The 70550-nt window shown below is 48.9% G+C and overlaps 3 protein-coding genes across 7 annotated transcripts in view; 2 read left to right on the top strand and 1 right to left on the bottom strand.

The window, feature by feature from the left end:
• Positions 1–4418: 4418 nt before the first annotated feature.
• On the top strand, positions 4419–21405 carry LOC135536455 (transmembrane protein 255B-like). Its single transcript, XM_064962797.1, has 6 exons — positions 4419–4505; positions 7992–8072; positions 10573–10658; positions 16678–16837; positions 17359–17505; positions 21160–21405. Exons 1-6 carry the CDS (start codon positions 4419–4421, stop codon positions 21403–21405), a joined length of 807 nt encoding a protein of 268 aa, XP_064818869.1.
• An 8698-nt stretch (positions 21406–30103) lies between these two features.
• Positions 30104–61965, bottom strand: LOC135536452 (growth arrest-specific protein 6-like). Its single transcript, XM_064962794.1, has 15 exons — positions 61287–61965; positions 60884–61044; positions 57963–57987; positions 57731–57793; positions 50212–50334; positions 47756–47875; positions 47550–47672; positions 44852–44970; positions 43494–43612; positions 42326–42515; positions 41865–42029; positions 41609–41777; positions 38091–38230; positions 32797–33004; positions 30104–31766 (listed from the first exon to the last, which is right to left on the bottom strand). The coding sequence occupies exons 1-15, from the start codon at positions 61354–61356 to the stop codon at positions 31615–31617; spliced, it is 1947 nt and encodes a 648-aa protein (XP_064818866.1). The 5' UTR covers positions 61357–61965; the 3' UTR covers positions 30104–31614.
• Positions 61966–69215: 7250 nt separating this feature from the next.
• The window catches only part of LOC135536448 (LIM and senescent cell antigen-like-containing domain protein 1), a 20104-nt gene continuing 18769 nt past the window's right edge, over positions 69216–70550 (top strand). For 2 of the 5 annotated variants that reach the window (XR_010454996.1, XM_064962787.1), the window contains exon 1: positions 69216–69419. Coding sequence is in view for 3 of the 5 variants with exons in the window: in XM_064962787.1 (XP_064818859.1) it covers positions 69391–69419 (29 nt within the window). In the remaining 2 variants the exon portion in view is untranslated. The remainder of the gene's footprint in view (positions 69420–70550) is intronic. The other 3 variants (XM_064962789.1, XR_010454997.1, XM_064962790.1) reach the window with 3 other exon arrangements.

Below are 70550 nucleotides of genomic sequence, written 5' to 3'. Positions count from 1 at the left end.
CTCCCCAACCCGGATCCGGGTTTGTGACTAAGCCTCAGGCTCATTAGCATAACCCAACGTTAACGATTTCTGAAAATCGCAAATAAAATTAAAATAATGCGTTTGCTCTCAAGCTTAGCCTTTTCTTAACAACACTGTCATCTCAGATTTTCAAAATATGCTTTTGAACCATAGAAATTGACTAATTTGTGTAAGAGTATGCAAAGCTAGCATAGCATTTTGTGTAGCATGTAGCCTTGCAACATTTTCACAAAAGCCAGATAACCAAATAAATAAAATCATTTACCTTTGAAGAGCTTCTGATGTTTTCAATGAGGAGACTCCCAGCCACATACCAAATGCGCAGTGTTTCCTGAAAGCGTCTGTGTGTAGGAGAAATCGTTCCGTTTTCTACATTGCGCCTGGCTACCGAAACGAACCGAAAATGCAGTCACCTACAACGTGAAACTTTTCCGGATTAACTACATAATATCGGCCGAAACATGGCAAACGTTGTTTGGAATCAATCCTCAAGGTGTTTTTTCACATATCTTCATTGACATGCAGTTCGTGGAAGCTTGCTTCTCTCTCTGTGCCCCATGGAAAAATACTGGCAGGTGACTTTTGCGCACCAATTTCGCGCAGGACACCGGCGGACACGTGGTAAAATGTGGTCTCTTATGGTCAATCTTCCAACGATCTGCCTACAAATACGTCACAATGCTGCAGACACCTTGGGGAAACGACAGAAAGGGCAGACTCATTCCTCTTGCGTTCACAGCCATATAAGGGAGATCATGAAAGACAGAGCCTCAAAAATCCTTGTCATTTCCTGGATGCCAAGTCATCTTGGTTTTGCCTGAAGCTCACGTTAAAGGCGTTTGCACAGAGAAGATATTTGTATTTCTGGACACGTCAGAGTGTTTTCTTTCGAACAGTAGCAATTATATGCATAGTCGAGCATCTTTTTGTGACAAAATATCTTGTTTAAAACGGGAACGTTTTTCTTCCAAAAATGAAATAGCGCCACCATAAGGGTAAGAGGTTAAGAGAGGAGGGGAGAGGAGGAGAGATGGGTTAAGAGAGGGGGAGAGATGGGTTAAGAGAGGAGGGGAGAGATGGGTTAAGAGAGGAGGGGAGAGGAGGAGAGATGGGATATGAGAGGAGAGGAGATGTGTTAAGAGAGGGGTAGAGATGGGTTAAGAGAGGAGGGGAGAGGAGGAGAGATGGGTTTAGAGAGGAGGGGGGAGGAGGAGAAATGGGTTAAGAGAGGGGGAGAGATGGGTTAAGAGAGGAGGGGAGATGGGTTAAGAGAGGAGGGGAGAGGAGGAGAGATGAGATAGGAGAGGAGATGAGAGGAGGAGAGATAGGATAGGAGAGGAGATGAGAGGAGGAGAGATGGGATATGAGAGGAGATGAGAGGAGGAGAGATGGGACAGGAGAGGAGATGAGAGGAGGAGAGATGAGATATGAGAGGAGATGGGAGGAGGAGAGATGAGATAGGAGAGGAGATGAGAGGAGGAGAGATGGGATATGAGAGGAGATGAGAGGAGGAGAGATGGGATAGGAGAGGAGATGGGAGGAGGAGAGATGAGATAGGAGAGGAGATGAGATAGGAGAGGAGATGAGATAGGAGAGGAGATGAGAGGAGGAGAGATGAGATAGGAGAGGAGATGGGAGGAGGAGAGATGAGATAGGAGAGGAGATGAGATAGGAGAGGAGATGAGAGGAGGAGAGATGAGATATGAGAGGAGATGGGAGGAGGAGAGATGAGATAGGAGAGGAGATGAGAGGAGGAGAGATAGGATAGGAGAGGAGATGAGAGATGGGATATGAGAGGAGATGAGAGGAGGAGAGATGGGAGATGAGATAGGAGAGGAGATGGGAGGAGGAGAGATGAGATAGGAGAGGAGATGAGATAGGAGATGAGATGAGAGGAGGAGAGGAGGTGAGATAGGAGAGGAGATGAGATAGGAGAGGAGATGAGATAGGAGAGGAGATGAGATAGGAGAGGAGATGAGATAGGAGAGGAGATGAGATAGGAGAGGAGATGAGATAGGAGAGGAGATGAGATAGGAGAGGAGATGAGATAGGAGAGGAGATGAGAGGAGAGGAGATGAGAGGAGGAGAGGAGATGAGAGGAGGAGAGGAGATGAGATAGGAGAGGAGATGAGATTAGATAGGAGAGGAGATGAGAGGAGGAGGAGAGATGAGAGGAGAGGAGATGAGAGGAGGAGAGGAGGTGAGATAGGAGAGGAGATGAGATAGGAGAGGAGATGAGATAGGAGAGGAGATGAGAGGAGAGGAGATGAGAGGAGGAGAGGAGATGAGAGGAGGAGAGGAGATGAGATAGGAGAGGAGATGAGAGGAGGAGAGGAGATGAGATAGGAGAGGAGATGAGATGAGATAGGAGAGGAGATGAGAGGAGGAGGAGAGATGAGAGGAGAGGAGATGAGAGGACTTTGTGTGTACTGAGGCTTCTGTTGGATTCAGATTTTCACCTTGAGTAAAAAGAGAGTCATGAGGAACATGTGTATCTCCATTGATAGAGAGTGTCACGGCAGGGAGGGATGAAAGCTGGGCCAGGGCAGTAAGGAGGTACAGGAAAAGCACACGGCCATCAGCACAGCACCAGTCTGCTAGGAGGGATTGGGAGGCAGTTAAAACGCTTTACAATATCAACTTGATGAACACCCATCTGTGATCGGGTCTGCTGGGGTTGGATGGGCAGTGTGTGTCTGTGTGTGTGTGTGTGTGGTGTGTGTGTGTGTGTGTGTGTGTGTGTGTGTGTGTGTGTGCGTGTGTGCGTGTGTGCGTGTGTGCGTGTGTGCGTGTGTGTGTGTGCGTGTGTGTGTGTGTGTGTGTGTGTGTGTGTGTGTGTGTGTGTGTGTGTGTGTGTGTGTACAACGTGCTCACACACACTCCATCATGGTGACTCAGTGAGCTGAAGAATTAAAATGACCACCAGTCATGTTCCCATGAACAGGCCTTGACTAGAAAACCCTCATTTCCAACTGACTGGGTTTATAACAGGAATGGTTTTCTCCCTGTCAGTGGAATGACGCTGTATTGATTTCACTGAGTTTGGGATGTGTCTTCATAGGATGTGTGTGTTTGGCAGAGTGTGTGAGTTTGTGAACATGTTTGTGTGTGTGTGTGCATGTGTGTGTGTGAGAAGAGATTGTGAAAAGGTGTGTGTGCTTGTGTGTGTGTGGGTGCGTGGGTGCGTGGATGAGTATGTGACGTGTGTGTGTGTGAGAGAGACACAGTCTGTGTTAAGGTGTGTGTGTTGGTGAATCAGATTGATGTGTTAAGGTGTGTGTGTTGGTGAATCAGATTGATGTGTTAAGGTGTGTGTGTTGGTGAATCAGATTGATGTGTTAAGGTGTGTGTGTTGGTGAATCAGATTGATGTGTTAAGGTGTGTGTGTTGGTGAATCAGATTGATGTGTTAAGGTGTGTGTTGGTGAATCAGATTGATGTGTTAAGGTGTGTGTGTTGGTGAATCAGATTGATGTGTGTTAAGGTGTGTGTGTTGGTGAATCAGATTGATGTGTTAAGGTGTGTGTGTTGGTGAATCAGATTGATGTGTTAAGGTGTGTGTGTTGGTGAATCAGATTGATGTGTTAAGGTGTGTGTGTTGGTGAATCAGATTGATGTGTTAAGGTGTGTGTGTTGGTGAATCAGATTGATGTGTTAAGGTGTGTGTGTTGGTGAATCAGATTGATGTGTTAAGGTGTATGTGTTGGTGAATCAGATTGATGTGTTAAGGTGTGTGTGTTGGTGAATCAGATTGATGTGTTAAGGTGTGTGTGTTGGTGAATCAGATTGATGTGTTAAGGTGTGTGTGTTGGTGAATCAGATTGATGTGTTAAGGTGTGTGTGTTGGTGAATCAGATTGGGGGAATGAGATTGACCTTCCCTGTGTAGAAGGGTCGTCCCGTTGGCCCACTCTGATTGGAGGACACTAAACAACCCATAAAGTACCTCTGCCTGACGAGGCAGGAAGCAGAGAGCTGTACATTTCCTTTATTACCCCAGTCCTCATCCAGGCAACACAATCATCTGAGGCAAGGGCACTTACGTAATCCTGGGGCACTGGCTGTGTTTGTGTGTCGGGGTGTTATGTGCATTACACTTACTAATTCTACTTCTCTCCTTCTCTCCCTCTCCTCCTCGCTTCTCCTCCTTACCTCCTCTTCTTCCTCTCTTCCTCTCCTTCTCCCCCCTCCTCCTCCCCCTTCTCCTCTCCCTCTCTCTCTCCTCCTCCCCTCCTCTTCTTCCTCTCCTTCTCCCCCCTCCTCCCCCCCTTCTCCTCTCCCCTCTTTCTCCTCCTCTCCCCCTTACCTCCCTTTCCTTCCTTCTCTCTCTCTCTCCTCCTCCCCCCTCCTTCCTCTCTCTTCTCCCTCTTCTCCTCTCCCTCTCTTCCTCCTGCAGCTCATGGCAGCCATCATCTTCATCAGTATGGGAGTCATCGCTTCCTTCTTCTGTGCCATCGTGGACGGAATCATCGCGGCTGAGTTCATAGTCAGTACACACACACACACACACACACACACACACACGCACACACACACACCCTCTGCTCAGGCTGACTCCAGTAATGAAACTTTGTAGAAACAATCAGATGGAACTTTGGTCTCTCGTCTCCGTGGCCAACTGTCCTCGTCACCGCTCTGTCGTTATTCACATGGCAACAGTCAAATCAGACCAATCTATCTGAGCACTCGCCCTGCCCGGCATTGTGGGTGCTCTGGTCTGACAGCCTGTGACGACAGACCAGTTAAGACCGATTGAACATCCCATAATAACACTAACATCCCTTCACTCTGAGACAAGACAAGCTACAGAATGCTAGGTTGCCTCCCAAACAGCCCCCTTTTCCCTAGATAGTGCACTACTTTTAACACAGCCTTAAAGTGGGACCGACATTGTTTTAACTAATTTGCAGATATGAAACAAACAGACACTCAATCAATCAATCAATCAATCAATCAATCAATCAATCAATCAATCAAATGTATTTATAAAGCCCTTTTCACACCAGTAGATGTCCCACAGGGCTGTACAGAAGCCCAGCCTGAAACCCCAAACAGCAGCAATGTAGATGCACAAAGACATTGTTCATCTGAATATCGCCACGTGAAACCGAATCTCATCGGGATGCAGTTGTTTACATTTCACATCTGTATTACTCTGGATTATTGACGCTGGTGAAGAAACCTCTTGTTTCCTTTTAATTAAGGTAGGAATTGAACAAGTACCTCTGCTGTAGTTACAGTATACAATGCAGCACGTGTGTCATCAGACCGTCCGAAAGACACGACCAGACTGAGAAAAGTGCTGTGAGATGAAGGGACAGATAACAGCAATAGCCAAGGAGACCTAAAGGGCACCAAAGGCACTAATTGTGGCGATTTCTGTTTAGTTTGATGCAGAAAAACAAGAGAATCTCTGGCTCAGTCGGTAGAGCATGGCGCTTGCAACGCCAAGCGTCGTGGGTTCGATTCCCGCTGGGGCCACCCATATGTAAAAGTAGTGGCCCCAGCCGACTTGTAAGTCGCTTTGGACAAAAGCGTCTGCTAAATGGGATATATTATTATTATTATTATTATTATTATATTATAAGAGACTGCTGCCCTGTAATACTTTCAATGTGGGGCTGGTGGCAGCAACATATACATCTTACGGTGAAACTGGAGGTTAGAAAAGTCAGTACATAGCACATTGAGGCATAGGAGTTACCGAGGACATTTTCTTTTAGCTGCCCATTGTGAAAGCTTGTTGAACCTGACCTCCAGTCATCTGCTGGTGTGTATATTGTCAAATGGCATTAATCATAGTCAAGAGAGCACACATGTCTAAACACATCAACCTCCTGTACTACAACACATTCATTATATTGTGTAACATCGGAGAACAATAAAACTGACTCGAAGCATCTAGAAGAACATTGCACAGTTTCATTCCTAAAACCCAAATCAGGTCAATTATACTCTTTGGTTTGCGTACCACAGACACTCATATCATCAGTCAAAAATATCCAATTCCCAGCTTCCATGTGACTCAACATTCCATGATGTACACTAAGGCATTGTGGGCAGAATAGATAGATGCAGTTCAATGCATGATTCATATCATTCACCAATACATGTATTTTATTTGATTGCTATCGGGTTGTAAATCCCAGCTGGCCTGGTACATAGTTTGCTGCCTCCATTCACGATGCACTGTTTCACTTTCAACGACTCAATGTTCTTTAACAAAAAACGAACGACTGTAACTAAGGTTGGGAATGTCAATACAACCACACTAGCAAGGGGCAATGATCACAAGTCAGTCAATGTGGCTAAGAGGCTAGCGTATCTATTTACGTAGCAAGCTAAAAACACAGAGCCTAGCGTTAGCTAGCTAGCTAGCTGCTAGGAGGATGTCCTGTCATTGGAGGACTGAGGAGTGGCTTCCGTCTGGCCACTCTACCATAAAGGCCTGATTGGTGGAGCTCTACAGAGATGGTTGGAGTGACCATCCGGTTCTTAGTCACCTCCCTGACCAAGACCCTTTTCCACCGATTGCTCAGTTTGGCCGGGCTGAGCAACTGGACTGTGTGTTTACAGGCAGTAGGATCTGTCATCATTCACTTTGAACTGGACTGTGTGTGTACAGGCAGTAGGACCTGCCATCATTCACTATGAACTGGACTGTGTGTTTACAGGCAGTAGGACCTGTCATCATTCACTATGAACTGGACTGTGTGTTTACAGGCAGTAGGACCTGTCGTCATTCACTTTGAACTGGACTGTGTGTTTACAGGCATTAGGACCTGTCATCATTCACTATGAACTGGACTGTGTGTTTACAGGCAGTAGGACCTGCCATCATTCACTATGAACTGGACTGTGTGTTTACAGGCAGTAGGACCTGGAGTGGAGATTATAAACCTAGAGAGGAACCAGGCTCTGAGGGGTGGCCAGTCCTCTTCTGGCTGTGCCGGGTGGAGATTATAAACCTAGAGAGGAACCAGGCTCTGAGGGATGGCCAGTCCTCTTCTGGCTGTGCCGAGTGGAGATTATAAACCTAGAGAGGAACCAGGCTCTGAGGGGTGGCCAGTCCTCTTCTGGCTGTGCCGAGTGGAGATTATAAACCTAGAGAGGAACCAGGCTCTGAGAGGTGGTCAGTCCTCTTCTGGCTGTGCCGGGTGGAGATTATAACAGTACATGGCCAAGATGTTCAAACGTTCATAGATGACCAGCAGGGTCAGGGTCACAGTGGTTGTAGAGGGTGCAACAGGTCAGCACCTCAGGGGTAAATGTAATCTGGCTTTTTATAGCTGATCATTCAGAGTAAGAGACAGCAGGTGCGGTAGAGAGAGAGAGTTGAAAACAGCAGGTCCAGGACAAGGTAGCACGTCCGGTGAACAGGTCAGGGTTCCATAGCCGCAGGCAGAACAGTTGAAACTGGAGCAGCAGCACGACCAGGTGGACTGGGGACAGCAAGGAGTCATCAGGCCAGGTTGACCTGAGGCATGGTCCTAGGGCTCAGGTCCCCCGAGAGAAAAGAAACAGAGTTAGAGGGAACATACTTAAATTCACACAGGACACCAGATAAGACAGGAGAAATACTCCAGATATAACAGACTGACCCTAGCCCCCCCGACACAGAAACTATATGACTACTGTAGCTCTGATTGGCTGTAGCACACCGACCAGTCTGCGTAGACTCCGGTCTGTTATTAGGTTTTATGTCCTGCAGTGTCTATTAATTGTCCAAACAGACAGCCATGTTCCCACTATATATTGCTATAGAATGTTCACATATGCCTTACTCTACGTAATTCCCAAACATTCTAAGAGTTTATGAAAACGTCAAAATGACCATATCTAATGGCTCGCTGGTCAGATAAGGATTCATATTCTTCCTGGTGGTGTATATATGAACACATTTTAATAAGATTTCATGTTGTTAAAATGCTGTCAGTTTCAACTTGAATCTCCTCTCTGTTTCCTCTCTCAGGACAGGAGGCCTCTGCTGGAGGACAGGTGTGAGTTCTACGCCAGTGGATCAGGGTACGCCTACGACAACTATTATACTGAGGTGAATCAGAGCACACACACACACACACCACACACACACCACACACACACCCACCACACACACACCACACACACACCCACCACACACACACCCACCCACCCACCACACACACACACACCTCCTCCACACACACACCGCCTCCACACACACACCTCCTCCACACACATCCCACAATACACACACCCCACCACACACACACCTCCTCCACACACACACACACACACACACACACACACACACACACACACACACACACACACACACACACACACACACACACACACACACACACACACACACACACACCCATGTCCTCCACACACACACACCCCCCCACCACACACACACCCACCACAAACACACACCACACACACCCCACAATACACACACCCCACCACACACACACCTCCTCCACACACACCCCCCCACCACACACACCCCACCACACACACCCACCACACACACACCTCCTCCACACACACCCCCCCACCACACACACCCCACCACACACACCACACACACACCCACCACAAACACACACCACACACACCCCACAACACACACACCCCACCACACACACCTCCTCCACACACCCCCCACCACACCCCCCCCCCACCACACACACACCCCACCACACACACACCTCCTCCACACACACACACCTCCTCCACACACACACACCTTCTCCACACACACACACCTCCTCCACACACACACACACCTCCTCCACACACACCCCCCTCACCACACACACACCTCCACCTCCCACCACACACACACCTCCTTCCTAAGTATAATGTGTATGAAAAACGTTGAATGACTTGCTTATGACTTTCAGAATTCATTAAAGCTCGATGAAGTCTTGACAGAGTTAGTAAACGTCGTGGGGCGGATCTTTCCCTTCCCACTCAGTACAGCGTGTTCAGTGTTACCATGGAGATTGAGCCTGTGTCTGAGATAACACCCTCTTCCTTTAATAGTGGAGGGGGGGACGTAGGTCTATCTTTAGAGTCTGAAATAACACCCTATTCCTTTAATAGTGGAGGGGGGGGATGTAGGTCTATCTTTAGAGTCTGAAATAACACCCTATTCCTTTAATAGTGGAGGGGGGGATGTAGGTCTATCTTTAGAGTCTGAAATAACACCCTATTCCTTTAATAGTGGAGGGGGGGACGTAGGTCTGTCTTTAGAGTCTGAGATAACACCCTATTCCTTTAATAGTGGAGGGGGGGGGGACGTAGGTTAGTTAGGGTTTATGGGGGGTAGATAATACATAGTTTGGGGTTACGGGGGGGGGGGTAGATAATACATAGTTAGGGGTTATGGAGGGGTAGATAATACATAGTTAGGGGGGTAGATAATACATAGTTAGGGGTTATGGGGGTAGATAATACATAGTTAGGGGTTATGGGGGGGTAGATAATACATAGTTAGGGGGTAGATAATACATAGTTAGGGGTTATGGGGGGGTAGATAATACATAGTTAGGGGTTATGTGGGGGTAGATAATACATAGTTAGGGGTTATGGGGGGTAGATAATACATAGTTAGGGGTTATGGGGGTAGATAATACATAGTTAGGGGTTATGGGGGGTAGATAATACATAGTTAGGGGTTATGGGGGGGGTAGATAATACATAGTTAGGGGTTATGGGGGGTAGATAATACATAGTTAGGGGTTATGGGGGGGTAGATAATACATAGTTAGGGGTTATGGAGGGGTAGATAATACATAGTTAGGGGTTATGTGGGGGTAGATAATACATAGTTAGGGGTTATGTGGGGGTAGATAATACATAGTTATGGGTTATGGGGGGGGGTAGATAATACATAGTTAGGGGTTATGTGGGGGTAGATAATACATAGTTAGGGGTTATGTGGGGGTAGATAATACATAGTTATGGGTTATGGGGGGGTAGATAATACATAGTTAGGGGTTATGGGGGTAGATAATACATAGTTAGGGGGTAGATAATACATAGTTAGGGGTTATGGGGGGGTAGATAATACATATTTAGGGGTTATGTAGGGGTAGATAATACATAGTTAGGGGTTATGGGGGGTAGATAATACATATTTAGGGGTTATGGGTGGTAGATAATACATAGTTAGGGGTTATGGGGGGTAGATAATACATAGTTAGGGGTTATGGGGGTAGATAATACATAGTTAGGGGTTATGGGGGGTAGATAATACATAGTTAGGGGTTATGGAGGGGTAGATAATACATATTTAGGGGTTATGGGGGGTAGATAATACATAGTTAGGGGTTACGGGGGTAGATAATACATAGTTAGGGGTTATGGGGGGGTAGATAATACATAGTTAGGGGTTATGGTTAGGGACGGGTTCGCTGGTTGGGGTATCGGGCTCTCTGGCACCATCTACTGACAATGACACATTCTGTTTTTTGCTGCCATAGCAATGTCTCTTTGTCTCTGTCTGTCTGTCTGTCTGTCTGTCTGTCTGTCTGTCTGTCTGTCTGTCTGTCTGTCTGTAGGTGATGTGCAGCTCATTCAACAGTGAGTGTAAAGTGAGAATGAAGAGCAACACCTGCTACTGCTGTGACCTGTACAACTGTGAGAGGTAAGGAAAAACACCTGTGTGTGTGTGACTGTCTGTCTCCTGTCTCTCCTCCAGTCCAGACTACCATACCCATTACTATGAGTTCACTCTGTCTCCTGTCTCTCCTCTAGTCCAGACTACCATACCCATTACTATGAGTTCACTCTGTCTCCTGTCTCTCCTCCAGTCCAGACTACCATACCCATTACTATGAGTTCACTCTGTCTCCTGTCTCTCCTCCAGTCCAGACTACCATACCCATTACTATGAGTTCACTCTGTCTCCTGTCTCTCCTCCAGTCCAGACTACCATACCCATTACTATGAGTTCACTCTGTCTCCTGTCTCTCCTCCAGTCCAGACTACCATACCCATTACTATGAGTTCACTCTGTCTCCTCTCTCTCCTCCAGTCCAGACTACCATACCCATTACTATGAGTTCACTCTGTCTCCTGTCTCTCCTCCAGTCCAGACTACCATACCCATTACTATGAGTTCACTCTGCCTCCTCTCTCTCCTCCAGTCCAGACTACCATACCCATTACTATGAGTTCACTCTGTCTCCTGTCTCTCCTCTAGTCCAGACTACCATACCCATTACTATGAGTTCACTCTGTCTCCTGTCTCTCCTCCAGTCCAGACTACCATACCCATTACTATGAGTTCACTCTGTCTCCTGTCTCTCCTCCAGTCCAGACTACCATACCCATTACTATGAGTTCACTCTGTCTCCTCCAGTCCAGACTACCATACCCATTACTATGAGTTCACTCTGTCTCCTCCAGTCCAGACTACCATACCCATTACTATGAGTTCACTCTGTCTCCTGTCTCTCCTCCAGTCCAGACTACCATACCCATTACTATGAGTTCACTCTGTCTCCTGTCTCTCCTCCAGTCCAGACTACCATACCCATTACTATGAGTTCACTCTGTCTCCTGTCTCTCCTCCAGTCCAGACTACCATACCTAGTACTATGAGTTCACTCTGTCTCCTGTCTCTCCTCCAGTCCAGACTACCATACCCATTACTATGAGTTCACTCTGTCTCCTCTCTCTCCTCCAGTCCAGACTACCATACCTAGTACTATGAGTTCACTCTGTCTCCTGTCTCTCCTCCAGTCCAGACTACCATACCCATTACTATGAGTTCACTCTGTCTCCTCTCTCTCCTCCAGTCCAGACTACCATACCTAGTACTATGAGTTCACTCTGTCTCCTGTCTCTCCTCCAGTCCAGACTACCATACCCATTACTATGAGTTCACTCTGTCTCCTCTCTCTCCTCCAGTCCAGACTACCATACCTAGTACTATGAGTTCACTCTGTCTCCTGTCTCTCCTCCAGTCCAGACTACCATACCCATTACTATGAGTTCACTCTGTCTCCTCTCTCTCCTCCAGTCCAGACTACCATACCTAGTACTATGAGTTCACTCTGTCTCCTGTCTCTCCTCCAGTCCAGACTACCACACCCATTACTATGAGTTCACTCTGTCTCCTGTCTCTCCTCCAGTCCAGACTACCACACCCATTACTATGAGTTCACTCTGTCTCCTGTCTCTCCTCCAGTCCAGACTACCACACCCATTACTATGAGTTCACTCTGTCTCCTGTCTCTCCTCCAGTCCAGACTACCACACCCATTACTATGAGTTCACTCTGTCTCCTCCAGTCCAGACTACCATACCCATTACTATGAGTTCACTCTGTCTCCTGTCTCTCCTCCAGTCCAGACTACCACACCCATTACTATGAGTTCACTCTGTCTCCTGTCTCTCCTCCAGTCCAGACTACCACACCCATTACTATGAGTTCACTCTGTCTCCTCCAGTCCAGACTACCATACCCATTACTATGAGTTCACTCTGTCTCTTCTCTCTCCTCTAGTCCAGACTACCATACCCATTACTATGAGTTCACTCTGTCTCCTGTCTCTCCTCTAGTCCAGACTACCATACCCATTACTATGAGTTCACTCTGTCTCCTGTCTCTCCTCTAGTCCAGACTACCATACCCATTACTATGAGTTCACTCTGTCTCTTCTCTCTCCTCTAGTCCAGACTACCATACCCATTACTATGAGTTCACTCTGTCTCCTGTCTCTCCTCTAGTCCAGACTACCATACCCATTACTATGAGTTCACTCTGTCTCCTGTCTCTCCTCCAGTCCAGACTACCATACCCATTACTATGAGTTCACTCTGTCTCCTCTCTCTCCTCCAGTCCAGACTACCATACCCAGCACTATGAGTTCACTCTGTCTCCTGTCTCTCCTCCAGTCCAGACTACCATACCCATTACTATGAGTTCACTCTGTCTCCTGTCTCTCCTCCAGTCCAGACTACCATACCCATTACTATGAGTTCACTCTGTCTCCTCCAGTCCAGACTACCATACCCATTACTATGAGTTCACTCTGTCTCCTCTCTCTCCTCCAGTCCAGACTACCATACCCATTACTATGAGTTCACTCTGTCTCCTGTCTCTCCTCTAGTCCAGACTACCATACCCATTACTATGAGTTCACTCTGTCTCCTCTCTCTCCTCCAGTCCAGACTACCATACCCATTACTATGAGTTCACTCTGTCTCCTGTCTCTCCTCCAGTCCAGACTACCATACCCATTACTATGAGTTCACTCTGTCTCCTCCAGTCCAGACTACCATACCCATTACTATGAGTTCACTCTGTCTCTTCTCTCTCCTCTAGTCCAGACTACCATACCCATTACTATGAGTTCACTCTGTCTCCTGTCTCTCCTCTAGTCCAGACTACCATACCCATTACTATGAGTTCACTCTGTCTCCTCTCTCTCCTCCAGTCCAGACTACCATACCTAGTACTATGAGTTCACTCTGTCTCCTGTCTCTCCTCCAGTCCAGACTACCACACCCATTACTATGAGTTCACTCTGTCTCCTGTCTCTCCTCCAGTCCAGACTACCACACCCATTACTATGAGTTCACTCTGTCTCCTGTCTCTCCTCCAGTCCAGACTACCACACCCATTACTATGAGTTCACTCTGTCTCCTGTCTCTCCTCCAGTCCAGACTACCACACCCATTACTATGAGTTCACTCTGTCTCCTCCAGTCCAGACTACCATACCCATTACTATGAGTTCACTCTGTCTCCTGTCTCTCCTCCAGTCCAGACTACCACACCCATTACTATGAGTTCACTCTGTCTCCTGTCTCTCCTCCAGTCCAGACTACCACACCCATTACTATGAGTTCACTCTGTCTCCTCCAGTCCAGACTACCATACCCATTACTATGAGTTCACTCTGTCTCTTCTCTCTCCTCTAGTCCAGACTACCATACCCATTACTATGAGTTCACTCTGTCTCCTGTCTCTCCTCTAGTCCAGACTACCATACCCATTACTATGAGTTCACTCTGTCTCCTGTCTCTCCTCTAGTCCAGACTACCATACCCATTACTATGAGTTCACTCTGTCTCTTCTCTCTCCTCTAGTCCAGACTACCATACCCATTACTATGAGTTCACTCTGTCTCCTGTCTCTCCTCTAGTCCAGACTACCATACCCATTACTATGAGTTCACTCTGTCTCCTGTCTCTCCTCCAGTCCAGACTACCATACCCATTACTATGAGTTCACTCTGTCTCCTCTCTCTCCTCCAGTCCAGACTACCATACCCAGCACTATGAGTTCACTCTGTCTCCTGTCTCTCCTCCAGTCCAGACTACCATACCCATTACTATGAGTTCACTCTGTCTCCTGTCTCTCCTCCAGTCCAGACTACCATACCCATTACTATGAGTTCACTCTGTCTCCTCCAGTCCAGACTACCATACCCATTACTATGAGTTCACTCTGTCTCCTCTCTCTCCTCCAGTCCAGACTACCATACCCATTACTATGAGTTCACTCTGTCTCCTGTCTCTCCTCTAGTCCAGACTACCATACCCATTACTATGAGTTCACTCTGTCTCCTCTCTCTCCTCCAGTCCAGACTACCATACCCATTACTATGAGTTCACTCTGTCTCCTGTCTCTCCTCCAGTCCAGACTACCATACCCATTACTATGAGTTCACTCTGTCTCCTCCAGTCCAGACTACCATACCCATTACTATGAGTTCACTCTGTCTCTTCTCTCTCCTCTAGTCCAGACTACCATACCCATTACTATGAGTTCACTCTGTCTCCTGTCTCTCCTCTAGTCCAGACTACCATACCCATTACTATGAGTTCACTCTGTCTCCTGTCTCTCCTCTAGTCCAGACGACCATACCCATTACTATGAGTTCACTCTGTCTCCTGTCTCTCCTCCAGTCCAGACTACCATACCCATTACTATGAGTTCACTCTGTCTCCTGTCTCTCCTCCAGTCCAGACTACCATACCCATTACTATGAGTTCACTCTGTCTCCTCTCTCTCCTCCAGTCCAGACTACCATACCCAGCACTATGAGTTCACTCTGTCTCCTGTCTCTCCTCCAGTCCAGACTACCATACCCATTACTATGAGTTCACTCTGTCTCCTGTCTCTCCTCCAGTCCAGACTACCATACCCATTACTATGAGTTCACTCTGTCTCCTCTCTCTCCTCCAGTCCAGACTACCATACCCATTACTATGAGTTCACTCTGTCTCCTGTCTCTCCTCCAGTCCAGACTACCATACCCATTACTATGAGTTCACTCTGTCTCCTCCAGTCCAGACTACCATACCCATTACTATGAGTTCACTCTGTCTCCTCTCTCTCCTCCAGTCCAGACTACCATACCCATTACTATGAGTTCACTCTGTCTCCTCCAGTCCAGACTACCATACCCATTACTATGAGTTCACTCTCTCTCCTCTCTCTCCTCCAGTCCAGACTACCATACCCATTACTATGAGTTCACTCTGTCTCCTCCAGTCCAGACTACCATACCCATTACTATGAGTTCACTCTGTCTCCTGTCTCTCCTCCAGTCCAGACTACCATACCCATTACTATGAGTTCACTCTGTCTCCTGTCTCTCCTCCAGTCCAGACTACCATACCCATTACTATGAGTTCACTCTGTCTCCTGTCTCTCCTCCAGTCCAGACTACCATACCCATTACTATGAGTTCACTCTGTCTCCTGTCTCTCCTCCAGTCCAGACTACCATACCCATTACTATGAGTTCACTCTGTCTCCTCTCTCTCCTCCAGTCCAGACTACCATACCCATTACTATGAGTTCACTCTGTCTCCTCTCTCTCCTCCAGTCCAGACTACCATACCCATTACTATGAGTTCACTCTGTCTCCTCTCTCTCCTCCAGTCCAGACTACCATACCCATTACTATGAGTTCACTCTGTCTCCTGTCTCTCCTCCAGTCCAGACTACCATACCCATTACTATGAGTTCACTCTGTCTCCTCTCTCTCCTCCAGTCCAGACTACCATACCCATTACTATGAGTTCACTCTGTCTCCTCTCTCTCCTCCAGTCCAGACTACCATACCCATTACTATGAGTTCACTCTGTCTCCTCTCTCTCCTCCAGTCCAGACTACCATACCCATTACTATGAGTTCACTCTGTCTCCTCTCTCTCCTCCAGTCCAGACTACCATACCCATTACTATGAGTTCACTCTCTCTCCTCCAGTCCAGACTACCATACCCAGTACTATGAGTTCACTGTCTCCTCTCTCTCCTCCAGTCCAGACTACCATACCCATTACTATGAGTTCACTCTGTCTCCTCTCTCCTCCAGTCCAGACTACCATACCCATTACTATGAGTTCACTCTGTCTCCTGTCTCTCCTCCAGTCCAGACTACCATACCCATTACTATGAGTTCACTCTGTCTCCTGTCTCTCCTCCAGTCCAGACTACCATACCCATTACTATGAGTTCACTCTGTCTCCTCTCTCTCCTCCAGTCCAGACTACCACACCCATTACTATGAGTTCACTCTGTCTCCTGTCTCTCCTCCAGTCCAGACTACCACACCCATTACTATGAGTTCACTCTGTCTCCTCCAGTCCAGACTACCATACCCATTACTATGAGTTCACTCTGTCTCCTGTCTCTCCTCCAGTCCAGACTACCACACCCATTACTATGAGTTCACGGGGGTGAGTAGCTGCTGGGATGTGGTCCAGCTCCATCGTCTGCTGTGGGTCTGTGTGGTGCTCAACATAATGGGCCTGTTCCTGGGAATCATCACAGCTGCTATACTGGGGGCTTACAAGGACCTGGTGGGCACACAAACACACACACACACACACACACACACACACACACACACACACACACACACACACACACACACACACACACACACACAATACCTAGAACACACGTCTGTTTGTTAGGTACATATTTCATTTGTTGTTGGTTACACTAACTATACGTATTCCTCTCTCTTCCCCCCCTTCCCACCCCTCTCCCTTCCCCCCCTTCCCACCCCACTCCCTTCTCTCCCTTCTCCCTTCCCCCCTTCTCTCCCCTCTCCAAATCTCTCCCTTCCCCCCTTCTCTCCCCTCTCCCCCTCTCCCTTCCCCCCCCTTCTCTTCCCTCTCCCTTCCCCCTTCCCTCCCCTCTCTTTCTCCCTCCCTCCCCTCTCCCCCTTCTCTCCCCTCTCCCTTCACCCTCTCTCCCTCCCTTCGCTCTCCCTCTTTCCCTCCCCTCCCCTCTCCCTCTCTCTTTCTCCCTCCCCTTCCCTTCCCTCTCTCTCCTCTCCCTCCCTCACTCCCTCCCTTCCCTCCTTCTGTCTCAGGCTCCTGCCACCCAGATGTCCCCCAGTCCCGCCCCACCCCCCCATATCATGTATAACCCCACCCAGCATGTGGTGACCTACGCTGGCTTCTGCCCCAACGGACAGGCCCTGCCCGCCTACCCCAACTACCCCGCTTTGCCCATGCAGGTAAAAAATACCCCAACTACCCCGCTCTGCCCTGTAGGTTAGACCCCAACTACCCCCAACTACCCCACTCTGCCCCTGTAGGTTAGACCCCAACTACCCCACTCTGCCGCTACAGGTTAGACCCCAACTACCCCACTCTGCCCTGTAGGTTAGACCCCAACTACCCCACTCTGCCCCTGCAGGTTAGACCCCAACTACCCCCAACTACCCCACTCTGCCCCTGCAGGTTAGACCCCAACTACCCCCAACTACCCCACTCTGCCGCTACAGGTTAGACCCCAACTACCCCCAACTACCCCACTCTGCCCCTGCAGGTTAGACCCCAACTACCCCCAACTACCCCACTCTGCCCCTGCAGGTTAGACCCCAACTACCCCCAACTACCCCACTCTGCCCTGTAGGTTAGACCCCAACTACCCCACTCTGCCCTGTAGGTTAGACCCCAACTACCCCACTCTGCCCCTGCAGGTTAGACCCCAACTACCCCCAACTACCCCACTCTGCCGCTACAGGTTAGACCCCAACTACCCCACTCTGCCCCTGTAGGTTAGACCCCAACTACCCCACTCTGTCCCTGTAGGTTAGACCCCAACTACCCCACTCTGTCCCTCTAGGTTAGACCCCAACTACCCTCAACTACCCCCAACTACTCCACTCTGCCCCTCTAGGTTAGACCCCAACTACCCCACTCTGCCCCTGTAGGTTAGACCCCAACTACCCCACTCTGCCCCTGTAGGTTAGACCCCAACTACCCCACTCTGCCCTGTAGGTTAGACCCCAACTACCCCACTCTGCCCTGTAGGTTAGACCCCAACTACCCCACTCTGCCCTGTAGGTTAGACCCCAACTACCCCACTCTGCCCCTGCAGGTTAGACCCCAACTACCCCCAACTACCCCACTCTGCCGCTACAGGTTAGACCCCAACTACCCCACTCTGCCCCTGTAGGTTAGACCCCAACTACCCCACTCTGTCCCTGTAGGTTAGACCCCAACTACCCCACTCTGTCCCTCTAGGTTAGACCCCAACTACCCCCAACTACCCCCAACTACTCCACTCTGCCCCTCTAGGTTAGACCCCAACTACCCCACTCTGCCCCTGTAGGTTAGATCCAACTACCCCACTCTGCCCCTGTAGGTTAGACCCCAACTACTCCACTCTGCCCCTCTAGGTTAGACCCCAACTACCCCACTCTGCCCCTGTAGGTTAGACCCCAACTACCCCACTCTGCCCCTGTAGGTTAGACCCCAACTACCCCACTCTGCCCCTGCAGGTTAGACCCCAACTACCCCACTCTGCCGCTACAGGTTAGACCCCAACTACCCCACTCTGCCCTGTAGGTTAGACCCCAACTACCCCACTCTGCCCCTGCAGGTTAGACCCCAACTACCCCCAACTACCCCACTCTGCCGCTACAGGTTAGACCCCAACTACCCCACTCTGCCCCTGTAGGTTAGACCCTAACTACCCCACTCTGTCCCTGTAGGTTAGACCCCAACTACCCCACTCTGTCCCTCTAGGTTAGACCCCAACTACCCCCAACTACTCCACTCTGCCCCTCTAGGTTAGACCCCAACTACCCCACTCTGCCCCTGTAGGTTAGACCCCAACTACCCCACTCTGCCCCTGTAGGTTAGACCCCAACTACCCCACTCTGCCGCTACAGGTTAGACCCCAACTACCCCACTCTGTCCCTGTAGGTTAGACCCCAACTACCCCACTCTGCCCCTGTAGGTTAGACCCCAACTACCCCACTCTGCCCTGTAGGTTAGACCCCAACTACTCCAAACTACCCCACTCTGCCCCTGTAGGTTAGACCCCAACTACCCCACTCTGCCCCTGTAGGTTAGACCCCAACTACCCCACTCTGCCCCTGTAGGTTAGACCCCAACTACCCCACTCTGCCCCTGTAGGTTAGACCCCAACTACCCCACTCTGCCCCTGTAGGTTAGACCCCAACTACCCCACTCTGTCCCTGTAGGTTAGACCCCAACTACCCCACTCTGTCCCTCTAGGTTAGACCCCAACTACCCTCAACTACCCCCAACTACTCCACTCTGCCCCTCTAGGTTAGACCCCAACTACCCCACTCTGCCCCTGTAGGTTAGACCCCAACTACCCCACTCTGCCCCTGTAGGTTAGACCCCAACTACCCCACTCTGCCCTGTAGGTTAGACCCCAACTACCCCACTCTGCCCTGTAGGTTAGACCCCAACTACCCCACTCTGCCCTGTAGGTTAGACCCCAACTACCCCACTCTGCCCCTGCAGGTTAGACCCCAACTACCCCCAACTACCCCACTCTGCCGCTACAGGTTAGACCCCAACTACCCCACTCTGCCCCTGTAGGTTAGACCCCAACTACCCCACTCTGTCCCTGTAGGTTAGACCCCAACTACCCCACTCTGTCCCTCTAGGTTAGACCCCAACTACCCCCAACTACCCCCAACTACTCCACTCTGCCCCTCTAGGTTAGACCCCAACTACCCCACTCTGCCCCTGTAGGTTAGATCCAACTACCCCACTCTGCCCCTGTAGGTTAGACCCCAACTACTCCACTCTGCCCCTCTAGGTTAGACCCCAACTACCCCACTCTGCCCCTGTAGGTTAGACCCCAACTACCCCACTCTGCCCCTGTAGGTTAGACCCCAACTACCCCACTCTGCCCCTGCAGGTTAGACCCCAACTACCCCACTCTGCCGCTACAGGTTAGACCCCAACTACCCCACTCTGCCCTGTAGGTTAGACCCCAACTACCCCACTCTGCCCCTGCAGGTTAGACCCCAACTACCCCCAACTACCCCACTCTGCCGCTACAGGTTAGACCCCAACTACCCCACTCTGCCCCTGTAGGTTAGACCCCAACTACCCCACTCTGTCCCTGTAGGTTAGACCCCAACTACCCCACTCTGTCCCTCTAGGTTAGACCCCAACTACCCCCAACTACTCCACTCTGCCCCTCTAGGTTAGACCCCAACTACCCCACTCTGCCCCTGTAGGTTAGACCCCAACTACCCCACTCTGCCCCTGTAGGTTAGACCCCAACTACCCCACTCTGCCGCTACAGGTTAGACCCCAACTACCCCACTCTGTCCCTGTAGGTTAGACCCCAACTACCCCACTCTGCCCCTGTAGGTTAGACCCCAACTACCCCACTCTGCCCTGTAGGTTAGACCCCAACTACTCCAAACTACCCCACTCTGCCCCTGTAGGTTAGACCCCAACTACCCCACTCTGCCCCTGTAGGTTAGACCCCAACTACCCCACTCTGCCCCTGTAGGTTAGACCCCAACTACCCCACTCTGCCCCTGTAGGTTAGACCCCAACTACCCCACTCTGCCCCTGTAGGTTAGACCCCAACTACAATAGTATTTCGTAAAAGTAAAATCTCCTCGTCATCCAGTGATATGAATGTCTCCTCTCTGTCATCTCTCTCCTCTCTCTCTTCTCTCTATGTCTCTCAACCTCGGTCTCTCTCTCTCCTCTGTTGTCTCTCTCTCCTCGCTCTCTTCTCTCTATGTCTCTCTCTCTCAACCTCGGTCTCTCTCTCTCTCTCCTCTGTTGTCTCTCTTCTCTCCCCTCTGTTGTCTCTCTTCTCTCCCCTCTGTTGTCTCTCTCTCCTCTCCTCTCCTCTTCTCTCTCTCTGTCTTTCTCAGCACCACAGCAGTTACCAGGCCCCCTCCACCCCCCAGCCCGGCCTGGAGATGACCCTAACCCCCTCCTCTCCGTCAGAGGAGAGCCAGAGCCAGCCTTCCGCCCAGGCCCCCAGCCAGCCCACCTTCCAGACTGGCTCCCAGGACCCTGGTCAGGGTTACATGCTAACACCCAACGCCCCTGCCCTCTACCCTGGCCCCGTCTACGGGCCCTCCGGCTTCGAGAAGCCCCCTCCTTATGCATGCTGAATGCCAACCTGACCTTTAGCCTTTGACCTTTAGGCCAGGGTAAGAGAGGCTAATGTCCAGAAACAACACCTGGCCTCTGTCACCTGGTCAGCACAGACATGAAGGAATCAGCTCGGTGTGACAGCTTCTATATATCCTATCAATCAATCAGATATGGCTTCCATATAACAAATATATCCTTTCAATCAATCAGCTATGGCTTCCATATAACAAATATATCCTTTCAATCAATCAGATATGGCTTCCATATAACAATTATATCCTTTCAATCAATCAGATATGGCTTCCATATAACAAATATATCCTTTCAATCAATCAGATATGGCCTCCATATAACAATTATATCCTTTCAATCAATCAGATATGGCTTCCATATAACAAATATATCCTTCCAATCATTGCTTCTTACGGCCAGCTATGTGATTCCTTTAGATCTGCACACAACAACCAGTTAGGGAATAAAAGGGACTAGGAGACATGGGGCTAGGAGACAAGGGACTAGGATAAGGGACTAGGAGACATGGGGCTAGGGGATAAGGGACTAGGGCTTCTTTCTGGACGAGGCCAGAGAATGTAGCACAAGCAGGGTTGGGGAGGTTACTTTTAAAATGCACCTGTCCAAAATAGTAATTATTGGATTACTCAAACTAAGTACTGTAATCTGATTACTTTTACTGCTGCAATTAGATTAGAGGCATTTGAAGAAGACAAACTGGCATGCTACCAATTGCACAACATTAATTGCAGGATAAATCAATGGGAAGAGGTCCAGAAACAGCCCCTAGCCTCTCACCTGGTTAGCAGTTAGCACAGACCTGAAGGAACCAGATGGTGTGATGGCTTCCATATACGCTTCCAACAAATCAGATATGGCCTCCATATACCCTTCCAACCAATCAGATATGGCCTCCATATACCCTTCCAACCAATCAGATATGGCCTCCATATACCCTTCCAATCAGATATGGCCTCCATATACCCTTCCAATCAGATATGGACTCCATATACCCTTCCAATCAGATATGGCCTCCATATACCCTTCCAACCAATCAGATATGGCCTCCATATACCCTTCCAATCAGATATGGACTCCATATACCCTTCCAATCAGATATGGCCTCCATATACCCTTCCAACCAATCAGATATGGCCTCCATATACCCTTCCAATCAGATATGGCCTCCATATACCCTTCCAATCAGATATGGCCTCCATATACCCTTCCAATCAGATATGGCCTCCATATACCCTTCCAATCAGATATGGCCTCCATATACCCTTCCAATCAGATATGGCCTCCATATACCCTTCCAATCAGATATGGCCTCCATATACCCTTCCAATCAGATATGGACTCCATATACCCTTCCAATCAGATATGGCCTCCATATACCCTTCCAACCAATCAGATATGGCCTCCATATACCCTTCCAACCAATCAGATATGGCCTCCATATACCCTTCCAATCATTGCTTCTTACCCAGCTATCAGATTCATCCAGAACTCCACACAACAACGAGGTAAGAACTAGAAGGGACTAGGAGTCTAGGGACTAACAGATTATGGGCTAGGAGACAAGGGGCTAGGAGACAAGGGGCTAGGGCGTGTTTTTGGACCAGGCCAGAGAATGTAGCAGAAGACACCTCACAGACAGATAAGCCATGACAGAGAGAAGACCTCTGGACTTTAATAATCATCTATTAATGTAGTGCAGGTTAGACCCCAACTACCCCCAACTACCCCACTCTGCCCCTGTAGGTTAGACCCCAACTACCCCAAACCACCCCACTCTGCCCTGTAGGTTAGACCCCAACTACCCCAAACCACCCCACTCTGCCCCTGTAGGTTAGACCCCAACTACCCCAAACCACCCCACTCTGCCCCTTTAGGTTAGACCCCAACTACCCCACTCTGCCCTTGCAGGTTAGACCCCAACTACCCCACTCTGCCCCTGTAGGTTAGACCCCAACTACCCCACTCTGCCCCTGTAGGTTAGACCCCAACTACCCCACTCTGCCCCTGTAGGTTAGACCCCAACTACCCCACTCTGCCCCTGTAGGTTAGACCCCAACTACCCCACTCTGCCCCTGTAGGTTAGACCCCAACTACCCCACTCTGCCCCTGTAGGTTAGACCCCAACTACCCCACTCTGCCCCTGTAGGTTAGACCCCAACTACCCCACTCTGCCCCTGTAGGTTAGACCCCAACTACCCCACTCTGCCCCTGTAGGTTAGACCCCAACTACCCCCAACCATCCCCACTCTGCCCCTGTAGGTTAGACCCCAACTACCCCCAACTACCCCACTCTGCCCCTGTAGGTTAGACCCCAACTACCCCCAACTACCCCACTCTGCCCCTGTAGGTTTGAACACGTTTTAAATGCCCTACTGCGTGGCTACGATGTTGACTTTGATATTTTGGCATGTTATTTATCAATCTGTTAATAGCAATATTGAAATGCTTATAACGTTGTTATAATAATCAGGTGTTGATCTATTGCCTTGATCGTGGATGTCATATATATATTTACCTTTCAACAGTTTCTGTCTCTAGACTTCCAGGCTGACTGTCCACAGTATTTATCAAACCGTCATGTGCAATTATTAAACTGAACCGGTAGCTTTTAGCGTCTTCTAACTATATAGTCTATATAAAATGATAAATATACCATCAGACTGGTGATCCCAGTAACTGAAACCTACTGTATCTCCTATGTTATAATATACCACCAGACTGGTGATCCCAGTAACTGAGACATACTGTATCTCCTATGTTATAATATACCACCAGACTGGTGATCCCAGTAACTTATAGACCTACTGTATCTCCTATGTTATAATATACCACCAGACTGGTGATCCCAGTAACTGAGACATACTGTATCTCCTATGTTATAATATACCATCAGACTGGTGATCCCAGTAACTGAGACATACTGTATCTCCTATGTTATAATATACCACCAGACTGGTGATCCCAGTAACTGAGACCTACTGTATCTCCTATGTTATAATATACCACCAGACTAGTGATCCCAGTAACTGAGACATACTGTATCTCCTATGTTATAATATACCACCAGACTGGTGATCCCAGTAACGTATAGACCTACTGTATCTCCTATGTTATAATATACCACCAGACTGGTGATCCCAGTAACTTATAGACCTACTGTATCTCCTATGTTATAATATACCACCAGACTAGTGATCCCAGTAACTGAGACCTACTGTATCTCCTATGTTATAATATACCACCAGACTGGTGATCCCAGTAACGTATAGACCTACTGTATCTCCTATGTTATAATATACCACCAGACTGGTGATCCCAGTAACTTATAGACCTACTGTATCTCCTATGTTATAATATACCACCAGACTAGTGATCCCAGTAACTGAGACCTACTGTATCTCCTATGTTATAATATACCACCAGACTGGTGATCCCAGTAACTTATAGACCTACTGTATCTCCTATGTTATAATATACCACCAGACTGGTGATCCCAGTAACTTATAGACCTACTGTATCTCCTATGTTATAATATACCACCAGACTGGTGATCCCAGTAACTTATAGACCTACTGTATCTCCTATGTTATAATATACCACCAGACTAGTGATCCCAGTAACTTATAGACCTACTGTATCTCCTATGTTATAATATACCATCAGACTGGTGATCCCAGTAACTGAGACATACTGTATCTCCTATGTTATAATATACCACCAGACTGGTGATCCCAGTAACTGAGACCTACTGTATCTCCTATGTTATAATATACCACCAGACTGGTGATCCCAGTAACTGAGACATACTGTATCTCCTATGTTATAATATACCACCAGACTGGTGATCCCAGTAACTGAGACATACTGTATCTCCTATGTTATAATATACCACCAGACTGGTGATCCCAGTAACTGAGACATACTGTATCTCCTATGTTATAATATACCACCAGACTGGTGATCCCAGTAACTTATAGACCTACTGTATCTCCTATGTTATAATATACCATCAGACTGGTGATCCCAGTAACTTATAGACCTACTGTATCTCCTATGTTATAATATACCACCAGACTGGTGATCCCAGTAACTGAGACATACTGTATCTCCTATGTTATAACATACCACCAGACTGGTGATCCCAGTAACTGAGACCTACTGTATCTCCTATAATGGTTATTAACAGTCTTATTTAATCTTCATATATAGTTTATAAAGTGCATATACAGTACCAGTCAAAGGTTTGGACACACCTACTCATTCCAGGGTTTTTCTTTATTTAAAAAAAATATATTTGTAGAATAATATTGAAGACATCAAAACTATGAAATAACGCATATGGAATCATGTCGTAACCAAAAAAAGTGTCAAACAAATCTAAATATATTTTAGATTCTTCAAAATAGCCCCCCTTTGCCTTGATGACAGCTTTGCACACGCTTGGTATTCTCTCAACCAGCTTCACCTGGAATACTTTTCCAACAGTCTTGAAAGAGTTCCCACATATGCTGAGCACTTGTTGGCTGCTTGTCCCTCACTCTGTGGTCCCAACTCATCCAAACCATCTCAATTGGGTTGAGGTCGGGTGATTGTGGAGGCCAGGTCATCTGATGCAGCACTCCACGTTCCTTCTTGGTAAAATAGCCCTCACACAGCCTGGAGGTGTGTTGGGTCATTGTCCTGTTGAAAAACAAATGATAGTCCCATTAAGCGCAAACCAGCTGGGGTGGCATATCTCTGCAGAATGCTGTGGTAGCCATGCTGGTTAAGTGTGCCTCTAATTCTAAATAAATCACAGACAGTTCACCATCACACCTCCTACTTCATGCTTCATGGTGGGAACCACACGTGGAGATCATCCGTTCACCTACTTTGCGTCTCACAAAGACACAGCGGTTGGAACCAAAAATCTAACATTTTCACTCATCAGACCAAAGGACAGATTTCCACCGGACTAATGTCCATTGCTCGTGTGTCTTGGCCCAAGCAAGTCTCTTCTTCTTATTGGTGCCCTGTAGAAATTTGACCATGAGGCCACAAGACTCCCTAAATTCTATCAGCATATCAAATGCGCGACACGGGCTGGTAGCGTTCTGGACCATTGCTACTCAAACTTCCGCGATGCATACAAAGCCCTCCCCCACCCTCCCTTCAGCAAATCTGACCATGACTCCATTTTGTTGCTCCCAGCCTATAGACAGAAACTAAAACAGGAAACGCCCATGCTCAGGTCTATCCAATGCTGGTGTGATCAATCAGATTCAACGCGTCAAGATTGCTTCGATTATGTTCCGGGTAGCCTCGGACAATAATATTGATGTATACGCTGACTCGGTGAGGGAGTTTGTTAGCAAGTGCATCGGTGATGTTGTACCCACTGACTATTAAAACCTTCCCTACCCAGAAACCGTGGATTGATGGCAGCATTCGTGCAAAACTGAAAGCTCGAACCACAGCTTTTAATCATGGCAAGGCAGCTGTAAACATAACCAAATGCAAACAGTGTAGCTATTCCCTCCGCAAGGCAATCAAACAAGCTAAGCGTCAGTAAAGAGACAAAGTAGAGTTGCAATTCAACGGCTCAGACACAAGACGTATGTGGCAGGGCCTACAGTCAATCACGGATTACAAAAAGAAAACCAGCCCCGTCGCGGACACCGATGTCTTGCTCCCAGACAAACTAAACAACTTCTTTGCTCGCTTTGAGGACAATACAGTGCCACTGACACGGCCCACTACCAAAGCCTGTGGGCTCTCCTTCACCGTGGCCAACGTGAGTAAAACATTTAAACGTGTTAACCCTCGCAAGGCTGCCGGCCCAGACAGCATCCCCAGCCACGTCCTCAGAGCGCAGACCAGCTGGCTGGTGTGTTTACGGACATATTCAATCAATCCCTATCCCAGTCAGCTGTGCCCACATGGTTCAAGATTGTCACAATTGTTCTGAACTAAATGACTATCGCCCCATAGCAATCACTTCTGTCATCACGAAGAGCTTTGAGAGACTAGTCAAGGATCATATCACCTCCACCCTACCTGATACCTTCGACCCACTCCAATTTTCTTACCGCCCCAAGAGGTCCACAGACTGCCTATCCCATCCGGACAAGAGGAATACCAATGTAAGAATGCTGTTCATTGACTACAGCTCAGCATTTAACACCATAGTACCCTCCAAACTCGTCATTAAGCTTGAGACCCTGGGTCTCGACCCCACTCTGTGCAACTGGGTCCTGGACTTTGACGGGCCGCCCCAGGTGGTGATGGTAGGTAACATCTTCACCCCGCTGATCCTCAACACTGGGGCCCCACAAGGGTGCGTTCTCAGCCCTCTCCTGTACTCCCTGTTCACCCTTGACTTCGTGGCCATGCACGCCTCCAACTCAATCATCAAGTTTGAGGAAGACACTACAGTGGTAGGCTTGATTACCAACAACAATGAGACAGCCTACAGGGAGGAGGTGAGGGCACTCGGAGCGTGGTGTCAGGAAAACAACCTCTCACTCAACGTCAACAAAAGGAAATTATTGTGGACTTCAGGAAACAGCAGAGGGAGCAGCCCCCCATCCACATCGATGGAACAGTAGTGTAGAAAGTGGAACATTAAGATCCTCGGCGTACACATCACGGACAAACTGAAATGGTCCACCCACACAGACAGTGTGGTGAAGAAGGTGCAACAGCGCCTCTTCAACCTCAGGAGGTTGAATAAATTTGGCTTGTCACCTAAAACAAACTTTTACAGATGCACAATTGAGAGCATCCTGTCGGGCTGTATCACCATCTGGTACGGCAACTGCTCCGCCCACAACCGTAATGCTCTCGAGGGTAGTGAGGTCTGCACAACACATCACCGTGGGCAAACTACCTGCCCTCCAGGACACCTACAGCACCTGATGTCACAGGAAGGCCAAAATGATCATCAAGGACAATAACCACCCGAGCCACTGCCTGTTCACCCCGCTATCATCCAGAAGGCGAGGTCAGTGCAGGTGCATCAAAGCTGGGACCGAGAGACTGAAAAACAGCTTCTATCTCAAGGCCATCAGACTGTTAAACAGCAACCACTAACATTGAGTGGCTGCTGCCAACAAACAGACTCAAATCTCTGGCCACTTGAATACATTTCATAAATGGATGTAATAAATGTATCACTAATCACTTTAATAATGTCTACATATCCTACACATCTCATGTATACTGTACCATCTACTGCATCTTGCCTATGCCGCACGGCCATCTCTCATCCATATATTTATGTACATATTCTCATTCATCCCTTTACATTTGGGTAAGGCAGTCGATGTGAATTTGTTAGATTTTACTGCAGTCGGAACTAGAAGCACAAGCATTTTGCTACACTTGCATTAACATTTGCTTAACATGTGAATGTGACCAATAAAATTTGATTTGAAGGCCTGTCTCTGAATAGTTGATGTTGAGATGTGTCTGTTACTTGAACTCTGTGAAGCATTTATTTAGGCTGCAATTTCTGAGGCTGGTAACTCTAATGAACATATCCCACAGCAGAGGTACCTCTGGGTCTTCCTTTCCTGTGGCGGTCCTGATGAGAGACAGGTTTTACAACTGCACTTGAAGAAACTGTCTAAGTTCTTGACATGTTCCGTATTGACTGACCTTCATGTCTTAAAGTAATGATGGACTGTCATTTCTCTTTGCTTATTTGAGCTGTTCTTGCCATAAGATGGACTTGGTCTTTTACCAAATAAAGCTCTTCTGTATACCACCCCTACCTGGTCACAACACAGCTGATTGGCTCAAATAAATTACACAAATTAACTTAAGGCACACCTGTTAATTAAAATGCATTCCAGGTGACTACCTCATGAAGTTGGTTGAGAGAATGCCAAAAGTGTGCAAAGCTGTCAAGACAAAGGGTGGATACTTTGAAGAATATCATATTTGGATACTACATGTTTCCATTTGGTATTTCATAGTTTTGATGTCTTCACTATTATTCTACAATGTAGAAAATAGTTACGCAAAAAAAAACCTAGAATGAGTAAGTGTGTCCAAACTGAAATAGAAATTAGAGAGAGAGTTATATACACACTGCTGTAGAGAGAAGGAAGGGCTTGGGTCAGAGAGTAGGAGGGGCTTGGGTCAGAGAGTAGGAAGGGCTTTTTCAGAGAGTAGGAAGGGCTTTTTCAGAGAGTAGGAAGGGCTTGGGTCAGAGAGTAGGAAGGGCTTGGGTCAGAGAGTAGGAAGGGCTTGGGTCAGAGAGTAGGAAGGGCTTGGGTCAGAGAGTAGGAAGGGCTTGGGTCAGAGAGTAGGAAGGGCTTGGGTCAGAGAGTAGGAAGGACTTGGGTCAGAGAGTAGGAAGGACTTGGGCCAGTGATTAACTGGAACATAAATTGAGAGGAGAACCAAATGTTTGAAATGTGAACCAACTTCTCTCACTGTGGTGGGATCCCGGTATTAAAATGTTTTACATTATAAAAAATACTGACTGAACCATGTGATTTGTTATTACGCTTCTGGTTCCACCTAGTGGTCATGTGATGTCGTTGCAGTATTCAGCTCTGATGACCAGGGACCTGTTCAAAATGAGTGGACCACATCGGGTCCCATTTGGGACATTATCATGGTCACACTGGGCTAAGACATAATAAGCAGCACGATGAAAAAAAAAATACTAAAAATAAATCTCTCCACAACCAGTTTTAAAACTCCCATGTCAACATCTTTATTAAGTTTTCAAATCAGACTGAATTGATGTGATCAGGGATGTAAAGACTAAAAGACAGGAGAACAAATCAGCAGCCAAACAAACCTATAGTATAATAACACACAACGCAGAAGAGTAAACCATCGATCGCTCCATTGTGAAACTCATCAGAAACTCTAGATCCCAGAGGAGGAAATACTGCAGCCCTTTTTGGCCGAACGAAATGAAGAAAGATGATGTTTGTTGTTCTGACATTCTGTAGAGAAGTGAAACTGTTTTGGGTGATTATCTCAATGCGTTCAGGTCTTTATTTATTTCCTTTTGTGTTTTTTCTAAAAAGCATCACATTATTTACACATACAGTATATTACAACACTTACACTCCTGTTCTCTCAGTAGCTCAGTGTGGTGAAGCAGTGCTCTTGATGCCCTCCCCCGTGTGTCTGATTGGGTACTGCATGTTAATTAGCCTCGTCTGATTGGCTTAACGTGTGTTCCTGGCGTGTGCTGATTGGTGATACTAAGGGAAGGAGGGCGGGGCATGTGAAAGGGGGACAGTATGGAGTGTTTCATTGGCTGACGGTGGGTGGATGTAACTGTGGAGGACGAGAAGCATGGTTTGGGAGGGGAAGGAAGGTTCTTTAATGGGGTCATATTAACAGAAGGCCCTATGTTGTAATCTGTAGGCAGTGTGCAGAGCTAAATTGCAGGTAGACTAAGTTTGCATTAAGTTGGAAAGCACCGAACAGATGTTTTTATTAAACTCAGTCCATTTTTACCTGCGATGGTGTGCAAGTTTTACAACAACAAAGCCTTGTGCTACTGAATTACACCCCCACACCCCTTATAGGGTTTGTTCCACGATGGACTGGGTCAGTTGACCAAACCTCTCCTGGAGTACTGCCAGTTATTCCACTTATGGATCCAGTTGGATCACCGTGAGCTCTGACGAAGGCCGTGAGGCCGGTACATAAGCTCATTACACTAAAACATACTGTCAAGAGCCGTGTGAAATATTGGATTTTTGTCTTCAAGATATCACTGAATTTTCCTACGCACCTGCAACCTCAGATGTGAGAGTGCTGCTCTTACATTCAATCACGCTGAGAGCAGAATGACTGAGGGTTGGTCGGGAGGAGGGTTGGTCGGGAGGAGGGTCGGTCGGGAGGAGGGTTGGCCACTCGGCCAGCTCCTGGGTACATTCCAAATGGCACCCTATTCCCTAAATAGTGCACTAGTTTTGACCAGAACCCATAGGGGTCATATAGGGAATAGAGTGCTATTTGGGACTCAGTCCTTGCTTAGGTTAAGGCCCTGTGGGTTATGGTGAACTGTAGTGGACGGGGTGAAGTTTCCCCTTGCTACAGATCTAGGGTCAGCTTCCACTCCCCCTAATCCTAACCTTAACCATTAGTGGGAGAAATGTCAAACTGACCCAAGATCAGTGTCTCTGGGCAACTTCCCCCTGCTCCAGTGAGGACGGGGCTGAATGGGACTGCAGCGGTCACAAGGCCCCCCCCAGCAGAGGGCAGGAGTGGGAGCGGATGTCGTTGTGTTTGTGGAAGGCCTCGTCCAGGTCCAGAGCCAGGCCGTTGATCGTCACCTCCATGCAGCCGCGGTAGAACGACGACACCAGGGTCGACACCAGGGGCACGTCTGGTACAGGGGTTAGAGGTCACAGGTCAGGGGTCAGAACGGAAATTAATGACACCAGGAGAAGTGGTTAATGGTAATGGCGAAACTGTGTGTGTGTGTGGCTCTTTATTCATAACTGGGTGTTTGTCTAGAGTACAGTAGTAATGAGTGTGTGTTGTTGCATGTCTCTCTGTGCCTATACCCGTCTAACTCACCGGGGAGCCCTCCTATACTAGTCTAACCCACCGGGGAGCCCTCCTATACTAGTCTAACTCACCGGGGAGCCCTCCTATACCCGTCTACCTCACCGGGGAGCCCTCCTATACCCGTCTACCTCACCGGGGAGCCCTCCTATACCCGTCTAACTCACCGGGGAGCCCTCCTATACCAGTCTACCTCACCGGGGAGCCCTCCTATACCAGTCTACCTCACCGGGGAGCCCTCCCATACCAGTCTACCTCACCGGGGAACCCTCCCATACCCGTCTACCTCACCGGGGAGCCCTCCCATACCCGTCTACCTCACCGGGGAGCCCTCCCATACCCGTCTACCTCACCGGGGAGCCCTCCCATACCAGTCTAACTCACCGGGGAGCCCTCCCATACCCGTCTAACTCACCGGGGAGCCCTCCCATACCCGTCTAACTCACCGGGGAGCCCTCCGATACCCGTCTAACTCACCGGGGAGCCCTCCGATACCCGTCTAACTCACCTGGGAGCCCTCCGATACCCGTCTAACTCACCTGGGAGCCCTCCCATACCCGTCTAACTCACCGGGGAGCCCTCCCATACCCGTCTAACTCACCGGGGAGCCCTCCCATACCAGTCTAACTCACCGGGGAGCCCTCCGATACCCGTCTAACTCACCGGGGAGCCCTCCTATACCCGTCTAACTCACCGGGAGCCCTCCTATACCCGTCTAACTCACCGGGGAGCCCTCCTATACCCGTCTAACTCACCGGGGAGCCCTCCTATACCCGTCTAACTCACCGGGGAGCCCTCCTATACCCGTCTAACTCACCGGGGAGCCCTCCTATACCCGTCTAACTCACCGGGGAGCCCTCCTATAAAGGTGGTTGAAGGCAGGCTGAGGTCAACCGTCTCCTGTCCAGGTGTGGTGTGACTCTGTCCAGGCCGACCGTCCACCTCTAGTATGGTCAGGTTCCCACTGACCGTCACATTGACCTCATGAACCTCTGCATCACACAGGAAGGCCGGAGCGCTGGCCACGATCACATCACCCACAGAGACCAGGACATACTGGGGGGAAGAGAGAAACAGACAGTCAGACAGACATCACACTCAAGACAAACAAAACATGAATTCAGACAGACAGAGAGAGGTCAGAGTCAGACAGACAGAGAGAGGTCAGAGTCAGACAGACAGAGAGAGAGGAGGTCAGAGTCAGACAGACAGAGAGAGGTCAGAGTCAGACAGACAGAGAGAGGTCAGAGTCAGACAGACAGAGAGAGGTCAGAGTCAGACAGACAGAGAGAGGTCAGAGTCAGACAGACAGACAGAGAGAGGTCAGAGTCAGACAGACAGAGAGGTCAGAGTCAGACAGACAGAGAGAGGTCAGAGTCAGACAGACAGAGAGAGGTCAGAGTCAGACAGACAGACAGAGAGGGGTCAGAGTCAGACAGACAGACAGAGAGGGGTCAGAGTCAGACAGACAGACAGACAGAGATAGGTCAGAGTCAGACAGACAGACAGACAGAGATAGGTCAGACAGACAGACAGAGAGAGGTCAGAGTCAGACAGACAGAGAGAGGTCAGAGTCAGACAGACAGAGATAGGTCAGAGTCAGACAGACAGACAGACAGAGATAGGTCAGACAGACAGACAGAGAGAGGTCAGAGTCAGACAGACAGAGAGAGGTCAGAGTCAGACAGACAGAGAGAGGTCAGAGTCAGACAGACAGACAGAGAGGGGTCAGAGTCAGACAGACAGACAGACAGAGATAGGTCAGAGTCAGACAGACAGAGAGAGAGAGGTCAGAGTCAGACAGACAGAGAGAGGTCAGAGTCAGACAGACAGACAGAGATAGGTCAGAGTCAGACAGACAGACAGACAGAGATAGGTCAGACAGACAGACAGAGAGAGGTCAGAGTCAGACAGACAGAGAGAGGTCAGAGTCAGACAGACAGAGAGAGGTCAGAGTCAGACAGACAGACAGAGAGGGGTCAGAGTCAGACAGACAGACAGAGAGAGGTCAGAGTCAGACAGACAGACAGAGAGAGGTCAGAGTCAGACAGACAGACAGAGAGAGGTCAGAGTCAGACAGACAGAGAGAGGTCAGAGTCAGACAGACAGACAGAGAGAGGTCAGAGTCAGACAGACAGACAGAGAGAGGTCAGAGTCAGACAGACAGACAGAGAGAGGTCAGAGTCAGACAGACAGAGAGAGGTCAGAGTCAGACAGACAGAGAGAGAGAGGTCAGAGTCAGACAGACAGACAGACAGACAGAGAGAGGTCAGAGTCAGACAGACAGACAGAGAGAGGTCAGAGTCAGACAGACAGACAGAGAGAGGTCAGAGTCAGACAGACAGACAGAGAGAGGTCAGAGTCAGACAGCCAGAGAGAGGTCAGAGTCAGACAGAGAGAGAGAGAGAGGTCAGAGTCAGACAGAGAGAGAGAGAGAGGTCAGAGTCAGACAGACAGACAGAGAGAGGTCAGGGTCAGACAGACAGACAGAGAGAGGTCAGAGTCAGTCAGACAGACAGAGAGAGGTCAGAGACAGACAGGCAGAGAGAGGTCAGAGTCAGACAGACAGACAGACAGAGAGAGGTCAGAGTCAGACAGACAGACAGAGAGAGGTCAGAGTCAGACAGACAGACAGAGAGAGGTCAGAGTCAGACAGATAGACAGAGAGAGGTCAGAGTCAGACAGACAGACAGAGAGAGGTCAGAGTCAGACAGACAGACAGAGAGAGGTCAGAGTCAGACAGCCAGACAGAGAGAGGTCAGAGTCAGACAGCCAGACAGAGAGAGGTCAGAGTCAGACAGCCAGAGAGAGGTCAGAGTCAGACAGACAGAGAGAGGTCAGAGTCAGACAGCCAGAGAGAGAGAGGTCAGAGTCAGACAGACAGACAGAGAGAGGTCAGAGTCAGACAGACAGACAGAGAGAGGTCAGAGTCAGACAGACAGACAGAGAGAGGTCAGAGTCAGACAGACAGACAGAGAGAGGTCAGAGTCAGACAGCCAGAGAGAGGTCAGAGTCAGACAGAGAGAGAGAGAGAGGTCAGAGTCAGACAGAGAGAGAGAGAGAGGTCAGAGTCAGACAGACAGACAGAGAGAGGTCAGGGTCAGACAGACAGACAGAGAGAGGTCAGAGTCAGTCAGACAGACAGAGAGAGGTCAGAGACAGACAGACAGAGAGAGGTCAGAGTCAGACAGACAGACAGACAGAGAGAGGTCAGAGTCAGACAGACAGACAGAGAGAGGTCAGAGTCAGACAGACAGACAGAGGTCAGAGTCAGACAGATAGACAGAGAGAGGTCAGAGTCAGACAGACAGACAGAGAGAGGTCAGAGTCAGACAGACAGACAGAGAGAGGTCAGAGTCAGACAGCCAGACAGAGAGAGGTCAGAGTCAGACAGCCAGAGAGAGGTCAGAGTCAGACAGACAGAGAGAGGTCAGAGTCAGACAGCCAGAGAGAGAGAGGTCAGAGTCAGACAGACAGACAGAGAGAGGTCAGAGTCAGACAGACAGACAGAGAGAGGTCAGAGTCAGACAGACAGACAGAGAGAGGTCAGAGTCAGACAGACAGACAGAGAGAGGTCAGAGTCAGTCAGACAGACAGAGGTCAGAGTCAGACAGACAGAGAAAGGTCAGAGTCAGACAGACAGAGAGAGGTCAGAGTCAGACAGACAGACAGAGAGAGGTCAGAGACAGACAGACAGAGAAAGGTCAGAGTCAGACAGACAGAGAGAGGTCAGAGTCAGACAGCCATGCATGCAGGGCAGAATTAGACCAATATCCATTAATAAAAACAATTCAGTTTTAGAAACATACAGTGACATATCATTACCAAGCCCTGCAATACCAAGATCTGAGCAAAGAAGAGAGTCCCCTCATCCAGCTGGTCCTGAGTTCACAAACCTGTTCTACTAATACACTGAAGCCTCAGTCCCCTCATCCAGCTGGTCCTGAGTTCACAAACCTGTTCTACTAACATACTGAAGCCTCAGTCCCCTCATCCAGCTGGTCCTGAGTTCACACACCTGTTCTACTAACACACTGAAGCCTCAGTCCCCTCATCCAGCTGGTCCTGAGTTCACACACCTGTTCTACTAACACACTGAAGCCTCAGTCCCCTCATCCAGCTGGTCCTGAGTTCACACACCTGTTCTACTAACACACTGAAGCCTCAGTCCCCTCATCCAGCTGGTCCTGAGTTCACACACCTGTTCTACTAACACACTGAAGCCTCAGTCCCCTCATCCAGCTGGTCCTGAGTTCACACACCTGTTCTACTAACACACTGAAGCCTCAGTCCCCTCATCCAGCTGGTCCTGAGTTCACACACCTGTTCTACTAACACACTGAAGCCTCAGTCCCCTCATCCAGCTGGTCCTGAGTTCACACACCTGTTCTACTAACACACTGAAGCCTCAGTCCCCTCATCCAGCTGGTCCTGAGTTCACACACCTGTTCTACTAACACACTGAAGCCTCAGTCCCCTCATCCAGCTGGTCCTGAGTTCACACACCTGTTCTACTAACACACTGAAGCCTCAGTCCCCTCATCCAGCTGGTCCTGAGTTCACAAACCTGTTCTACTAACACACTGAAGCCTCAGTCCCCTCATCCAGCTGGTCCTGAGTTCACACACCTGTTCTACTAACACACTGAAGCCTCAGTCCCCTCATCCAGCTGGTCCTGAGTTCACTAACATGTTCTACTAACACACTGAAGCCTCAGTCCCCTCATCCAGCTGGTCCTGAGTTCACTAACATGTTCTACTAACACACTGAAGCCTCAGTCCCCTCATCCAGCTGGTCCTGAGTTCACAAACCTGTTCTACTAACACACTGAAGCCTCAGTCCCCTCATCCAGCTGGTCCTGAGTTCACACACCTGTTCTACTAACACACTGAAGCCTCAGTCCCCTCATCCAGCTGGTCCTGAGTTCACACACCTGTTCTACTAACACACTGAAGCCTCAGTCCCCTCATCCAGCTGGTCCTGAGTTCACTAACATGTTCTACTAACACACTGAAGCCTCAGTCCCCTCATCCAGCTGGTCCTGAGTTCACTAACATGTTCTACTAACACACTGAAGCCTCAGTCCCCTCATCCAGCTGGTCCTGAGTTCACTAACATGTTCTACTAACACACTGAAGCCTCAGTCCCCTCATCCAGCTGGTCCTGAGTTCACTAACATGTTCTACTAACACACTGAAGCCTCAGTCCCCTCATCCAGCTGGTCCTGAGTTCACTAACATGTTCTACTAACACACTGAAGCCTCAGTCCCCTCATCCAGCTGGTCCTGAGTTCACACACCTGTTCTACTAACACACTGAAGCCTCAGTCCCCTCATCCAGCTGGTCCTGAGTTCACACACCTGTTCTACTAACACACTGAAGCCTCAGGACCTGAACATCCAATCAATCAGAATAAACCAAATTACAACACAGTCAAAACAAAACTATATTGTTTATTGGGGGGCGGCAGGGTAGCCTAGTGGTTAGAGCGTTGGACTAGTAACCAGAAGGTTGCAAGTTCAAACCCCCGAGCTGACAAGGTACAAATCTGTCGTTCTGCCCCTGAACAGGCAGTTAACCCACTGTTCCTAGGCCGTCATTGAAAATAAGAATTTGTTCTTAACTGACTTGCCTGGTTAAATAAATAAATAAAGGTAAAATTAAAAACTTAATTGGGAAACACAAACACAATGCAGTGCTATCTGGCCCGAAATCAACACAACAGCAGAACCTGAGACGGAGCTGCATATCCTGACGAAATGTAAAAAATATAAAACTATTAGAGTTTAATTTCCCCAAATATGAATGAAAGACCTCTCTGATGAGGATAGGCTACCCGTCCTGTTGGGGGAGGAGGCAGAGAGCTGTGGGTTGACAGAGCACGACATTGCTGCCTGCCACAGTGTCTGACTCACCAACCAACCTGCACATGTCCTCCATTGTTATTATCGTTCAATGGTTATTTTGACCCTTGATTATTGTTGTTACTGTCGTCCCTGACAATATTGATTATTATTATTTTAATTATGTTAACAGTGTAAATCTCCAAAGTAAGCTTTCTCAATATCTACATTGTTACATCATGCTAATAAAGCAAATAGAGTCAGACAGACCGACAGCGTTGGGTCAAGTAACCTCTCACCTCCCGCCACTCCTGGTTGTCTCTGTGGTAGTCGGAGAGAGAGATGGACAGAGGGACGCTGTCCTGATGAACCAGGGCCAATAGAACCCCAACAGTGGAGGCTGGTCTCAGAGTCAGCTGGATACTCAGAGACTGGGACTCTGCTGTGGGAGAGAGATGAGTCAGCTGGATACTCAGAGACTGGGACTCTGCTGGGGAGAGAGATGAGTCAGCTGGATACTCAGAGACTGGGACTCTGCTGGGGGAGAGAGATGAGAGTCAGCTGGATACTCAGAGACTGGGACTCTGCTGGGGGAGAGAGATGAGTCAGCTGGATACTCAGAGACTGGGACTCTGCTGGGGGAGAGAGATGAGTCAGCTGGATACACAGAGACTGGGACTCTGCTGGGGGAGAGAGATGAGTCAGCTGGATACTCAGAGACTGGGACTGCTGGGGGAGAGAGATGAGTCAGCTGGATACTCAGAGACTGGGACTCTGCTGGGGGAGAGAGATGAGTCAGCTGGATACACAGAGACTGGGACTCTGCTGGGGGGGAGAGATGAGTCAGCTGGATACTCAGAGACTGGGACTCTGCTGGGGGAGAGAGATGAGTCAGCTGGATACTCAGAGACTGGGACTCTGTTGGGGGAGAGAGATGAGTCAGCTGGATACTCAGAGACTGGGACTGCTGGGGGAGAGAGATGAGTCAGCTGGATACTCAGAGACTGGGACTCTGCTGGGGGAGAGATGAGTCAGCTGGATACTCAGAGACTGGGACTCTGCTGGGGGAGAGAGATGAGTCAGCTGGATACACAGAGACTGGGACTCTGCTGGGGGGGAGAGATGAGTCAGCTGGATACTCAGAGACTGGGACTCTGCTGGGGGAGAGAGATGAGTCAGCTGGATACTCAGAGACTGGGACTCTGTTGGGGGAGAGAGATGAGTCAGCTGGATACTCAGAGACTGGGACTCTGCTGGGAGAGAGATGAGTCAGCTGGATACTCAGAGACTGGGACTCTGCTGGGGAGAGAGATGAGTCAGCTGGATACTCAGAGACTGGGACTCTGCTGGGAGAGAGATGAGTCAGCTGGATACTCAGAGACTGGGACTCTGCTGGGGGAGAGAGATGAGTCAGCTGGATACTCAGAGACTGGGACTCTGCTGGGGGAGAGAGATGAGAGTCAGCTGGATACTCAGAGACTGGGACTCTGCTGAGGGAGAGAGATGAGTCAGCTGGATACTCAGACTGGGACTCTGCTGGGGGGAGAGAGATGAGTCAGCTGGATACTCAGAGACTGGGACTCTGCTGGGGGAGAGAGATGAGTCAGCTGGATACTCAGAGACTGGGACTCTGCTGGGGGAGAGAGATGAGTCAGCTGGATACTCAGAGACTGGGACTCTGCTGGGAGAGAGATGAGTCAGCTGGATACTCAGAGACTGGGACTCTGCTGGGGGAGAGATGAGAGTCAGCTGGATACTCAGAGACTGGGACTCTGCTGGGGGGAGAGAGATGAGTCAGCTGGATACTCAGAGACTGGGACTCTGCTGGGGGAGAGAGATGAGTCAGCTGGATACTCAGAGACTGGGACTCTGCTGGGAGAGAGAGATGAGTCAGCTGGATACTCAGAGACTGGGACTCTGCTGGGGGAGAGAGATGAGTCAGCTGGATACTCAGAGACTGGGACTCTGCTGGGGGGAGAGAGATGAGTCAGCTGGATACTCAGAGACTGGGACTCTGCTGGGGGAGAGAGATGAGTCAGCTGGATACTCAGAGACTGGGACTCTGCTGGGGGAGAGAGATGAGTCAGCTGGATACTCAGAGACTGGGACTCTGCTGGGGGAGAGAGATGAGAGTCAGCTGGATACTCAGAGACTGGGACTCTGCTGGGGGAGATATGAGTCAGCTGGATACTCAGAGACTGGGACTCTGCTGGGGGAGAGAGATGAGAGTCAGCTGGATACTCAGAGACTGGGACTCTGCTGGGGGAGAGAGATGAGAGTCAGCTGGATACTCAGAGACTGGGACTCTGCTGGGGGAGAGATGAGAGTCAGCTGGATACTCAGAGACTGGGACTCTGCTGGGGGAGAGATGAGTCAGCTGGATACTCAGAGACTGGGACTCTGCTGGGGGAGAGAGATGAGTCAGCTGGATACTCAGAGACTGGGACTCTGCTGGGGGAGAGAGATGAGTCAGCTGGATACTCAGAGACTGGGACTCTGCTGTGGGAGAGAGATGAGTCAGCTGGATACTCAGAGACTGGGACTCTGCTGGGAGAGAGATGAGTCAGCTGGATACTCAGAGACTGGGACTCTGCTGGGAGAGAGATGAGTCAGCTGGATACACAGAGACTGGGACTCTGCTGGGGGAGAGAGATGAGAGTCAGCTGGATACTCAGAGACTGGGACTCTGCTGGGGGAGAGAGATGAGAGTCAGCTGGATACTCAGAGACTGGGACTCTGCTGGGGGAGAGATGAGAGTCAGCTAGATACTCAGAGACTGGGACTCTGCTGGGGGAGAGAGATGAGTCAGCTGGATACTCAGAGACTGGGACTCTGCTGGGGGAGAGAGATGAGTCAGCTGGATACTCAGAGACTGGGACTCTGCTGGGAGAGAGAGATGAGAGTCAGCTGGATACTCAGAGACTGGGACTCTGCTGGGGGAGAGAGATGAGTCAGCTGGATACTCAGAGACTGGGACTCTGCTGGGGGAGAGAGATGAGAGTCAGCTGGATACTCAGAGACTGGGACTCTGCTGGGGGAGAGAGATGAGTCAGCTGGATACTCAGAGACTGGGACTCTGCTGGGAGAGAGATGAGTCAGCTGGATACTCAGAGACTGGGACTCTGCTGGGGGAGAGAGATGAGAGTCAGCTGGATACTCAGAGACTGGGACTCTGCTGGGGGAGAGAGATGAGAGTCAGCTGGATACTCAGAGACTGGGACTCTGCTGGGGGAGAGAGATGAGAGTCAGCTGGATACTCAGAGACTGGGACTCTGCTGGGGGAGAGAGACGAGTCAGCTGGATACTCAGAGACTGGGACTCTGCTGGGGGAGAGAGATGAGTCAGCTGGATACTCAGAGACTGGGACACTGCTGGGGGAGAGAGATGAGAGTCAGCTGGATACTCAGAGACTGGGACTCTGCTGGGGGAGAGAGACGAGTCAGCTGGATACTCAGAGACTGGGACTCTGCTGGGGGAGAGAGATGAGTCAGCTGGATACTCAGAGACTGGGGCTCTGCTGGGGGAGAGAGATGAGTCAGCTGGATACTCAGAGACTGGGACTCTGCTGGGAGAGAGATGAGTCAGCTGGATACTCAGAGACTGGGACTCTGCTGGGGGGAGAGAGATGAGTCAGCTGGATACTCAGAGACTGGGACTCTGCTGGGGGAGAGAGATGAGTCAGCTGGATACTCAGAGACTGGGACTCTGCTGGGGGAGAGAGAGATGTGGTTATACACACACAGGTCAATGTGTAAACGATACATACATATCAGAAGCTGCATAGAGACGTGTACAGACACACACACACCAGACCCACCGTATGTGATGTTGAACAGAGCGAAGCCCGTCCCAGGGTAATAGGTCCCGGGGTTTTCTGTACTGAAACACTGCATGTTGTCATTAGGCCTGATGGTCTCCTGAATGGACGTGTCCTCTCCGGTTAACCAGCGCCACTCACGCATACAGCCGTCAAACCTCGGGTTCACCTGGAGAACACACATTAGGCCGAGGACACAACACGCACATCTGCCCATTACAGAGATTCTAGAGGGAACAGAGCCCACCCCTCTAACCTGGTTGATGAGACTGTCCTCTTTGAAAGGGACGCCCCCCACAGTCAGGTTGAGTTCATGCATGCCTTTCTTCATGGTGAACAGATCTCCATTCACAGCTATCTTCATCACTGCCTCCCTGTCAATCTTTATCACCAGACTCCGCCCCTGCTCCTCCACTGAGATCTACAGACCAATCAGAAAAGACAGGAGCTCAAATTGTTAAAAAAAACAACATTTGACACGTTCTTATCCTACAGTGTCTCAGTCCCAAATGAGATCCTATTTCCTATACAGCACACATTCTGACCAGGTCACCAGTAACACCTCCAAAAAGTAGTGCACTACATAGGGAATAGGGGGCCCCATTTGGGATGCACCCCTGAGTCAACAACCCCTCAGGAGAGGAGATGCCACTTTAGACTATTGAGACCCAACCCATAAGTTACACCCCCCTTGTAAACCCCAGAATAACCTCTGACCTTTCTCCACTGTCCGTCGTTGACGGCAGGCCCGCTGCTGGTGACCCGACTGACCGCCCCGTACCTCAGCTGCAGCTCCAGTTTCCCATGATGCATTGCAAGAACAATCCAGGAACTGTTCAGGTGACCACCAGCGAAGAAGATGACCCCCTCTGGGTCAAAGGTACGGAGGTCAAACTCAGCTGAGAAGCTAGAGGGAGAGACAAAGACAGGATGTAATATAATTCTACAATGGTACAAGACTATGGTTGGAACTATGAACCCTTACAATGCTTATGCCTTGCTGCCATCTTTCCAGGTCTCTTGGAAAAGAGGTTGAAACCTCAGGACTGGTAAGGTTAAAAGGTTAGAGGTCAAAGGTAAGGCCTACCCAGTCTGGACTCTCCTGCGGTATGGTTAAAAGGTTAGAGGTCAAAGGTAAGGCCTACCCAGTCTGGACTCTCCTGCGGTAAGGTTAGAGGTTAAAGGTAAGGCCTACCCAGTCTGGACTCTCCTGCGGTAAGGTTAGAGGTCAAAGGTAAGGCCTACCCAGTCTGGACTCTCCAGCGGTAAGGTTAAAAGGTTAGAGGTCAAAGGTAAGGCCTACCCAGTCTGGACTCTCCTGCGGTAAGGTTAGAGGTTAAAGGTAAGGCCTACCCAGTCTGGACTCTCCTGCGGTAAGGTTAGAGGTTAAAGGTAAGGCCTACCCAGTCTGGACTCTCCAGCGGTAAGGTTAAAAGGTTAGAGGTCAAAGGTAAGGCCTACCCAGTCTGGACTCTCCAGCGGTAAGGTTAAAAGGTTAGAGGTCAAAGGTAAGGCCTACCCAGTCTGGACTCTCCTGCGGTAAGGTTAGAGGTTAAAGGTAAGGCCTACCCAGTCTGGACTCTCCTGTGGTAAGGTTAGAGGTTAAAGGTAAGGCCTACCCAGTCTGGACTCTCCTGCGGTAAGGTTAGAGGTTAAAGGTAAGGCCTACCCAGTCTGGACTCTCCTGCGGTAAGGTTAGAGGTTAAAGGTAAGGCCTACCCAGTCTGGACTCTCCAGCGGTAAGGTTAAAAGGTTAGAGGTCAAAGGTAAGGCCTACCCAGTCTGGACTCTCCTGCGGTAAGGTTAGAGGTCAAAGGTAAGGCCTACCCAGTCTGGACTCTCCAGCGGTAAGGTTAAAAGGTTAGAGGTCAAAGGTAAGGCCTACCCAGTCTGGACTCTCCTGCGGAAGCGTAGCCTGACCACTGGGACTCCGCTGAACATTCGGCCCAGGTAGAGAGAACGGGAGTTCCTCTTCATGGTGAGAGAGACGCATGTAGTGATCTCCTGGTCGACGAGAGAGAGGGGGGAGGAGAGAGGGGGGGGGGGGAGGAATGAGTCTAGTGATGCAGCAGTAAACTCACTCTGGCTATCTACTCCGATTTCAGAGCGCAGAATAACTGAGGAACTTGTGAAGCGCTACACCGTTGAATATAACCAGTGTCAGTAAATGTCGTCAAAAAAACAATGAAATTGTTACAAGCAGCACAGTTACAGTCACCAACGCTCTGGATAACATGAAAACAGCCTAACCAGCTCTGCTACGATGAGTAACACGCTCAGAGTGAGGTGTTCTCCCATTTGTGTCTGGAAGTAGCTAGTAGACTAAACATCCACAGGACGGTAGATCTCCAGGAAGAGGGTTGGGAGCCCTGGTCTAGAGTACAGTGTTGCTTGTCGATAATTAACCTTTGACTGAATCCCGGACTAATACAGGTCTTGATAATGTTTTCTACGGGTCTTGATAATGTTTTCTACGGGTCTTGATAATGTTTTCTGCAGGTCTTGATAATGTTTTCTGCGGGTCTTGATAATGTTTTCTACGGGTCTTGATAATGTTTTCTACGGGTCTTGACAATGTTTTCTACGGGTCTTGATAATGTTTTCTACAGGTCTTGATAATGTTTTCTACAGGTCTTGATAATGTTTTCTACGGGTCTTGATAATGTTTTCTACAGGTCTTGATAATGTTTTCTACGGGTCTTGATAATGTTTTCTACGGGTCTTGATAATGTTTTCTACAGGTCTTGATAATGTTTTCTACAGGTCTTGATAATGTTTTCTACGGGTCTTGATAATGTTTTCTACGGGTCTTGATAATGTTTTCTACAGGTCTTGATAATGTTTTCTACGGGTCTTGATATTGTTTTCTACAGGTCTTGATAATGTTTTCTACGGGTCTTAATATTTCTACAGGTCTTGATAATGTTTTCTACGGGTCTTGATAATGTTTTCTACGGGTCTTGATAATGTTTTCTACGGGTCTTGATATTGTTTTCTACGGGTCTTGATATTTCTACGGGTCTTGATAATGTTTTCTACGGGTCTTGATAAGGTTTTCTACAGGTCTTGATAATGTTTTCTACGGGTCTTGATATTTCTACAGGTCTTGATAATGTTTTCTACGGGTCTTGATAATGTTTTCTACGGGTCTTGATAATGTTTTCTACGGGTCTTGATAATGTTTTCTACGGGTCTTGATAATGTTTTCTACGGGTCTTGATAATGTGAGTGGGTACTTTTTACCTGACAGCTCCTGAGGTCGTGGCTCAACTTCTTGCCCTGCCGACCGTCACAGAAACACCGGAAACTACCGGGTGTGTTCACACACTCCTCACACACTCCCTGCTCACACTCGTCCACATCTGAGAGAGAGAGGGGGAGAAAGAGGGAGGGAGAGAGAGAAAAAACAGATGGAGGGAGAGATTGAGGGGGGGAGAAAGAGGGAGGGAGAAAAAAACAGAGAGAAGGTTGTCCATTGGTCCATCTCTGGAACTACAACCCCCAGACAAGACTGGGGGAGAAAACCACTGAAGTGAAAAACAACGTCTCTAAAATGTTATCAGCATCAACAGATGGAGGAACTGACTTGCCTAGTTAAATAAAGGTAAAATAAATAAAAATGTCCCAAATGGCACCTTATTCCCCTACAGCCGGGGTCTAAAGTAGTGCACTACATAGGGAATGGGGAACCATTTGGGATGAAGCCAGAACGTCTGTCCCTGTCTGTCTGAATGACCTTAGAAGAGGAGCCATGAGGTTTATTATGATACAGATGGATAAATGGTAGTTCTTCTAAAGAGTAACTATGTGACCGCCTCCCTCCCTCCCTCCCTCCCCCCTCCCTCCTTCCCTCCCCCCCGCTTTCCCTCCCCCCGCTTTCCCTCCCTCCCTCCCTCCCCGCTTTCCCTCCCTCGCTTTCCCTCCCTCGCTTCCTCTCTTCCTCCCTCCTTCGCTTTCCCTCCCTCCCGTCCTCTCTTCCTCCCTCAGTAAGTTGAATGCAAGACAGGAACAAACTTGTTTGACAAATAAAAGACTAGGATTACATTTCCCAATGACATTTTAAAGGACCATTGAGTGTTTGGCAGGAGAGGATGTCGTGCAGATAGAGATCGGTCTTGTAAAAAAAAAAAAATTAAACAGAATGTTTTGACTATAAATAAAAAGATGACGTGCTAACAGCTTACATTGGCAGTCGTCTGTGTGTGTGTGTGTGTGTGTGTGTGTGTGTGTGTGAGAGAGAGAGAGAGATTGTGTGTGTCAGTGGAGGCTGGTAGGAGGAGCTATTGGAGGACAGGCTCATTGTAAATGACTGGAATTAGTATCCAAAAACATGAAACGTATGGAAACCACGTTGGACTCCGTTCCATTTATTACATTCCATTACAATGAGCCGGTCCTTCTATATCGCCTCCCACCAGCCTCCACTGGCATGTGTGTGTGTGTATGACAGAGTGTGTGTTGGTATGTATGGAGGACAGCTGGCTGCACCACTAGACTAGCTCCACCTGGCTGTATACACACACACTGCATTCCAAATGTATTCAGACACCTTGACTTTTTATTTAAATCACGTTTTCAAAGTTGTTGAAGCAACTTTGGCAGTGATTACAGCCTCAAGTCTCTTCTTAGGTATAAAGCTACAAGCTTGGCACACCTGTAGTCGGGGAGTTTCTCCCATTCTTATCTGCAGATCCTCTCAAGCTCTGTCAGGTTGGATGGGGAGCGTCGCAGCACAGCTAATTTCAGGTCTCTCCAGAGATGTTTGATCGGGTTCAAGTCCGGGCTCTGGCTGGGCCACTCAAGGACATTCAGAGACTCATTGTCCTGTTGGAAGGTGAACCCTTTTCCCCAGGCTGAGGTCTGCCACCACCATGCTTCACCGTAGAGATGGTGCCACCACCATGCTTCACCGTAGAGATGGTGCCACCACCATGCTTCACCGTAGAGATGGTGCCACCACCATGCTTCACCATAGAGATGGTGCCACCACCATGCTTCACCGTAGAGATGGTGCCACCACCATGCTTCACCGTAGAGATGGTGCCACCACCATGCTTCACCGTAGAGATGGTGCCACCACCATGCTTCACCGTAGAGATGGTGCCACCACCACGCTTCACCGTAGGGATGGTGCCACCACGCTTCACCGTAGGGATGGTGCCACCACGCTTCACCGTAGGGATGGTGCCAGGTTTCCTCCAGATGTGACCCTTGGCATTCAGGACAAAGAGTTCCATCTTGGTATCATCATACCAGAGAATCCAAGCGAGAATCCGTCTGGCCACTCTACTATAAAGGCCTGATTGGTGGAGTGCTGCAGAGTTGGTTGTCCTTCTGGAAGGTTCTCCCATCTCCACAGAGGAACTCTGGAGCTCTGTTAGAGTGACCATTGGGTTCTTGGTCACCTCCATGACCAAGGCCCTTCTCCCCCGATTGCTAAGTTTGGCCGGGCAGCCAGCTCTAGGAAGAGTCTTGGTGATTCCAAACATCTTCCATTTAAGAAAGATGGAGGCCACTGTGTTCTTGGGGACCTTCAATGCTGCAGAAATGTTTTGGTTAACTTCCCCAGATCTGTGCCGACACAATCCTGTCTCAGAGCGCCACGTACAATGCCGTAGACATCATGGCTTGGTTATTACTCTGACATGCACTGTCAACTGTGGGACCTTATATAGACAGGTGTGTGCCTTTCCAAATCATATCCAATCAATTGAATTTACCACAGATGGACTCCAAATCAAGTTGTAGAAACTTGATGACATACGGTTGTATTTTTAATCAATTTTAGAATAAGGTTGTAACGTAATAAAATGTGGAAAAAGTCAAGGGGTCTGAATACTTTCTGAATGCCCTGTATAGAATGTATTCTATACATTATAGTATGTATTACATGCATATAATGTGTCAGTACTGAGTAATGTGTTTTTGGTGTACTGCTCACCCAGGCAGGTCTTGGTGTTGTTGTCGTAAACATATCCCGTCTCACACAGACAGTCATAGGCTCCATCCTGGTTCACACACCTCGCTGTCCCACACATACCTGGATCCTGGCACTCATCCATGTCTGAAACACACACACACACACACAGTAAGGACAGTTCAATGCTTCCTTCAGGTAAGGTGTTTGTGTGTGTGTGTGTGTCTTACCGTTACACATATGGCGTCCGACCAGCATGTAACCGCGGCGACAGGAGCAATGGTAGCTACCCATAGTGTTGTTACACTCGTGGTCACATCCTCCATTCTTCTTGTTGCACTCGTTGATATCTGCCAATCACAGGAGAGACACAGAGGACATGTGACAATATGAACCAATCACTTTATCCATCAACTACATTGAACGTAGCCAAGTGTCACATGACACTTTAATGTGAGTTCTGATTAAAACGGTTATACATCGTCTTTAACCAAGTAAATCACACACACGTCTCTTTTCCGGCGGCTTAGAGTGACTGCTCTGATGAGCTGAATGGTTTCTGTGTACGTGTGGTTGGCCAGAGGAAAAGCCTCTGCCTCAGAGTCGGTCAGACACGTTGTGTTCTGGCTTCGCCTGCCGACCAACGGCTGGGAGGCAGGATGAGTCACCACAGAACAGAGAGAGATGGAGTCTGCGTTCCAAATGGCTCCCTATTCTCATGGTGCTCTGGTCAAAAGTAGTGCACTAGAATCAGGACGAGGGGTCATTTGGGAAACAGACAGCAGCAGTGCACGAGGCATTTACACAGACAGGTCACCAGCCCCCTCCCTCCGCAGAGACAGGTCACCAGCCCCCTCCCTCCGCAGAGACAGGTCACCAGCCCCCTCCCTCCGCAGAGACAGGCCACCAGCCCCCTCCCTCCGCAGAGACAGGTCACCAGCCCCCTCCCTCCGTAGAGACAGGTCACCAGCCCCCTCCCTCCGTAGAGACAGGTCACCAGCCCCCTCCCTCCGCAGAGACAGGTCACCAGCCCCCTCCCTCCGTAGAGACAGGTCACCAGCCCCCTCCCTCCGCAGAGACAGGTCACCAGCCCCCTCCCTCCGTAGAGACAGGTCACCAGCCCCCTCCCTCCGCAGAGACAGGTCACCAGCCCCTCCCTCCGCAGAGACAGGTCACCAGCCCCCTCCCTCCGCAGAGACAGGTCACCAGCCCCCTCCCTCCGTAGAGACAGGTCACCAGCCCCCTCCCTCCGTAGAGACAGGTCACCAGCCCCCTCCCTCCACAGAGACAGGTCACCAGCCCCCTCCCTCCGTAGAGACAGGTCACCAGCCCCCTCCCTCCGTAGAGACAGGTCACCAGCCCCCTCCCTCCGTAGAGACAGGTCACCAGCCCCCTCCCTCCGTAGAGACAGGCCACCAGCCCCCTCCCTCCGTAGAGACAGGCCACCAGCCCCCTCCCTCCGTAGAGACAGGTCACCAGCCCCCTCCCTCCGTAGAGACAGGCCACCAGCCCCCTCCCTCCGTAGAGACAGGCCACCAGCCCCCTCCCTCCGTAGAGACAGGCCACCAGCCCCCTCCCTCCGTAGAGACAGGCCACCAGCCCCCTCCCTCCGTAGAGACAGGTCACCAGCCCCCTCCCTCCGTAGAGACAGGTCACCAGCCCCCTCCCTCCGTAGAGACAGGTCACCAGCCCCCTCCCTCCGTAGAGACAGGTCACCAGCCCCCTCCCTCCGTAGAGACAGGCCACCAGCCCCCTCCCTCCGCAGAGACAGGCCACCAGCCCCCTCCCTCCGTAGAGACAGGCAGAGATAGGCCACCAGCCCCCTCCCTCCGCAGAGACAGGCAGAGACAGGCCACCAGCCCCCTCCCTCCGCAGAGACAGGCCACCAGCCCCCTCCCTCCGCAGAGACAGGCCACCAGCCCCCTCCCTCCGCAGAGACAGGCCACCAGCCCCCTCCCTCCGCAGAGACAGGCCACCAGCTCCCCCCGTAGAGACAGGCCACTAGCCCCCCCGTAGAGACAGGCCACTAGCCCCCCCATAGAGACAGGCCACCAGCCCCCCCCGTAGAGACAGGCCACTAGCCCCCTGGTGAGAGAGATAGAGAAAGGGAGGGAGAGAGAGAGAGAGCGAGAGAGAGAGAGGGAGAGCGAGAGAGAGGGCAGAGAGAAAGGGAGAGAGAGAGACGGCAGAGAGAAAGAGAGAGGGCAGAGAGAAAGAGAGAGGGCAGACAACTCACACAGAGCCCAGTGGCACCACAGGGACGGCGCGTGTCTGTGTGGATGGAGACAGGACTCACCCTGTACCGATCATTGTCACATTCTGGAGACAGCTTTGTCACGGTCTATCCAAGTCGAGGTCAGACAGGACTCACCCTGTACCGATCATTGTCACATTCTGGAGACAGTGTGACACTGCAGAAAATACTCTCTGTCCCCACCTCTGTCCCTTTGTTTGTGTGACAAACAATAACACAGTAGCCTTCTCCCTGGCCATGTGGCCAGACTATGTCCCCAATACACTGGTCGTATTCCGCAGCATCACATAGGGGATTGTGGGTAAATTGTGACTGACTGATCTCCAACTAGTAATGAGTAGTTATTTCTGACGCCAGCTGATTGGTTGGATCAGCCAGTGGGCTGCAACGTGGAACAAGTCCACTGAGTTTCTGTAGATCGTGTCACAGTACCTTTCTCACAACGGACTCCTGACCAGCCAGTGAAGCAGTGGCAGAGGAAGCCGCCCTTTTGGTCCTCACAGCGCACCGTACCTCGAGGATTACAGGGAGACGGAGAGCACTGGTCTGGAATATCTGAGAGAGGGGGAAGGGAAACGGAGAGAGGGGGGAAAAGAGAGAGAAGGGAAGGGAGAGGGAGAGAGACAGGGAGGGGAGAGAAAGAGACAGGGAGGGGAGAGAGAGAGAGACAGGGAGGGGAGAGAGAGAGACAGGGAGGGGAGAGAAAGAGACAGGGAGGGAGAGAAAGAGACAGGGAGGGGGAGAGAAAGAGACAGGGAGGGGAGAGAGAGAGACAGGGAGGGGAGAGAGAGCGACAGGGAGGGGAGAGAGAGAGACAGGGAGGGGAGAGAAAGAGACAGGGAGGGGAGAGAAAGAGACAGGGAGGGGAGAGAGAGAGACAGGGAGGGGAGAGAGAGAGACAGGGAGGGGAGAGAGAGAGACAGGGAGGGGAGAGAGAGCGACAGGGAGGGGAGAGAAAGAAAGAGAGCATTAGAGGTCACCCTGTCAGGGAAATAACATCCTACAGTACAGAGAGTCATAGATGTGAAGGTCCATAGCTCTGTTACTATATAATGTGAAGTGTTTTAGCCAGGCTGGTCCATAGCTCTGTTACTATATAATGTGAAGTGTTTTAGCCAGGCTGGTCCAGGCTGGTCCATAGCTCTGTTACTATATAATGTGAAGTGTTTTAGCCGGGCTGGTCCATAGCTCTGTTACTATATAATGTGAAGTGTTTTAGCCGGGCTGGTCCATAGCTCTGTTACTATATAATGTGAAGTGTTTTAGCCGGGCTGGTCCATAGCTCTGTTACTATATAATGTGAAGTGTTTTAGCCGGGCTGGTCCATAGCTCTGTTACTATATAATGTGAAGTGTTTTAGCCAGGCTGGTCCATAGCTCTGTTACTATATAATGTGAAGTGTTTTAGCCGGGCTGGTCCATAGCTCTGTTACTATATAATGTGAAGTGTTTTAGCCAGGCTGGTCCATAGCTCTGTTACTATATAATGTGAAGTGTTTTAGCCAGGCTGGTCCATAGCTCTGTTACTATATAATGTGAAGTGTGTTAGTCAGGCTGGTCCAGGCTGGTCCATAGCTCTGTTACTATATAATGTGAAGTGTTTTAGCCAGGCTGGTCCATAGCTCTGTTACTATATAATGTGAGGTGTTTTAGCCAGGCTGGTCCATAGCTCCGTTACTATATAATGTGAAGTGTTTTAGCCAGGCTGGTCCATAGCTCTGTTACTATATAATGTGAAGTGTTTTAGCCAGGCTGGTCCAGGCTGGTCCATAGCTCTGTTACTATATAAATGTGAAGTGTTTTAGCCAGGCAGGTCCATAGCTCTGTTACTATATAATGTGAAGTGTTTTAGTCAGGCTGGTCCAGGCAGGTCCATAGCTCTATGTTACTATATAATGTGAAGTGTTTTAGCCAGGCAGGTCCATAGCTCTGTTACTATATAATGTGAAGTGTTTTAGCCAGGCTGGTCCATAGCTCTGTTACTATATAATGTGAGGTGTTTTAGCCAGGCTGGTCCATAGCTCTGTTACTATATAATGTGAAGTGTTTTAGCCAGGCTGGTCCATAGCTCTGTTACTATATAATGTGAAGTGTTTTAGCCAGGCTGGTCCAGGCTGGTCCATAGCTCTGTTACTATATAAATGTGAAGTGTTTTAGCCAGGCAGGTCCATAGCTCTGTTACTATATAATGTGAAGTGTTTTAGTCAGGCTGGTCCAGGCAGGTCCATAGCTCTATGTTACTATATAATGTGAAGTGTTTTAGCCAGGCAGGTCCATAGCTCTGTTACTATATAATGTGAAGTGTTTTAGTCAGGCTGGTCCAGGCGGGTCCATAGCTCTATGTTACTATATAATGTGAAGTGTTTTAGCCAGGCAGGTCCAGGCAGGTACAGTGAGGGAAAAAAAGTATTTGATCCCCTGCTGATTTTGTACATTTGCCCACTGACAAAGAAATGATCAGTCTATAATTTTAATGGTAGGTTTATTTTAACAGTGAGAGACAGAATATCAACAAAAAAATCCAGAAAAACACATAAAAAATGTTATAAATTGATTTGCATTTTAATGAGGGAAATACGTGTTTGACCCCTCTGCAAAACATGACTTAGTACTTGGTGTCAAAACCCTTGTTAGCAATCACAGAGGTCAGACGTTTCTTGTAGTTGGCCACCAGGTTTGCACACATCTCAGGAGGGACTTTGTCCCACTCCTCTTTGAAGATCTTCTCCAAGTCATTAAGGTTTCGAGGCTGACGTTTGGCAACTCGAACCTTCATCTCCCTCCACAGATGTTCTATGGGATTAAGGTCTGGAGACTGGCTAGGACACTCCAGGACCTTAATGTGCTTCTTCTTGAGCCACTCCTTTGTTGCCTTGGCCGTGTGTTTTGGGTCATTGTCATGCTGGAATACCCATCCACGACCCATTTTCAATGCCCTGGCTGAGGGAAGGAGGTTCTCACCCAAGATTTGACGGTACAAGGCCCCGTCCATCGTCCCTTTGATGCGGTGAAGTAGTCCTGTCCCCTTAGCAGAAACCCCCCCCCAAAGCATAAATGTTTCCATCTCCATGTTTGACGGTGAGGATGGTGTTCTTGGGGTCATAGGCAGCATTCCTCCTCCAAACACGGCAAGTTGAGTTGATGCCAAAGAGCTCCATTTTGGTCTCATCTGACCACAACACTTTCACCCTGTTGTCCTCTGAATCATTCAGATGTTCATTGGCAAACTTCAGACGGGCATGTATATGTGCTTTCTTCAGCAGGGGGACCTTGCGGGCGCTGCAGGATTTCAGTCCTTCACGGCGTAGTGTGTTGCCAATTGTTTTCTTGGTGACTATGGTCCCAGCTGCCTTGAGATCATTGACAAGATCCTCCCGTGTAGTTCTGGGCTGATTCCTCACCGTTCTCATGATCATTGCAACTCCACAAGGTGAGATCCTGCATGGAGCCCCAGGCCGAGGGAGATTGACAGTTCTTTTGTGTTTCTTCCATTTGCAAATAATCACACCAACTGTTGTCACCTTCTCACCAAGCTGCTTGGCGATGGTCTTGTAGCCCATTCCAGCCTTGTGTAGGTCTATAATCTTGTCCCTGACATCCTTGGAGAGCTCTTTGGTCTTGGCCATGGTGGAGGGTTTGGAATCTGATTGATTGATTGCTTCTGTGGACAGGTGTCTTTTATACAGGTAACAAGCTGAGATTAGGAGCACTCCCTTTAAGAGTGTGCTCCTAATCTCAGCTCCTTACCTGTATGAAAGACACCTGAGAGCCAGAAATCTTTCTGATTGAGAGGGGGTCAAATACTTATTTCCCCCATTAAAATACAAGTTTATAACATTTTTGACATGCGTTTTCCTGGATTTTTTTGTTGTTATTCTGTCTCTCACTGTTAAAATAAACCTACCATTAAAATTACAGACTGATCATTTTTTTGTCAGTGGGCATATGTACAAAATCAGCAGGGGGATCAAACACTTTTTTCCCTCACTGTACACGCCTGGACAAGCCTGGCTAACTGCACTTGGGAAAGGGAGAGAAGGGGGGGGGAAAGGAGAGAGAAGGGGGGAAAAGGAGAGCGAAGGGGGAAAAAGGAGAGAGAAGGGGGGGAAAAAGGAGAGCGAAGGGGGAAAAAGAGAGAGAAGGGGGAAAAGGAGAGCGAAGGGGGAAAAAGGGAGAGAAGGGGGGAAAAGAGAGAGAAGGGGGAAAAGAGAGAGAAGGGGGAAAAGAGAGAGAAGGGGGGAAAAGGAGAGAGAAGGGGGAAAAAGGAGAGAGAAGGGGGAAAAGGAGAGAGAAGGGGGGAAAGAGAGAGAAGGGGGAAAAGAGAGAGAAGGGGGGGGGGAAAGGAGAGAGAAGGGGGGAAAAAGAGAGAGAAGGGGGAAAAAGAGAGAAGGGGGAAAAGAGAGAGAAGGGGGGGAAAAGAGAGAAGGGGGAAAAGAGAGAGAAGGGGGGGAAAGGAGAGAGAAAGGGGGAAAAAAGAGAGAAGGGGGAAAAAGAGAGAAGGGGGAAAAGAGAGAGAAGGGGGAAAAGAGAGAGAAGGGGGGGAAAAGAGAGAGAAGGGGGGAAAAAGAGAGAGAAGGGGGAAAGAGAGAGAGAAGGGGGAAAGGAGAGAGAAGGGGGGAAAGGAGAGAGAAGGGGGAAAGGAGAGAGAAAGGGGGAAAGGAGAGCGAAGGGGGAAAAGAGAGAGAAGGGGGAAAAAGAGAGAAGGGGGGAAAAGGAGAGAGAAGGGGGAGAAAGAGAGAGAAGGGGGGGAAAGAGAGAGAAGGGGGGAAAGAGAGAGAAGGGGGGAAAGGAGAGAGAAGGGGGGAAAGGAGAGAGAAGGGGGGGAAAAGAGAGAGAAGGGGGGGAAAAAGAGAGAAGGGGGGAAAAAGAGAGAAGGGGGGAAAAGGAGAGAGAAGGGGGGAAAGAGAGAGAAGGGGGGAAAGAGAGAGAAGGGGGAAAGAGAGAGAAGGGGGAAAGAGAGAGAAGGGGGGAAAGAGAGAGAAGGGGGAAAAAAGAGAGAAGGGGGAAAGGAGAGAGAAGGGGGAAAGGAGAGAGAAGGGGGAAAGGAGAGAGAAGGGGGAAAGGAGAGAGAAGGGGGGGGAAAGAGAGAGAAGGGGGAAAAGAGAGAGAAGGGGGAAAGAGAGAGAAGGGGGGAAAAGAGAGAGAAGGGGGGGGGAAAAGAGAGAGAAGGGGGGGGAAAGAGAGAGAAGGGGGAAAAGAGAGAAGGGGGGAAAAGAGAGAGAAGGGGGAAAAGAGAGAGAAGGGGGGAAAAGAGAGAGAAGGGGGAAAGGAGAGAGAAGGGGGAAAGGAGAGAGAAGGGGGGAAAAGAGAGAGAAGGGGGAAAAAGAGAGAGAAGGGGGAAAAAGAAAGAAGGGGGGGAAAAAGAAAGAAGGGGGAAAAAGAGAGAAGGGGGAAAAGAGAGAAGGGGGAAAGAGAGAGAAGGGGGAAAGAGAGAGAAGGGGGAAGAGAGAGAAGGGGGAAGAGAGAGAAGGGGGAAAGAGAGAGAAGGGGGAAGAGAGAGAAGGGGGAAGAGAGAGAAGGGGGGGAAGAGAGAGAAGGGGGGGAAGAGAGAGAAGGGGGGGAAGAGAGAGAAGGGGGGGAAGAGAGAGAAGGGGGGGAAGAGAGAGAAGGGGGAAGAGAGAGAAGGGAACTGCACTTGCGGACAAAAATCGTACTTTTGGGAGAAATGTCCTCTGGTCTGATGAAACAAAAATACAACTGTTTGGCCATAATGATCATCGTTATGTTTGGAGGAAAAAGGGGGAGGCTTTCAAGCCGAAGACCACCATCCCAACCGTGAAGCACGGCGGTGGCAGCATCATGTTGTGGGGGTGATTTGCTGAAGTAGGGACTGGTGCACATCACAAAATAGATGGCATCATGATGATGGAAAATTATGTCGATATATTGAAGCAACATCTCAAGACATCAGTCAGGAAGTTAAAGCTTGGTCACAAATGGGTCTTCCAAATGGACAATGACCCCAAGCATACTTCCAAAGTTTTGGCAAAATGGCTTAAGGACAACAAAATCGAGGTATTGGAGTGGCCATCACAAAGCCCTGACCTCAAACCTATAGAACATTTGTGGGCAGAACTGGAAAAGTATGTGCGAGCAAGGAGGGCTACAAACCTGACTCAGTTACACCAGCTCTGTCAGGAGGAATGGGCCAAAATTCACCCCTCCCGTCTCTCGCCCCCTCCGTCTCCCCCTCCCATCTTTCACCCCCCCGGTCTCCCGTCTCTCCCCCTCCCGTCTCTCGCTCTCTGCCCCCCTCCAGTCTCTCGCTCTCTCCCCCCCTCCAGTCTCTTTCTCCCCCCCCGTCTCTCGCTCTCTCCCCCCTCCCGTCTCTCGCTCTCTCCCCCGGTCTCCCGTCTCTCCCCTCCCGTCTCTCACTCTCTGCCCCCTGAGGTCTCTCGCTCTCTCCCCCTCCAGTCTCTTCCCCCCCCGTCTCTCTCTCCCCCCTCCCGTCTCTCGCTCTCTCCCCCAGTCTCTCGCTCTCTCCACCCCCCCACCTCCCGTCTCTCACTCTCTCCCCCAGTCTCTTGCTCCCCCCCGTCTCTATCTATCCATCCTGGGGTGTTATATATAAACTAGTAGTTCCTGCAGTTCTTTCTCCTTCCGTTACTGCTGACTGTGTGCTGACGGGGGGGTGGGGGGGGGGGAATCTCTGTCCTAGACGCACGGCTGAGTCATATCAACTCCCTGGCTGACTCTGACTAGAGTTCCAACAACCAATCAGCAGACAGGATGGGCAGACCCACTCATTCCTGGACTCAGCAGCCCTGATGCAGCAGAATACTCCAGCCTTTCTCTCCTCCTCTTTCACCCCCCCCTCCCCCTCACCCTCCACCCTCACTGGCGTCACAGCTTGCTCACGTCACTGATCCCAGATCTGCAGTCACGGAGTGCGTGATGCTGAAAGGAGGTGTGTCACGCACCCTTGGTTACTACTGCAGAGTTCCACACGCATCTCTCCCTCCGTCTCAAAGTCACAGCAGCTGTTTCGCCGCGTCATGCTGGCTGACGCCCAGGAGACACTGACCCATAGACATGAAGAGACATCCCTCTTATCTTCACCTTAAATCAGATTACTTTCTCTCAGTGTTCTGCAGTAGTGAGGTGGTGCAGTGCAGCCTGCCCTGCCCAACAGAAGGATCTGTGTGCTCACTGCTCCTCATACACAACATTTATAAACCACAGAGAGGAGAGAGGAGAGAGAGGGGGGATGAGAGAGGAGAGAGAGGGGCGATGAGAGAGGAGAGAGAGGGGCGATGAGAGAGGAGAGAGAGGGGCGATGAGAGAGGAGAGATGAGAGAGGAGAGGAGAGAGCATGAGAGAGGGGGAATGAGAGAGGAGAGAGAGTGAATGAGAGGGAATGAGAGGGTGAGAGAAAGAGAGGGAATGAGAGAGTGAGAGAAAGAATGAGAGAAAGAGAGGGAGTGAGAGAAAGAGAGGGAATGAGAGAGTGAGAGAAAGAGAGGGAATGAGAGAGTGAGAGAAAGAGAGGGAATGAGAGAGTGAGAGAAAGAGAGGGAATGAGAGAGTGAGAGAAAGAGAGGGAATGAGAGAGTGAGAGAAAGAGAGGGAATGGGAGAGTGAGAGAAAGAGAGGGAATGGGAGAGTGAGAGAAAGAGAGGGAATGGGAGAGTGAGAGAAAGAGAGGGAATGGGAGAGTGAGAGAAAGAGGGAATGGGAGAGTGAGAGAAAGAGAGGGAATGGGAGAGTGAGAGAAAGAGAGGGAATGGGAGAGTGAGAGAAAGAGGGGGAATGGGAGAGTGAGAGAAAGAGGGAATGGGAGAGTGAGAGAAAGAGGGAATGTGAGAGGAGAGAGGTTGAATGAGAGTATGGTAGAAAGAGGTGTGAATTAATAGTAGAGTAGCGAGAGGAGCTACATGCTCATATCTACTGTACGTGAGTCAGTTTGTCTGTCTGCAACCCTGGTCAGGAGGACAGACAGACGAGGAACTCACTGTGAACACAGGTGATCAGGTCTTGTTTCTTCTTGTCCGTGTCCCCAAACTTCTCCATGCACGCTAATCAGAGAGACAGGGCAGAGAGACAGAGAGCGAGACAGGGCAGAGAGAGAGCGAGACAGGGCAGAGAAAAGATAGTTAAGCACCATACAACAGATGCTAATATCCTAATCAAGTAATAACAATCTCACCCAACGCTGAAGAGGTTGGGAACAGGAACCAAACTTACCTAAGTACTTTGGAAAGAAGTAGTCCTGAAGGAGAGAGGACAGAAGGAGAGAGGACAGAAGGAGAGAGGACAGAAGGAGAGAGGACAGAAGGAGAGAGGACAGAAGGAGAGAGGACAGAAGGAGAGAGGACAGAAGGAGAGAGGACAGAAGGAGAGAGGACAGAAGGAGAGAGGCTGTTAGTGATGTTTGATAACAGTCTATGAGGTCAAACATGACAGATTGAGACTAAATGTGTCTGATGATAGATATGCATCATGTCATCTCATGTTAACGGGGTGTGGCACCACACAGACTAGTCGCCCCTCCAGGGCTTCCTGGGAACTTCTACAACTCTCTCTCCTGCAGAAAAGCCAGAGTGCCAGTCTGTTTGTGCTATTATGATAAACTCCTCGTTAGCATGTGTTGGGTTTCACTATGACAGCAATGGCGTTAGCGAGAGCACAAACAGTTCTGGGACTGAGCTTCCTGCCTTCCTACCTGCCCTCCTTCCTACCTACCTGCCCACCTGCCCGCCCGCCCACCTTCCTGCCCGCCCGCCTTCCTGCCCGCCCGCCTTCCTGCCCACCTTCCTACCTGCCCTCCTTCCTACCTGCCCGCCCACCTGCCCGCCCGCCTTCCTACCTACCTGCCCGCCCGCCTTCCTGCCCGCCTTCCTACCTGCCCTCCTTCCTTCCTTCCTGCCTGTAGTACAGTAGAGTACATGGAGGTAACTGGGGAAACTTAAAATTAGAACAAGACTTGATGGGACAATGACATGGTTCTCCAGAGAGTTCTGCTGCACTGAAAGAGAAAGATGAAGAACAGTACATGAAATGGAAGGTCATTTAAATAAGAGACTCCTGACTGTGTGTAGTTCTACTGAGACACTTCTCAAACGTCATTATCCTTCTCCATCTCATCTCCTTTTAGAGAGAGAGTGTGACAGAGGGAGGGGGAACAGGCAGAAACTTTCCAACTGCTGCAGAGAGAGACGAAGGATGCAATTGAAGACTTCGTTGCTAGGGAGACTAGGTTAGGGGTATGGTAACCAGGAACACTCCCTCTGCAGAGCCAGGGAACTGCAGCGTTGTGAGAGAACTGCAGAGTCAGAGATAGGCACGTTTAGAATGAATAATGGATCTGAGAATGAGGCTGCAGTCCTGTCACGATACAACCCCCCGATCTCCCCCCCACTAGTACCACACATCCTCCTCTCTGAGCCCATTAAACCCCCCGATCTCCCCACCACTAGTACCACACATCCTCCTCTCTGAGCCCATTAAACCCCCCGATCTCCCCACCACTAGTACCACACATCCTCCTCTCTGATGCCATTAAACCCCCGATCTCCCCACCACTAGTATCACACATCCTCCTCTCTGAGCCCATTAAACCCCCGATCTCCCCACCACTAGTACCACATCCTCCTCTCTGATCCCATTAAACCCCCGATCTCCCCACCACTAGTACCACACATCCTCCTCTCTGAGCCCATTAAACCCCCGATCTCCCCACCACTAGTACCACACATCCTCCTCTCTGAGCCCATTAAACCCCCGATCTCCCCACCACTAGTACCACACATCCTCCTCTCTGATGCCATTAAACCCCCCGATCTCCCCACCACTAGTACCACACATCCTCCTCTCTGATGCCATTAAACCCCCCGATCTCACCACCACTAGTACCACACATCCTCCTCTCTGATCCCATTAAACCCCCCGATCTCACCACCACTAGTAGCACACATCCTCCTCTCTGAGCCCATTAAACCCCCCGATCTCCCCACCACTAGTATCACACATCCTCCTCTCTGATGCCATTAAACCCCCCGATCTCACCACCACTAGTATCATACATCCTCCTCTCTGATGCCATTAAACCCCCCGATCTCCCCACCACTAGTACCACACATCCTCCTCTCTGATGCCATTACACCCCCCGATCTCACCACCACTAGTATCATACATCCTCCTCTCTGATCCCATTAAACCCCCCGCTCTCACCACCTGATGCACCACTCTCACTTTCACCCCAGCTCTTACCTCACAAAAACAGGTTTGTTTTTCTTATAACAACCACAATATATATGGACAACATTTACAGCTCAGCATTAAGCCTGTTTAATATGCTAATCTACATATGGTCTACTTCCCAAATGACACTGACCAAGGAAGAATGATACTGCATGTCTCTATGGGCCCTGGTCAAAAGTAGTGCACTGTATAGGGAATAGGGAGGCGATTGGGATGTAGAATTATTAATAGCATGGATGCTGGAGGCTGCTCAACACATTCATGAAGCTCGCTGGCAGAACCTAGAGCCTAACGTATATATCCCTGAGGGGATAGGAGCCCTGTGTGACAGGCACACGTCAGATTAAAACCTGTGTGTGAGCGCATTGTTGCTCTGTCTGTTAAAACACATTCCCCCGAGTCACCTTCCATCCGCTTACTGTAAGCAGCCTCCCCGAGGACCAATCAAAAACACGGCAGTACAGCGCTCATTAGCATAATCACTGTCATGTATGAGCCCATCGCCATGAAGCAGGATAATTTACATAATCACAAACCTTACAGTAGTATGCAAATGTTCCCCATAGCCCAATGTGCTAGTTGAATACTGTGCAATAACCTTACAGTAGTATGCAAATGTCCATAATCTGGCATGTTCCCCATAGCCCAATGTGCTAGTTGAATACTGTGCAATGAATGGATCGGACTGGTGAGTGTTTGCCAGTAATTAGTCATATCCATACATATTTTGGAGCTTGAACACTATACACGGAATCGTGTAGTCCGCTATAGGATCAGTCATTACGGCAAGAGAAATCCAATGTGCGCAGCTAGTCCGTGTCTATATGCAATGGAAAGAAGTGCAATGAGTGCCATTTGATTTGACACGATCAAGTGTGTAGTGAATAAGTGTGTAGTGTACTCACTGTTTCAGGGTCGTTCTCGAATACTTCTCTCGCCTCCTCTTTGCTACACTTCTCTTCCACACACTCTCGCTCCAGGTGCCCTTGTTTCGTCTCCTCGAAAACGTGATTCGCTCTCCTGTGTCTCCTCAAGAACTGGTTAGCTTCTTCCGGGGACAAGGAAACTGAAAATAACCACAAGCACAGAACAGAATTTCCCATGAGTTACCTCACTACATTTTAGTTGTTAAAATGATCCAGCCCCTAACTTATTGGCATAAAGTCCTGGGCGTGAGGTTTCAAAGCATCAGCTAAGCAGAAAACAAATTACATTATTCAACAACAATTAACACGCTGGCAAGCTAAACAACAATGTTATCCCCACGCAGTGCCAAAAATAGCTTCGTGGGCTTTGTTGTTTACTTACGGCTGTCGGACCACGGGACAAGGAGCAGGACCAGGAGGGTTCCTGAACCAAGGATCTCTGTCAACTGCATGTCTGCGGTTCTGCGTCAGGCTGGAAAGTTTCTCCTTCCCCCTTCCCTCTCTCTCCCTCCCTCTCTCTTCTCTGTGTGTTCAATGTAGCTTCTAGCTAGCAACCAGGCAGCAGTCGTGTATAAAACACACTGCAAGTTCAAACATTCACTTCACAGCAGGCGAGAATGCCGTTACACTTAACTCAGCGTTTTCCTTCTTCACTCGTATCCTTGCTTCCTAGCTACTTAGTCCGCATACCACAACCAAGGCTTCCCACCGTCACTGTAGTACAGACAGTCCAACCTTCACTCTTATCTGGCGAGCCACCTACTTCGCCCCCATCTCGTTTGGTTGTCCCAGCTACTAATGTAGCAGGCGTAAAATACACGCAGCGACGAGCCCGAACTGTGGACAAAGGACACAACCTACACATCCGAAGGGGAGTTGCTTTTTTTGGGAAAAGTTACGTCGACTGCACGCAGGCGGGAGTTAGCAATGAAGAGTCGCTTTTGCTCTACCATTCAGCAGTGCTATGGGAGCTCTCTCTCTATGTGTGACTGCAGTCTTTCTGCCCCTGCCCATCTACCTGCAGTGACTTTGCGTAGCCTTGGCATTGTACAGCAGACTATTCCAACCTAGCCTATAGCATGCCAGGCATCGTAGAGGGAAGGAGGAGTGCTGAGGGTGTTGTAGCACCTCATGATAAATCAACACAACATTTAAGTATTTCACAATAGTGCAATGGGCCTGTATTACTCCCGTATGAGCGGACCAAAATAGCCATCAGCAGCGCAGGGAGAAACAAAATAATCTCAGCTAAATTAAACCTAATCTTCCTCTGTTTGTGACATCAGTTGAAAACTAAATCTCGACCCAGATTCTCCTCCCTTTCTTCCCAGCAGTTTATTTTAAGCCTTAACGTTCCTGTCATTTTCTCATCAATCCACAGAATTTCTCTTTCTTTTTTTTGGACTCACTTTCTGTTATGATTTCTCAGAAATCTTCTCTCTCTCTCTCTCTGTTAAGGCTCACATTTGCGCAACAAATACCCTCTGCCAAGAACTCTGTTACTCTGTTTTTCTAATCACTTGTTCTTTTGACTCACATTCTGTTACGATTCCTCAGAAATCATGTTTCTCTCTCTCTCTTTCTCGCAATTGCAAATAGTAGGAATGGGAAGGGAAAATAAATGAGCATAAGTATAGGTTGCAGCTCTCTGTCTCTCTCTTCCATGTCCTCCACGTGTTAGTCCAGATCTGAGTCAGGTCGTGGAACAATGTCACAGCAGAATCAAATCAAACTCACATTGTATTTGTCACATGAGCTTGAATACGATGAGTGTAGATTTTGCCATGAAATGCTTGTTGATGAACCCAACCTGACCATGCAGAGTAAAACACATTAAAACAGCAACTCAAAAGGAATGAAATACACAACAATGGAGCTATATACAGGGAGTGCTAGTACCAGATTAATGTGGAGCTATATACAGGGAGTACTAGTACCAGATTAATGTGGAGGTATATACAGGGAGTACTAGTACCAGATCAATGTGGAGCTATATACAGGGAGTACTAGTACCAGATTAATGTGGAGGCATATACAGGAGTACTAGTACCAGATCAATGTGGAGGTATATACAGTGAGTACTAGTACCAGATCAATGTGGAGGCATATACAGGGAGTACTAGTACCAGATTAATGTGGAGCTATATACAGGGAGTACCAGTACCAGATCAATGTGGAGGTATATACAGTGAGTACTAGTACCAGATTAATGTGGAGCTATATACAGGGAGTACTAGTACCAGATTAATGTGGAGGTATATACAGGGAGTACTAGTACCAGATTAATGTGGAGGTATATACAGTGAGTACTAGTACCAGATTAATGTGGAGCTATATACAGGGAGTACTAGTACCAGATTAATGTGGAGGTATATACAGTGAGTACCAGTACCAGATTAATGTGGAGGTATATACAGGGAGTACTAGTACCAGATCAATGTGGAGCTATATACAGGGAGTACTAGTACCAGATTAATGTGGAGGTATATACAGGGAGTACCAGTACCAGATCAATGTGGAGCTATATACAGGGAGTACCAGATCAATGTGGAGCTATATACAGGGAGTACCAGATCAATGTGGAGCTATATACAGGGAGTACCAGTACCAGATCAATGTGCTGGGGTACGAGCTATTTGAGGTAGATATGAACATGAAGGCAGGATAGATAATAATAAGAATAAAACAATGAACAGAGTAGCAGAAGCATATGATGAGTGTAAAGTGTATTTGTATGTATGTTTGTGTTGTGTCGGAGTGTGTGTGTGTGTGTGTGTGTGTGTGTGTGTGTGTGTGTGTGTGTGTGTGTGTGTGTGTGTGTGTGTGTGTGTGTGTGTGTGTGTGTGTGTGTGTGTGTGTGTGTGTGTGTGTGTGTGTGTGTGTGTGTGTGGGCAATTAATGAACTATTTATCAGTCTAATGGCTTGAGGGTAGAAACTATCTGGTAGCCTGTTGGTCCAAGCACTGATACTCCGGTACCATTTGCTGGACGGAAGCAGAGTGAACTATCTATGGCTTCAAGTTTGGGGTTATTTTTGGGGCCTTTCTCTGACACGCCTGATATAGACGTCTGGGATGGCAGGGAGCTCGGCCCTGGTGATGTACTGGGCTGTTGGCACTACCCTCTGTAGTGCTTTGCGGTCGAGAGCAGTACATTTGCCATACCAAGCTGTGATGCAGCCAGTCAAGATGCTCTCGATGGTGCAGCTGTAGAACATTTTGAGGATCCGATGGCCCGTGCCAAATCTCTTCATCTTTTGAGGGGGAAGAGGCACAGTCGTGCCCTTTTCGGGACTGTGTGGGTGTATGTGGACCATGTTAAGTCCTTTGTTATGTGGATGCCGAGGAACCTGTAGCTCTCGACCTGCTCCACTACAGCCCTGTCAATGTGAATGGGGGTGTGCTCCCCTCTTTCTCCTGTAGTCCACGATCAGCTCCTTGAGCTTACTGACGTTGAGGGAGAGGTTGTTGGTCCTGGCACCACACTGCTAAATCCATAACCTCCTCCCGGTAGGCTGTCTCAGTGCCGTCGGTGATCAGCTCTACCACCGTTGTGTCATCAGGGAACTTGATGATGGTGTTGGAGTCGTTCCTGGCCATGAGGTTGTAGGTAAACAGAGAGTACAGGAGGGGGACTAAGCACACACCCCTAAGAGGCCCCCGTGTTGAGGATCAGTGTGGCAGCAGTGTTGTTGCCTACCCTCACCACCTAGGGCCGGCCCGTCAGGAAGTCCAGGATCCAGTTTAAGAGGGAGGTGTTCAGTCCCAGTGTCCCCAGCTTGGTGATGCTCTTGGAGGGGAATATGGTGTTGAACGCTGAGCTGAGGTCTATGAAAAACATCCTCACATAGTTATTTCCCCTCTTGTCCAAGTGGGAGAGGGCAGTGTGAAGTGCCATTGAGATTGCGTCATCTGTGGATCTGTAGGAGGGCGGTGTGCAAACTGGAGTGGTTCCAGGATGTCTGGGATGATGGTCGATGTGTGTCATGACCAGCCTTTCAAAGCACTTTATAATTACAGGCATTTAGGCAGGTTACCATGGAGTTCATGGGAACAGGGACAAATGGTGGTCAGCTTGAAACATGTTGGGATTATAGACTGGGACAAGGACAGATTGAAAGTGTCAGTGAAGACACTTTGCCAGCTGGTCAGCTTTGAGAACCCGCCCTGGAGTTCCATCTGGCCCGGCGGCCTTGCGATTTGAAAATCGAGGTCGAAGGTTAATAACTGTCGATCTGATGTCCAGTAGTGCTTGGCGCTCATATGTGATAATGGTATGAACTCCCTGTACAAGAAAAGTAAAGATGAACATGAAAAAAAAGTCACAAACTAGCAAAGTCGGTTTGGAACTCATAAGACGTTGCCCTTCTCCATCTGTGCCATCTGTATCGTTAATGTTACACCTGACACTCACAAGGTTGTTTCAGATCAGATGTCACTTGTAAACACATTTGAACCACATAGCAGGTTCGCATAGCATGTTTTAAAGGACGCTCACTGCAAAAGTGTATTGATTCCATTCCAAGCTGTTGGGGGTGGGTCGACCCAGGTTTCCAGAGCATTCAGAAAGTATTCAGACCCCTTGACTATTTCCACGTTGTTACGTTACAGCCTCATTCTAGAATGGATTACATTCATTTTCCCCTCAATCTACACACAATACCTCATAATGACAAAGTAATAACAGGTTTTTAGAAATGCTTGCAAATGTATTACAAATAAAAAACGGATATATCTTATTTACATTAGTAATCAGACCATTTGCTGTGAGACTCGAAATTGAGCTCAGGTCCATCCTGTTTCCATTGATCATCCTTGAGCTGTTTCTACAACTTGATTGGAGACCACCTGTTGTAAATTATTTTTGATTGGACATGATTTGGAAAGGCACAATCCTGTCTATATAAGGTCCCACAGTTCATGTCAGAGCAAAAACCAAGCCGTGAGGTTGAAGGAATTGTTCGTCAAGCTCCGAGACAGGATTGTATTGAGGCACAGATCTGGGAAAGGGTCCCAAAAAAAGTCTGCAGCATTGAAGGTCCCAAGAACACAGTGGCCTCCATCATTCTTAAAATGTGAGAAGTTTGGAACCACCAAGACTCTTCCTAGAGCTGGCCGCCCGGCCAAACTGAGTAATCGATGGAGACTCGTCAGGATCGAGGGAAAGATAAACAGAGAAAAGTACAGAGAGATCCTTGATGAGAACCTCAGACCTGGGCAAAGGTTCACCTTCCAACAGGACAACACGACCTTAAGCACACAGCCAAGACAATGCAGGAGTGGCTTTGGGGCAAGTATCTGAATGTCCTTGAGTGGCCCAGCCAGAGCCCTGACTTGAACCCGGTCTAACATCTCTGGAGAGACCTGAAAATAGCTGTGCAGCGTTGCTCCCCATCCAACCTGACAGATCTTGAGAGGATCTGCAGAGAAAGAATGGGAGAAACTCCCAAAATACAGGTGTGCCAAGCTTGTAGCGTCATACCCTAGAAGACTCAAGGCTGTAATCGCTGCCAAAGGTGCTTCAACAAAGTACTGAGTAAAGGGTCTGAATACTCATGTAAATGTGACATTCGTTTTTTTTTTTTTATACATTTGCAAAATGTCTAAACCTGTTTTGCTTTGTCATTGTGGGGTACTGTGTGTAGATTGATGAGGAAAAAAATACAATTTAATCCATTTTAGAATATAACGTAACAAAACGTGGAAATATCAAGGGGTCTGAATACTTTCCTAATCCACTGTGTCGCAACTGTCCAGTTGCAAAAACTACAGAACAAATACACTAGCATGGTCTCAGATCTGGCTGTGATCTCAGATCTGGCTGTGGTCTCAGATCTGGCTGTGGTCTCCGATCTGGCTGTGGTCTCCGATCTGGCTGTGGTCTCCGATCTGGCTGTGGTCTCCGATCTGGCTGTGGTCTCAGATCTGGCTGTGGTCTCAGATCTGGCTGTGGTCTCAGATCTGGTTGTGGTCTCCGATCTGGTTGTGGTCTCAGATCTGGTTGTGGTCTCAGATCTGGCTGTGGTCTCAGATCTGGCTGTGGTCTCCGATCTGGCTGTGGTCTCCGATCTGGCTGTGATCTCAGATCTGGCTGTGATCTCAGATCTGGTTGTGATCTCAGATCTGGCTGTGATCTCAGATCTGGTTGTGATCTCAGATCTGGCTGTGGTCTCAGATCTGGTTGTGGTCTCAGATCTGGTTGTGATCTCAGATCTGGTTGTGATCTCAGATCTGGTTGTGGTCCCAGATCTGGTTGTGATCTCCGATCTGGCTGTGGTCTCCAATCTGGTTGTGGTCTCCAATCTGGTTGTGGTCTCCAATCTGGTTGTGGTCTTGCAACATTGCTCATTGTCAAGCCAATGAGCGACAAGGAGTTGGCATGATATCACAAACAGACTGGCACTCCAGCTACTCATCCACTACTATACATATCCACTACTATACATATCCACTACTATACATATGAAAATCAAAGTTTGATACCAAAAAGAGCAATAACCTCTTTTAGAAAAAGTTTAAATCTCGCCAGTTTCTACAGGGAGGTCAGAAAACATAATTTAGATTGCAGTTCAATATTCACTGGTGCATTCATGATACAATTACTCCCCCTGCCGGATATTCACTGTAAGTTCAGGCCTCCATGTTGATTTACCATGACACCTGGCAGATAAAGCGAGGGGCCAGTCACGGAGAAGTTGCTGGTTCGAATCCCAGCTCCGACAAGGTGAAAACTCTGTGCCCCTGAGCAAGGAACTTAATCCTAACTGATCCAGAGCGACTGCTAAATTAATCAAATGTAAAACTTTTTTTTTTTTAATGTACCTGTTGCACAACGTTCGGCGCAGGTGTTGGTAACTGGTTCTCCATACACCTGAGCCAAACGTTGTGCAACAGGTAATTCATATGTTTACCTAAGTAGTTAGATGGTCATTAAATGTATTAGATAGACATGCTTCTAATATCCGTACATTATTGACCGGTGACTGATCATTTGAAGTACGTTAGCTAAAACGTGACGTCAGACCGTCTATTTAAATAGGCAATAGAAAAAAAGCCTGTCATGTTCATTGATTGGGTTAAAACGAACCGTCACTCCAAAAACTAGCGGACCTTCAATTCTTTACATTTTGCTTTCAATTGACAGATTTTTTATTTCAACATCCTTTATTTCACCCGTCGTCGAAAATGTTTACATTCTCATGTTTTTTTTTTCATCTTCACGATTTGATTTTGAAGTCAATACATATGACGTGAAATTGACCCCATAAGAGCGTTCCACAGGGATGCTGGCCCATATTGACTTCAATGCTTCCTACAGTTGTGTCAAGTTGGCTGATGTCCTTTGGGTGGTGGACCGTTCTTGATACACACGGGAAACTGTCCGAGTGTGAAAAACTCAGCAGCGTTGCAGTTCTTGACACAAACCAGTGCGCCAGACACCTACTACCATACCCCATTCAAAGGCTCTTAAATATTTTGTCTTCCCCATTCAAAGGCACTTCAATCTTTTGTCTTGCCCATTCACCCTCTGAATGGCGCACATACACAATCCATGTCTCAAGATTTAAAAATCCTTCATCCTTCATCATTCTCCTCCCCTTAATCTACACAGATTTATGTGGATTTAACACGTGACATCAATAAAGGATCATGGCTTTCACCTCTTCAGTCTGTCAGCTCCTCGGGACCCCAGGGATTACACGTTTTGGTTTTTGCCCAAACACTACACAGCTGATTCAAATGATCAAAACTGGATGACTAGTTGATTATTTGAATCAGCTTTGTAGTGTTAGGGCAAAACCCCCAAAGTGCCCCCTTGGGGTCTTGAGGACATAGTTTGGGAAACGCTGATCTATATCATGCAAATCTGTGTACACAACCAATAAATGTTGATTTTACTCACTCAGACATCTCTATCCAGTCATTGCAGAGGTGTGATGCATATTCAAAGTATTTGAACAGCTGGTTAAGGGTCTAGAACAGGGGTGGGATTTTTTTGTCTCAAGGGCCACATCAGAATTTCAAAATTCAGAGAAGCTGCAGTTATTTGAAAATGGTCCATTATATTTTCTACATACTCTCTATTTAGTTTTAGACGTTCACGAGTGGCCTGGAGTGTTTACATTATTTTTTAACCCAAAATAATCATTCCCCCCACAGCGTTAATATTTTTTATTCAAACCTCCCGCCGCCCAGGGGAATGTATGTCGTCCACTCCCGGTTCAGAAGAACTTTAGGGCGGTTGCAGTCAGTGCAACAGGAGTGCTATCAATGTAATATCCGTTAGAGGGCGCTATTCCGTCCCTTTTCTTTAGAAAACGCCAGCTACCAAGAAAAGGGTGGCTCCACCAAGATACTGGAGGAGAAAAAAATAATGCTAGTTGGTTAGTGTAGGAGTCGCCGCTCGGATCAATCCATTACTCGTCCTATTTGAAGACCCCGGGGGGAAAAGTCGATACGTTTCTGAAACGGTGGTGTTGATAGGTGATGCTGGGAGTATTAGAAATGACGGGCAGGTAAGAGCTTGGATCCAAGTAAGAACACTCGAATTTCGCAGCAGGTTACCATGCTAACAGCTAGCCGGGCAGCTAATGTTAGCTAATTTTTTCGGTGCGGTACTGTATGTGATAAAGTGTAACACCTATAGTGATTTTTTTTAATGATGGGCGTGGGAATCGTCTTGAAACATTAAATAGCTTTTAAATAAAGTTAACTAGTTAACTCGCTAACCTGATTGCTACAGTAGGCTAGTAACGTCAAGTGAGTGGACGTGTGTGTTGTGTTGCTAACGTTAGCTACTTCAAACTCTGTTTTTCCCTCTCTAGCTTGGTAACGTTAGCCTCTTAGTTGGTTAGTTTCTATAACCCTTTTAAGTCGAAACATTCAATCTATTTTCAATTTTAAACCAGTTTGATTATTTGGATCATTACACACGGTCTATTTGTAGACGGTGTTGTAATTTCTTGGCACTTGATTTGGGGTGTACCGTTAGGAATTAGCCAATGAGTGTTGAGGCGACACAGTACAGTACGTGTCTCTGATCAATTAAGTTATAAACCAACACTGAATACCACCAGACAGCTATGATCTATCATGTCTGTCTGACTGCTCTCAGATGACCAAATTAGGACACAGACCCTGAGCAACGTGTGTGTCTCCATCGGTGACAGCAGTGTTCTGTGAGTAATATGATTTGCGTAAGAGACTGTCTGAGGGACAAGGCCCCGCCCCTAAAACCATGCTTGTCTTTGTGTCCCAAATGGCTCCCTATTACCTATGTAGTACACTACCTTTAATCAGCCATAGGGCTGTGGTTAAAATGAGTCCACCATATAGAGAATAGAGTGCCACTTGGGATGCACCCCCACTCTGCAAACACTGATCTGTAGTAGAGAGGAACGTGTATTGACCTTTGCCAGTGTTATTTCTGTAGACTCTCAAGGCAAATTTCCAACAGCCCAGCAGTTCCCTGTTGGAGTAACTTTATCTTTGGATTTCTTTTCACATTGCATTGGCCTATTCAAGCCCCCTCCAGGAGACTCTGCTGCTGTTTATTATTTTATTTCATCTTTATTTAACCAGGGAGGCTAGTTGAGAACACCTTTATTTAACCAGGTAGGCTAGTTGAGAGCACCTTTATTTAACCA

The sequence above is a fragment of the Oncorhynchus masou genome, unplaced genomic scaffold (assembly GCF_036934945.1).
Source record: "Oncorhynchus masou masou isolate Uvic2021 unplaced genomic scaffold, UVic_Omas_1.1 unplaced_scaffold_621, whole genome shotgun sequence".
In the NCBI taxonomy this organism is placed as follows: domain Eukaryota; kingdom Metazoa; phylum Chordata; class Actinopteri; order Salmoniformes; family Salmonidae; genus Oncorhynchus; species Oncorhynchus masou.
The sequence above is the reverse complement of the archived record's forward strand: the minus strand, read 5'-3'. Positions and strand labels throughout refer to the sequence as shown.

Coding starts and splice junctions, on each gene's coding strand:
- LOC135536455 (XM_064962797.1), top strand. CDS start 4,419: ATGGCAGCCATCATCTTCATCAGTATGGGAGTCATCGCTTCCTTCTTC. Junction 4,506..7,991: donor TCATCGCGGCTGAGTTCATA/GTCAGTACACAC, acceptor TTCCTCTCTCAG/GACAGGAGGCCTCTGCTGGA. Junction 17,506..21,159: donor ACCCCGCTTTGCCCATGCAG/GTAAAAAATACC, acceptor TGTCTTTCTCAG/CACCACAGCAGTTACCAGGC.
- LOC135536452 (XM_064962794.1), bottom strand. CDS start 61,356: ATGCAGTTGACAGAGATCCTTGGTTCAGGAACCCTCCTGGTCCTGCTC. Junction 42,516..43,493: donor CGCAGGAGAGTCCAGACTGG/GTAGGCCTTACC, acceptor CTCTCCCTCTAG/CTTCTCAGCTGAGTTTGACC. Junction 33,005..38,090: donor ACAACCAGGAGTGGCGGGAG/GTGAGAGGTTAC, acceptor TCTTCCCCCCAG/TATGTCCTGGTCTCTGTGGG.